The 72,089-nt window shown below is 36.8% G+C and overlaps 3 protein-coding genes across 5 annotated transcripts; 2 read left to right on the top strand and 1 right to left on the bottom strand.

Moving 5' to 3' along the window:
• Positions 1-34,434: 34,434 nt before the first annotated feature.
• Positions 34,435-44,506, bottom strand: LOC132631767 (ATP-dependent Clp protease ATP-binding subunit CLPT1, chloroplastic-like). The gene is made up of 6 exons (XM_060347467.1): positions 44,118-44,506; positions 43,782-43,817; positions 43,284-43,393; positions 42,963-43,142; positions 34,894-35,021; positions 34,435-34,823 (listed from the first exon to the last, which is right to left on the bottom strand). Exons 1-6 carry the CDS (start codon positions 44,324-44,326, stop codon positions 34,791-34,793), a joined length of 696 nt encoding a protein of 231 aa, XP_060203450.1. The 5' UTR covers positions 44,327-44,506; the 3' UTR covers positions 34,435-34,790.
• A 9,058-nt stretch (positions 44,507-53,564) lies between these two features.
• LOC132631766 (protein YLS7) lies at positions 53,565-59,395 on the top strand. Of its 2 annotated transcripts, none has more exons than XM_060347466.1 (4): positions 53,565-53,685; positions 54,316-55,179; positions 55,891-56,165; positions 58,311-59,395. In XM_060347466.1, the coding sequence occupies exons 2-4, from the start codon at positions 54,582-54,584 to the stop codon at positions 59,118-59,120; spliced, it is 1,683 nt and encodes a 560-aa protein (XP_060203449.1). In that variant the 5' UTR covers positions 53,565-53,685; positions 54,316-54,581; the 3' UTR covers positions 59,121-59,395. The 2 variants fall into 2 exon arrangements, with proteins under 2 accessions (XP_060203449.1, XP_060203448.1); XM_060347465.1 differs by lacking the exon at positions 53,565-53,685 and adding an exon at positions 53,697-54,018.
• Positions 59,396-62,221: 2,826 nt separating this feature from the next.
• LOC132631765 (65-kDa microtubule-associated protein 3) lies at positions 62,222-67,069 on the top strand. Of its 2 annotated transcripts, none has more exons than XM_060347462.1 (13): positions 62,222-62,436; positions 63,042-63,129; positions 63,233-63,439; positions 63,637-63,888; positions 63,997-64,206; positions 64,332-64,487; positions 64,607-64,766; positions 64,859-65,010; positions 65,098-65,185; positions 65,507-65,580; positions 65,688-65,762; positions 65,865-66,189; positions 66,341-67,069. In XM_060347462.1, exons 2-13 carry the CDS (start codon positions 63,058-63,060, stop codon positions 66,769-66,771), a joined length of 2,202 nt encoding a protein of 733 aa, XP_060203445.1. In that variant the 5' UTR covers positions 62,222-62,436; positions 63,042-63,057; the 3' UTR covers positions 66,772-67,069. The 2 variants fall into 2 exon arrangements, with proteins under 2 accessions (XP_060203445.1, XP_060203446.1); XM_060347463.1 differs by lacking the exon at positions 62,222-62,436 and adding an exon at positions 62,846-62,936.
• The last annotated feature ends 5,020 nt before the right edge of the window (positions 67,070-72,089 follow it).

The following is a 72,089-nucleotide window of genomic DNA, read 5'->3' as shown; positions in this document are numbered from 1 at the left end:
AATGCAAGAAATCCATGCAATCAATGAATATGCTATGGAATCACAAAACACCATAAGTCATATCAAGTCTTGCATAAACCAACAATACTCATAGAAATGGATCAATATCGATTTCCAATTACTAAAATGAATCTATCACATCCCATAACTCTAACCACGTAATCAAATACACCATATATCAATAATGCGTAAATGACAGCGACAAGCCCACATAATCAGAAATCATACCAACCTAATTCTATATCCATCCCAACATTTCGAAGACCTAACATTTTTTTTCCGTCAATACTACGCAATCATATACGAGTCGCTAATCAAAGTCTAACTAAAGTAAGTTGTAACCTACCTCAATGCCGAGCGGGTGCCAGGAACTATCCAACTTGAGCCTTTCCTTTACGAATCTCCTACGAACGGTCAAGTCTAGCAATTAAAAATTTCTAAATTAACATGCGATCACAAGAATTTTCAATTATTCGCAACAAGATTCGGGTACAAAATCAACCCAAAAGCCCCAAATCCCAACCCGAAAGTGAAACGGTGATTTATCGAGAAATTGAACCTAACATGATCACATTGGCGGTCTACAAGGTCATACGAACCTATCAATACCCATATTGCTGTGCTTTAGTTGAAATCCAAAAAAGGACCCAAATTATCAAACCCGAGCCCTAGAGGCAAAATTGGAATTTAAGTATAAAATCATGTTACCCATAGTCTAGGTAGTAATAATCTCGAAAATCTTTGAAATCCACACATAAATCGACCTTCAATTTGATAATTTACTTGAAAACCCATTTCCATGAAAATCCCAATTTTCTAAGTTCAAATCATGATTCCTATGATGAAAATCCATAGTAATCGAAGACAGAATGGTAAAAGGGATGTTAGAAACTTACCCCACGAAGAAACTTGAAGAACTCCCTTGAAATCTCCCAAATCCGAGCTCCAAAGCTCCAAAAATTGAAATATGAAGAATGAAATACGAAATGGGGTTTTATTCTGTCCAGGCAGAATTTACTCGTTGCGAACGCAACAACCAATCCCTAATGCAAAGGGTCGCCCCGACCCGGCCCATTGCGAATGCAACTCCTCTTGAAAAATAAGCCTTCGCGAACGCGGCCTAGTCCCGCGAATGCAAAGGGCAAAACCAGCACTGAAACACTAGAAAATTCTGGTGTTTCCCAAACTTGGAATCGACACCCAAAACCACCCCAGAACCTACCGGACACAAACCAAATATACATACTGAGAATAAACGATGCTACAAACTCACTCGCGCGCCCGTAATTCTCAAAAGAGGTCATCATAACCCAGTCAACCCTTAAACGCCCAAAATAAAGTTTCTAACCAAAGGCCCAAAATACCCCAAAGTGCCTCTGAAACCGAACCAATCATCCTACCAAGTCATAATCGACCAACCAGACCTAATGGAACCGACGAAAATCCCAAAAAGACGCAAATACCAAAAAGTCAACTATTGGTCAATATTTTTTCGCTTATTCAACTTAGGGGCTTCTAAACTCCTCAAACCAATCCCGATCACCTCGGTTACCGCGCTACCCATCTCCCCGAGTCAAAACTATTCTAATGAAGCAGGAGAAAAGGTCAAAACGAGTAAAAGATGTAAAATACCTAAAACGACCAAACGGATCGTTACATTTAGTGTTATGGTCTCATTCTTCTTCCCATTTAACTCTAGCCTTTTGTTTTAGGATAGATTTTGCCATGTTCATCTATTTCAGTCTGAACTATCTTCTTCAGACTGCTTCAGAAACTTCAATATGATTTTCCAAATCCTTAAATCTAACAAACACATTACCAATAGAGCTCCTGGACCAGTTGCTCAAACAATGAGCTAATCTTTTAGGCTTTTGTTGCATGATGAACATAACACTACCTTCATCGTGATTTTCCCAATTGCTTCTAACAATTTCCATGAAATCTGGTTGAGTAGTCAAGTAATTAAGAAATTTGAAATATTTAACCGGTATGGTATCACTCATAGCACATTTGAGGAGCATAGTGTTGTGATCGGAATCAGTTCTTGAAAGATGCCTTACTGTCATATTGAAGAATTCTTCAGACCTATCGTGACAGTTCACTTTTACGTGAGGCATAAAAGCTACTATATAGTTGTGGACTCTTTTTGGATTTATTTATTTATTAGAGTCATCACCTAATTTATAAGAGAAATTAGAATAAACCAAATTAAAAGGGTTAATTCAAAACAGATAAAAATCCTTTCTAAACCAGAGTTCGAGGTAAGGTTTCAAGTGATTCCTCAGGGAAGGGGTTAGGCACCCCGATATTAAGAATCTTTAGAATACGGTTGACCTTCGAGTTTCAAAGTATGATTTGTGTTTATTTGCTTAAAGTGAGTTCAAAAATCTTGTGTCAAGTCATGGCATATCATTTTTAAATGGTACAGATAAAGTCCTTTATTTCTTTGAAGAAAAAGAGTTTAGTCCCTTTTTGAGAAAATATGTATAAGGTTTAAATGGTCATTTCACTTTTCAGGCCAAAAATGCACTCAAGGTTTTTCTTGAGTAGAGTTCAACTTAATTTGATACCAAATGCTATGTCCTATTTATTATCCTTAAAAGTTTTGAAATGTTTTCAAAGCGTATCCCTTTTTCACAATATGTCTAAGACTATACAAGTGTTCCTTTTATTTTTATTTGAAGGTCAACCACATCCCTTTAAATCCCTTTCCCAAACTTGGCTCAAAATGGGGTTCCTTTTGTTTTATTTAAGTTCATGTGGGCTTTGGCCAAAACCGGTTTTCTACCCTAAAGACCATTTAAGGTCCCTTTCAAAAGATTGAAAACCATTTTCAAATTTGTTCCTTTGTTTCAAAATTTTCAAGTTGGAAAGGGTTTTTGTTTCTCAACTCAAAACAGTTCACCATCTCATCTTTCAAAAATGTCAAGCTTAAAACAAGTTTGGTCTTTCTAAAAAGATACAATATTTTAACCGTTTTCTATTTTTATAAAAGGAAGAGTTGGATCATTTTTTTGTTAAATGTTATTTCCTTATCTTTTGTTGGTCTAAGTTTGAAAAGGGGTTCGGGTTCCTATCCGTTCTAACGATATCACGCATCGTTTGCCTAATTTCAACTAAATCCTATTCCTAACCATGTAGATTTCAATAATACAAGAATCTTTTACAATTATGTATGAAAAATGTAAAGGCAAGAAAAATAATGCATAATGAACTGGTGGGCCTACCAAGCCCACCAGTTAACCATTTTCACCAATGGTTGGGCCTTCAATTTCTTGATTCAGACTCGATAACAAGAAGTGTTGGGCCTTGGGCCCAACGAAGCGGTTGATATGCAATTTGGCCTAATTGGGCCCGCGACACACGAGTTCATGCAAGGGAAAGGGGAAAAGGAAAATTGCGGTTAGAGGGCATCTATACTCAATAAGTTATTTAACAAAGATTATAACATAACATACCATTCAAACACAATCACCTATGCAAATATATGTCAATGTATATACCATATCTAAATAGGTGTGTACTATCAAAACAAAGCAAGTATCAAGACAGGCCCAAAACAGTTCCAGCTCACAGTAGAAGGAAAACTATAAGGAATGGGCTTGGCCCATCAATATAAATGTAACCCAATCCATATTCCTATAATACACATTAAGCATACGCCATATACACATTCTGTATACTGGGTATACATAGAGTTTATACCTTGTATATCTTGATGAATATTTCATCATTAGTAAGAATAGAAGTCTCAAGCTAGGGCCAGTTATTCCTCACAACACACTAAGCACACACACATATATAATAGGTATACTTAATATACTCAACACATATACACTTATTAAAAGAAAACTTCATGATACTCACCAAGAAGAGCTTAACATACCCCAGATAACTCATTTCACACATTCCACCCTCCTAATCACATCCTAATCATGATTCAACTTTAACTGTATATGGTCTTAATCAAGAATTCATCAATCAGGATAGGTTGATTACATAGCCCAAAGTAAGGAACCAAAGACATAAAACAATAACATTCAGCCCTTTCAAATTGCTAGTATATTCACATAGGATCAGATAGCAAAGCAGGTTTAGCATCTTAAATTGTTGGCCACTTAACACTATTTGACAAAGTCATTCAAAAGGGAAGGGAATAGGAGTATCATGAATTCAAACAGACACTTCTATAATCATCCATTCACACATTAGACTTATCTTTAACCATTTAAGATTTGAGTTTGGTCTATCCAGAAAAGGGGAAGAAATGCATGGGGGTTCTTCACAAGTTTATGCTCATTTCATCAGTGTCACAAACCAAATTCTCAAGTCATGATGGCACTAGCCCCACGTACTATTAGGCTAACACAAGCCATTAATATACCCTTATTAAGTGGAAAACTGAAAGCTGAAATAAGTCATACAAGCAAAGTTCAAGTCTTAAATAATCTTAAAGAACATACTTGGAAGCTATTACACTTATCCCCAAAATCTGATGTCACTCGCATACAAGGACTACTAAGGAATACAAATAGTCTGAAATACATAAATGGAACTGTCTGGAATGAGGAAAGACAAAAAGTAAATGATAGAGGAGAGTCCAGAGCTGTCCAAAACCATGGTGCTCACCCTGATCTCTCAGCAAAGGCTCTAATGGGAAGCCTGGTAATCAAGCGCTCCACTAGTACCGACGATCGAATCTGTACACAAAAAGGTGCAACAAGTGTAGCGTGAGTACAATAATCAATGGCTACTCAGCAGCATCGCCGACCAACCCATTCCAGAACGGAGACGAGGGTTGGTTTATAATACCACAACCACACTAGTCCGCCATTGGTCCAAAATACAGGATAATTATATTTTGAACAGTTAAACTCACATAACTGGTAGATATCAAGATAAAACAATCCAATATGAATATTCACAATAAAACGGCATAAAGAATGAATGAATGTTGTACAATGCAATGAAAGTCCTTTACTCCACATCTCGATATACACACGTTCGAATATCAACGAATCGAATAGCAACAGGCATCTACCTTTCCCTCCTCGGTAGGCGAACCCTCAATTAAATAACACATCAATCAAGTAAAGACAATTCATTTAATCCAATGAATATAGATAATTAACCGCATAAATCAATATTTAAATAGACTCAAGATCTGAAAAGGTTACAACAATTAAAGAATTACATGACTCATTCCAAATCCGACGATTAGGTCTAGACTAGTACAAGAGCGACTAATGTAAATCTCAATAGGGAATACAACTCTAAAACTAATCCTCCATCCCAGAATGAAGTAGGAGGAGAACTTCAGGATAGGTACCGTGCATCTCCCAACGTATCGCAATCAATCACCTGAAACACTCTTCACCCCAAAAGGGATGTAGCAAGAGCAGTATCAGTACAATCAACGTGTACTGAGTAAGTATCATAGGCCGATAATGGTTAGAAACATATATCAGTAAAAGAATTAACAAATAGACAGGATAAGCAACTAGATCAATACCATACATCTATTTATCACACGCTGTAACATCAAGACTCTTAAATCATGCAAAAACCCTCCTCTAATAGCCACCAATCAATTTCACAACAAACCCTCCTCTAATAGCCACCAATCAATTTCACAACAATCTTACGCTAGTCATATACCATTATGCCATTCGTTCTTAGCACAGGAGTCTACTCTTCATTAAGGTATTCCTTATCCTACATCTTTTTGTAAACCTAACATATAACTGATCCCACGAACGATCTAAGAGGTAAATTAACAGGTATAAAGCAACCATAATCATAATCAAGTACACGTGATTGCCTAAGAAGTACATCTAAACTCAATTATGCCAAGTTTAAATGGGTCCAATTCGGATCCAACATCACAAGTAAAAACACTAAATCATCTCAATATAAGTCGTGATGCAATGCAATGCAATGATGTATGAATGCAATGCAATGCCATACAAATGTTGTGTACACATGTACTCCGGACGGAAGTATCGACGTCTCTGTAGCACAACCCAAGGTGACTCGCGAAGTATAAGTGCCACTCGTCCCGGATCTTTGCCCAACAGACAGACGAGACCCGGATCTTTGCCCACGGGGTTCTCAGCGACACCACCACGGGGGACTCACGGAGTCCATACACTCACTCAGTCAATGATTCCGGGACTAACATTGGATATCGGACTCTCACGTCACTCTCATTTAAAATCCAAGCCCAGCTCATCACAGTGTTTCATCAAATATCAACAGTGTATCAATAGTATATCATAAGAGTGTGTGCAATGCATGTATCAATATCAATAATCAGGTCAATATCACAAATACCAATAATGGTTACGCCAACAATGTATCAGTGTCATAAGTACCAACGAGGGTACGCCAACAATATCATGAAAGACTACACAAGCGATATAGAACGCTACCCTCGTATCAATGTCACCCCGTAAGGTACTACAATATCACAATCAAGATAGAACAACAAATTCCAATATCTACTAACAGCGCGCATCAAGCCAACACAATAGGACAATCAATCACAACATAATATTACCACTTCCCCTTTTACTGCCTATCAATCATTGCCATATGATAATTTCACCTTCTACTTACATGACATCACTACTATCGCTCTAGAATTAATTCACAATCATTGGTACCCTTATCCGCCCAATATCGATTAGGCCCCCTATAATAGCATAGCACAATTATCTTACATAAATTTCTCACCCAACCATAGAAAAGTATGAATCAACCACTCCTTCCAAGTCACAGAGAAACCACCGATACTCAAGGAAACTAATTCAAAACATCCTTAGGAATCTACAGGCCACAAGCCCGAACACACAAATCACACAACAATACCATCTTATGGATCCATCCCAAATCTCCAAATCCTACACATGCATTCTCCGTTCTTTCTAATACATGAATATGCGAAACTAATCGGAGTCTAACAAAAAGGAAAGTCGTAACCTACCTCAAGGCCGAGCGGGTGCCACGAGCATCCGTTGATCCTTTAATTCGTTCACCATGTCGTAATCGACACGAAGTAACTGAATACCATCATGAGACCCAAAATAGGAATCACTGTTAGAACTCTTGTAAAAAGGCTTCGAATTTGATAAGGTAAATTTGGGAACTTAGCCTACCTTTAGATTTCATCCACAACAACACTAGTTGATTTATCAACCTCCTTTCATGAATAAGGCCAACTATTTTAAGCCATTAGCTGGGTAAAGTTACCATTTTTAAGTTATCTTTGAGAAATCCATTTTCAAGATGGATGGAAGAGACCCATTTATAATCTCGTAAAGAAATAAGCATTTATAATCTCGTAAGGAAATGAGAAACTAAGTTAGTAACCATTCTAGGGTGATGAACAAGAGGGAATAATTCAATGAAATCCATAATAAGAACAACTAACCAATCATCTTATTAAGTCTAGGAAATTGTGATACCCATTCTTGTGGTTTTTAGATAAGGGACTTTTAATAAGAATCACTAAGGTGAGGGTTGAATGGAAGAAGTTAGAAGAGTTACCTTTTCCAAAAAGATATCATTTTTGGCTCCATAAATTCCCCAAAGGCGGTTGGACTCTTTAGGGTTTATGAAAATGAGGTTAAATCCCCAAATGTCATGACCTGCCGCTTCAGCGTTCGCAATGCCACTGAAACGGACTGATGCTACAACCCCACTATTGCTTCAGCGGGGTCATAGTTGCTGGGGCGTGACCGCTATAGCGGTAAACCCAACGCTGGGGCGGTCTGGCTGGGTCCCCAACCCAGATTTCAATGTTCTGATTCCTTCCCGTACAACGGATCCCGCTAAGCTAGATGTTTGACGAAAATATTTAGCGAACGGAAAGGTCCAGGATTTCACAATTGCGAATATTTCGAGATTTTTACGGTAACGACTAAACAGGTCGTTACATCATATACCAATTAAACAACCGTTCGTCCTCGAACGGCAAGGGGTGTACCAAGGCGCATGGAGAAACACGTTCATGAATAGAACTTAGAGACATTGTCTCGTAATATTTTACTCTGTCACGAAAAATTATGCTACCATTTTTGTCTAGGTTTATCAGGAAGATCACCACACACGAATTAAATCCCAACGGATACGAGTCACGGTAGCTTGACTTGCTAGCCTTAGAAAAATGATAATCACAAGTGTAGTAGCTCGGAAGGATTGGATAAATTCATAATCCTAGGTCCACAAGGGAAGACACATAGGTAAGGCTCCAACGCGGATCGAGATCAATTGGGATGAATCACTGAGTGACCTCTTCAGTGATCTGGAGTAGCGCCGCAGCGGCACCGTGGAAGCGGTATGGTGACCGCTGGAGTGGTGAACGGGATTTCAGAAAAATAAAAGCCTTCTTCCCTTCCCCGCCTTTCCCATCTCTCAATACACTCCCCCCCCCCCCCCCCCCCTATCCACTACGACCTCTCCGTCTCCCAACCTAACGTAACCTTCCAACTCCCTTTTAATCCCAAATAAGTCCCCTTAATACCCCCCACTTCAACCTACACTTAAACCCAACCTCACACTACATAATTTGCTCTCAAAGAGGAAGGAAAATAAGGGCTTTCAAGTTCATTCACAACCACCACCAACCACACCCGAATTTGCAACTCTCAAGGTATGAAATTACTCTTCTCTACTTGTAACAGAATAATGAAACAGGATATCCAGGTCCTTATGCTCTGATTAAAGGGTTTGTTAACCCCAAAGTTGGGATTTTTGGGTTTTGGTTGATGAGTTTAAAGGGTGTTGGTAGGTTGAATTTCGCAACTACTTTAGCACTAGAATCGTCTATACCTTGAATGTTGCATAGTTAATGAACAGATTTGGACCGAAAATCTTAAACATAGTGAAGAATTTTTTATTGAAATTAGGTGTTGGATTCCCTCGAAATTGGGGAATTGTTGTGGCTAGAATTTATGTACTAAGAGTTACAAACATCTTGCATGCTTAATATCTGCCTGATCTATTCATAAAAAAAAGTTTTTGAGGCTTTGGAGAGATGGGAAAAATCGGGTCTGTTGGGGAAAGCGACACCGCTTCAGCGTTCAAGTGGGCGCTGGAGCGGTCTAGAGGGAAATGACGAGGGGCATTGCAGCGGTGGAACTGTCGCCATAATGGCCCCGCTGCAGCGGTTGGAGTGACCGCTACAGCGGTGCCTGCACAGAACTGCCACCAGAATCTATTTTTGCACTGATTTTGCTGAGGTTTAGAACATTGAATATATGTTTTCGATTTCCTCAACCTGGTACATGAATTCTCATAACGTAATTATCCGTCGCAGGTACAATGGCTGAGATTCAAGAAGCCGAACAAGTAGTGCAACAAGTGGAGCAAGTGCATGTCTATCAAATTTTCATCAATCCACAATGTGAGCGCCGTTTCTTGGAGCAGAGATGCATGCCCCTACTGTTGGAGAGGGATTTCGACATGATTAATGTGGAGAAACGTGCTCCCGAGTTTCTGGAGAGGTTGGAATGAATAAAGTGGATGCATTTTGTTAGGAATCCCGGGCGATGCAATGACAATTGGGTAAGGGAATTCTACACCATGCTGCCTACAGTCGATTGGGATGCCCCTGATCCGAGGATTGGGATTCACGGGGTCTCCGCGAATGTGGGGGCTAAGACGATAAATCGGGTGTACAAAGTGGAAAATCCTTCGGTGGAGTTTTTGGAGGCTAAAAATACTGCTGATAACGGTGAGTGGCTGGTGTCCAAGTTAGTGGCTGAGGAGGATAGAGCTTCTATCACTTGGGGTAGGTCCAGGGTGGGGATAGTAAGCGAGAAATGTACTGCTGAGGCTAGGAGGTGGATGAACATAATTTTCCGTCGGGTCCATACTTCGAGGAATGTCACCTCCGTGACCTATCCTAGGGCCCTTCTGATTGCCTGCATCTTAGATGATGTCCCTATGAATATAGGTTCCCAGGTGATTGAAGAATGTAAGGAGTTTATGAAGTTTGGGGCGTCGAGTTTGTTGTTCCCGTCATTGATCACTTCGTTGTGCAAGAGGGCTGGGTCCATAGGAGGCCTGATGATGTCATGGTAGATTCTGATGCTGACTTCCATCCATTCCGAGTGTATGGCCAGGGTACTGTTGTCCATCGTAAGAATAAAAAGAAGACTGCAGAGGGGACGGGTGCTAGTGCCAGTGCGGGTGAAGGTGGAGATGGAGCTAAGGCTGGGGCTGCCCCTGCTCAGGGCCCGTTTGAGCGTATTGATACTCGTTTTGACGAGATGATGGTGATGTTCTAGGGTATGCCGAGGCCTTCGGTGGAGGCGGGTTCATCCAGTGTTGGTGGGGGTTACTTTACTAGAGAGGAGATGAAAGACTATCTCGAGGCGCAAAAAGAGATGGGTGAGTCGCTCTCCACTTTGCAGACTGTCTACACTTCTCTGGCCCAAACCACGTCCAGATTCGTACTGATTTTGAGAAGGAGCATGCCAAGAATAAGTCTCACGAAAAGGTCTATCTGAGGTCTTGGAGAGGTATCAAGGGCTTATGGAGGAAAATATACCCCAACGAGGATATGCCTATGCAGGATGAGGATGACTCTAACCAGTACTCATTCGTGAGCCAGGTCAAGGGAAGTGGTAGGAGGAGCAAATCAGTAGAGGATGCTGGTAGTGCAGATGGTGCAGGGGCCACAAGCGACCGGGTGGCTTAGAGATCTCTCTACCCATTCCCTTTTTATTATGATGGTGTTTTGGTTGCCCATGTCGGGCTTGCTGTTAAAACAATTTTCTTTTTCTTTGGTTTGTTTGCATCTTTCTGTTTGGATAATGTCGTTTTGATTTTGGTTAGCCTTGATTGGGCTAATGTCCGGATATTTTGTTTTTGAATATTAAACTATTTGGTTTCTTATTTTGGTAATGGTATTTGGGTTTGTAGTAATGACTTAGGTGGTCCTTGCCCTTGTCGGGCTTGTCTTTATATCATTGATGGTTTGGTTTGCTGTTGTTTTTATCTGGTCTGTTGGATAGCGTGAACAGGGGAAGCAAGCTAAAAACAGGGGAGAAGTCTCAAGTCTCTGAACCTAGGGGCTCCGCTTCAACGGTCTCTCAGACCGCTATAGTGATCCCGCTTAGGCGGTAGGGGAGCCGCAGGAGCGGTCAGAGCGGAATAGGAGGGAACCGCATTAGCGATGGCCTACCCGTTGTGGCAGTAACGCCACAGCGGTGGGCTGACCGCTGGGGCGCAACAACTAGTAGTAACATCATACCATGCTCGAATTACTTTCGCAACTAAAATTTAACTCAACCATACCCAACACATATTAGGCCTGATCCCGAAATACGACTTGATTTCTTGTGTAGATACCAATTGAAATCGTCTAGATACCAATTGGGCACACCGAGATACCAATTTTGACTGAAGTTGCACTATTTGAAAGAAAGAAAGGAAATTTCCTAAATGCCCTATAGTCTCCTGTGGATGGGCACGGACGTCTACGTACCATTCCATGAGACTCTACTAGACATTGCTTTTGTACTACTGAGATCGGTAACCTACGCTCTGATACCCCAATCTGTCACGACCCAATTTAGGATCGATTTAATCCAATGAATATATATAATTAACAACGGAAATTAATATTTAAATAGACTCCAGATCTGAAAAGGTTACAACAATTAAAGAATTACATGACTCATTCCCAATCCCACGACCGGGTCTAGACTAGTTTAAGAGCGATAAATGTAAATCTCAATAGGGAATACAACTCTAAGACTAATCCTCCATCCCGGAATGAAGTGGGAGGAGATCTTCAGGATAGGTACCCTACATCTCCCAACGTATTGCAATCAATCACCTGAAACACTCTACACCCCAAAAGGGATGTAGCAAGAGCAATATCAGTACAATCAACACATACTGAGTAAGTATCATAGGTCGACAATGGTTAGGAACACATATCAGTAAAAGAATTCACAAATAAGCAGGATAAACAACTAGATCAATACCATACATCTATTTATCACACGCTATAACGTCAAGACTCTTAAATCATGCAAAAACCCTCCTTTAATAACCACCAATCAATTTTACAACAATCTTACGCTAGTCATAAATGATGATGGTCGTCTAATGGGATCAATATGATTAACGATAAGAAAAGCACGAATTGACTTATGGTTCACCTAGATATTATGTTATGTACGATAAGGGGGTGCTCGGGTGGGGTAGCACCGGGTGCTCGTCGCGGCTCCCTAGCCGGGTCGTGACAAAAGTGGTATCAGAGCAGTTCAGTCCTAGGATGTGTCTACGAGCCATGTCTAGTAGAGTCTTGGTTATGGGTGTGTTGCGCGCCACACTTATAAACGAGAAGCTGCGGACATTTTAGGAATATATGACCTTTTTTTTTTCATAAGAATCGTGCGATAGAGCTATGATGTAAGAAATTCTTGTTCCTAAATCGTGTGTTGTGTATTTCAGAGATGCCTAAAAAGAAAAAGGCTACAGCAGCCCAAAAGGGCAAGACGGTGGTAGAAAAGCGGGCTGAAAGAGCACCGCCACCGGTAGTAGAGGAAGATGAGTCCCAGAGTGCGGCTCAATCTCAGTCCTCCCAGACAGTGCCTATTACCGAGGAGCACGTGGGAGCCTCAGCCCCAGCTCCAGCTCCTCCACCGAACGCTTCGGGCCAAGACGTGAGAGAGGCCATTAATTTGTTGACTCAGTTGGTTGCGGCCCAGACTCAGAGGCCAAGCGCAGGGCAAGGTGACAGTACTAGCGGTTCTCAGCACTGTATTTATGCTTTGGCTGGACGCCAAGATCTTGAGTCTTCTCCTGACGTAGTCACAGGTATATTATCGGTATTCTCTCATGATGTATATGCTTTGATTGACCCGGGCTCCACATTGTCTTATGTTACTCCATATATTGCGGATCGGTTTATAGTCGAGCCGGAGTCGATCAAACCTTTTGAGGTGTCTACGCCCGTTGGCGAATCGGTGATAGCTAGCCGAGTGTATAGAGATTGTGTAGTCGTGATATGTGACCACCGTACTATATCTGACTTGCATGAACTAAAGATGGTAGATTTTGATGTCATTATGGGCATGGATTGGTTGGCTTCTTGCTATGCCAATGTTGATTGTAGAATGAAAATGGTTCGCTTCCAGTTTCCGGGAGAACCAGTCTTAGAATGGAAAGAAAATTCGGCATCACCAAAAGGTAGGTTTATTTCCTGTCTAAAGGCAAGGAAGATGATCACGAAAGGGTGCATTTATCACCTAGTGCAAGTTCAAGATGTAGAAGCTGAGTCGCCGACTCTTCAGTCAGTTCCGGTAGTGAACGAATTTCCGGATGTGTTCCCGGAAGAGCTTCCAGGCCTTCCTCCCGAGCGAGAGATCGATTTTGCAATTGATGTGTTGCCAGACACTAATCCCATATCTATTCCTCCCTATAGGATGGCACCCGCAGAGTTGAAAGAGTTGAAGGAGCAATTAAAAGACTTGCTTGAAAAAGGCTTCATTAGGCCTAGTTCATCCCTGTGGGGAGCACCCGTATTGTTCGTCCGGAAGAAGGATGGCTCTTTGAGAATGTGCATTGATTATCGGCAATTCAATAAAGTGACAATTAAGAACAAGTATCCCCTCCCGAGGATTGAGGATTTATTTGATCAATTGCAAGGTGCCAAATGGTTTTCAAAGATTGATTTGAGGTCCGGGTATCACCAAGTAAGAGTTAGGGAGAAAGATATCCCTAAGACAGCTTTCAGAATAAGATATGGCCATTTCGAGTTCCGAGTAATGTCGTTTGGGCTAACTAATGCACCGGCAGCGTTTATGGACTTAATGAACAATGTATTCAGGCCTTTTCTGGATCTATTCGTGATTGTATTCATCGATGATATCCTAGTGTATTCTAGATCCGAGGCAGAACATGCGGATCACTTGCGTATTGTCCTTGGAGTTCTTCGAACCCGAGAGTTATTCGCGAAGTTTTCCAAATGCGAATTTTGGTAGAACTCAGTGGCATTTCTGGGCCACATTGTTGCAGCTGACGGTATTCGAGTGGATAGCCAAAAGATTGAGGCAGTGAAGACTTGGCCAAGGCCCACGACCCCTACGGAGGTTCGTAGCTTTTTGGGCTTAGCAGGTTATTACAGAAGATTTTTTGAGGGTTTCTCTTCTATTTCTGCACCGCTCACCAAGTTGACTCAGAAGTCAGCTAAGTTTCAATGGACAAATGCTTGCGAGCGTAGTTTCCAAGAGTGGAAAGACCGATTGACTTCAGCCCAGTCTTGACACTTCCAGAGGGATTGGAAGGATATGTTATTTATTGTGATGCTTCAGGCGCCGGGCTAGGCTGTGTATTGATGCAAAATGGTAAGGTGATTGCGTATGCTTCTAGACAATTACGGAAACATGAGCAGAATTATCCTACCCATGACTTAGAATTGGTCGCGGTGGTCCATGCTTTAAAGATATGGAGACATTTCTTATATGGTGTCCACGTGGATATTTATACAGATCATAAGAGTCTCCAGTACATCTTCAAGCAGAAAGAGTTGAATTTGCGGCAACGACGATGGCTAGAGTTGCTAAAAGACTATGATGTTGAAATCCTGTACCACCCCGGAAAGGCAAATGTTGTGGCTGATGCTCTTAGCCGTAGGTCGATGGGAAGTCTAAGTGATGTACGACCAGAAAAGAAAGAGATGGCCCGTGATCTTCAGCAGTTAGCTAGCCTAGGAGTCCGAGTGGTGGACTCAGGTAGCAGCGGAGCTACTATTCAGAATTCAGCAGTTTCATCGTTAGTAGCGGAAGTAAAAGAGCGACAATACGAGGATCCCATGCTAATGCAGTACAGAGATACACTCCCTCAGAAGGAGGAGTCATCATTTGACATTTCGGAAGACGGAGTTCTCCGATGTCGAGGCAGGTTATGTGTTCCCGATATGGCAGGTCTACGCCATCAGATTTTGAGAGAAGCTCATTGTTCCCGTTACTCCGTTCACCCCGGAGCGACGAAAATGTATCATGATCTTAAGGCTATATATTGGTGGAATGGGATGAAGAAAGATGTAGCGGAATTCGTAGCTCAGTATCCTAATTGCCAACAAGTGAAAATAGAACACCAAAAGTCGGGTGGCTTATTGCAAACTATAGAAATCCCAACTTGGAAGTGGGAAGTGATTAATATGGATTTCATTACAGGGTTACCCCGTTCTCGACGTAAATATGATTCTATATGGGTGATCGTGGATAGACTCACAAAGTCAGCGCATTTCTTACCGGTCAGAACGACCTATATGGCAGAAGATTATGCCAAGCTTTATCTTAAAGAGATAGTGAGACTCCATGGCGTTCCGGTATCTATTATCTCCGATAGAGGAACTCAGTTTACAGCCAAGTTTTGGGGGTCTTTCCAAGAAGGTTTAGGGACCCAAGTGCGCCTAAGCACGACATTTCACCCACAGATCGATGGGCAAGCTGAACGTACTATTCAGACTCTTGAAGATATGTTACGGGCATGTATGATAGATTTTGGAGGAAATTGGGATGACCATTTGCCACTCATTGAGTTTGCTTACAATAACAGTTATCATTCTAGCATTCAAATGGCACCGTATGAAGCTCTATATGGGCGAAAGTGTAGATCCCCAATTGGGTGGTTTGAAACCAGAGAAGCTAAGTTGATAGGGCCAGACTTGGTCCAGCAAGCAATAGAGAAAGTTAAACTCATACAAGATCGGTTGCTAGCAGCTTAAAGTCGTCAGAAGTCCTATGCGGATAATCGTCGAAGAGACTTAGAGTTCGAAGTGAAAGATTGGGTATTCTTGAAAGTATCGCCGATGAATGGTGTGATGATATTTGGCAAAAAGGGGAAGCTCAGTCCCCGGTATATTGGGCCATACGAAATTGTGCGCAAAATAGGCAAAGTGGCCTATGAGCTAGATCTACCTCCAGATTTGGAGTCAGTCCATCCAGTATTTCATGTCTCGATGCTTCGGAAGTGTGTTGGAGATCCTACGAGGATCGTCCCAGTGAATGATATTCAAGTGACAGAAAAGTTAACTTATGATGAAACGCCCATTGCCATATTAGATAGGCAAGTACGGAGGCTTAGAAACAAAGAAGTGGCCTCAATTAAAGTTCTGTGGAGAAATAACAATCGAGAGGAAATGACATGGGAAGCGGAAGAGAATATGCGATCCAAATACCCACCTTTATTTCGGCCCTTGGAAGAAGTCCAAGATGAGACGTCAAAATCATAAGGTATGCATGTTTTCCCTTTTATACATTCAGGTCGTGTGTGGCCAAATTTCTAGTGTTGTTGTATTATTGCCCTGTGAGGCATTGTTATTATGGATTGTTGTGACAGGGTGGTGGTGCCACATTACAGAGGAAACTCTGGCGAAATTTTTATAGAATTCCCCAAGCCTTTAACATTCGAGGACGAATGTTCCTAAGGGGGGTAGAATGTTACACCTCAGAAAATTTTCCGTTGGTACGCAAGAGAACGAACTAGTGATGAATATGAGTGCATGATGTCCATGAGAAAGAAACGATGTTTGATGACCTTAGGCGAGATTTCGAAAGTATCCGATGTGAGACGAGGAAGTTGGCTAAGTTAAGATGAGATACAAGGTGAGCAATGCATGTGCATGGACGGGGGTGATTGAAATGAGAAGTCTAAGAAATATGGGAAGTTGCAGAATTGCAACTGCCCAGTGGTCGTATATTGCAAAATACGGACCGTAAAGTGCAATACGGTCCATAAACTGCCAGGTCGTAAATTGGCATGCCAAACTTCAACTTTCTGCCAGCCGAGAAAATGGCTAAACGCGACCTGGTGGACGGACCGTAAAGTGATTTACGGCCCGTAAACCATGGTCGTAAATCACCATGCATGCAGGCCAAAGTTTCTGGTCCTACTTAAGCTTAAAGACGACCACGAGGGACGGTCCGTAAACTGAAATACGGACCGTAAACCTCCATGGAAGACCACTGTTCACCCAGCACAAATTTTCCAATTCATTAAATATGAGGATCAAGACTTATCTTATTTCATTACAACATTACACCACTTCTCTCTAAAACGTCTCTCTACATTTATTATATGAGTTTTCAAGGATTATAAGCCATCAATAACATTAAGACAAGTGAATCAAGTGTAAGCAAGCCATTAAATACCATTCAAGTCAAGAAATGCAAATGGAGAAAAATTAGGGTTTTGCTCAAAGAGGAGCATTATCAACCAAAGCTTGTTCCTACAACTTCTAAGGTAAGATTCATGATTTTTACATGATGTTTAAGGTATTGGAGAATTAAAGTACATGGATTGTAGAAAATATGGTCAACTAGGTCATGAATGATGAATAGTGACATTTTGAGAAATAGTTTGAATTGAGTTATGAATGTTGTTGTGTTGTGATATGAATGTGTTATAAATGGTATTAAGATCATGAACTAAACACTTTAGACGAATGGACGAAGTTAGGTGTTATGACCATGAATGTGGGTGAATTAGAGGCAAATTGAGGAAATCTAGACAATGTGGATAATGTGAATGACTAATGGCCATTGTTATGATATTAATGAAGGTATAAACGCTAGCATTGGAAGGGAACGTGCAAGTGTAGAATAGTTCGACGGAAAGGTATGTAAGGCTAACCCTTCTTTCATAAGGCATGGTTCTTGGCCAAATTCCTAATTCCTCTATATGAGTATGTTGTCTTCACATGGTTGACATTCCGAGCTCATAAGCTCACGACCCTTGATATGTACTATGATTATACTATGTTCCTCGTATGACGAGTAAGTCTATAATGGAGATGTAACGATAATGATGGGGATAGTAATGATGATGAGAGTAAAATGAGATTTGAGATGCTTACGAGCTATGATATATGTATATGTATGCCTATGAAGGGCTATGATAAGACCCCGAGCTTTTGATGCCGGGTAAGACTATATGTATATGACTATGTATAAAGTATGTATACAATTACGAAACGCGCGCACACCTCTGCAGATGGTACGGATAACCCTGACGCCTTGGTAGGGCCAGGTATGTATGATCTTGATCCTTGGTTGGCCAAGTATGTATGACACACTGATCCTACGAGGTTGGGTATGCTATGTAAATACTATGTATATGATATGACCATGTATATAATATGAATATGAGTGTGATAAGACTTAGTAAGGGCATGTATACGAATATGAACACAAGGTGGTATGGCTATTATTATGGGATACGAACGACGATGTATGTAAGTAAGCGACATGATGATGATGATATTACTGTCTCCCCTCCTATGCTATTTCATATGATATCTATTATGCTTCTATATTGATGTTGATCATGCTTTACATACTCAGTACATTCTTCGTACTGACGTCTTTTTGTTTGTGGACGCTGCGTCATGCCCGCAGGTGCACAGGGAGACAGACTTGATCCATAGCTGCTTATTCAGAGATTGCATAGCAGAGCTCCATTTCTTTCGGAGTCGTAGCTTTTGGGTACTTATTCTTTTGTGTATATAATTATGGGCATAGCGGGGTCCTGTCCCGCTCATACGATATGTCATACTCTTAGAGGCTCGTAGTCATGTGTATGTGGGTAGAGATGTTCGGCCATGTCGGCCCATGTTTTGTATATCTTTTGTTAGCCACGTCGGCCTTGTACTTATGATGTGGCACAGATGCCTATGATATGTTAAATGATGATGGTCGTCTAATGGGATCAATATGATTAACGATAAGAAAAACACGAATTGACTTATGGTTCACCTAGATGTTATGTTATGTACGATAAGGGGGTGCTCGGGTGGGGTAGCACCGGGTGCTCGTCGCGGCCCCCTAGCCAGGTCGTGACATTTATCCTGAGGTATTTGGCCTTTTCTTTAGTAATGCGTACACCCAAATGTGAGTTCTCGCTAATTTTTTCATAGTTCTCGTCAAATTTAACAAACAGAGTTCGATGAATATTTTGTCGAAGACTAAACGTGTTAACATTTGGCGAACTTAAAGGACCAAAACTGTTAAGTGCATACTTAAGGGACTATTTTTAACCAACCCTCATAGTTAAGGGACCATTTTTGTTAACTTGTGGCAAACTTAAAGGACCAAAACCGTTAAGTGCATAGTTAAGGGACTATTTTGAACCTATTCTCATAGTTAAGGGACCATTTATGTCCTTTTCTCTTTGAAACCCTTTCAACAAAAATGAAAATGTCTAAGGAGTCATTTGGTATATGTGTATAGTAATAAGGAGTGAGCCGGGTCATTTAAGTGAAGGGGATTGGGCTTGGCCCAATACCTTTGAATTGGCTGAAAATAAAAGGGAAAAGAGGGATGATTTTGCAAATTTGGCTATAATCGAAACATCAACTTATGAGACCAACATTTCAATTGTAGCCATTTTTAAAGTGTAGAACAAATTGACCATTTCAATTATAGCAGTATATATCACATAATGATTAATTTGACAATTTCAAAACAATTTGAAAGTAATTACAATTAAAACTAAATAAATTGTAAAATTGAGACGCAATTGATGATTTATTTAATTAATTAAATTTCTTGATTTAACGGAGTAAAATATTTATCAATTGACCATTAATATTTTTAAAACAATTAATTTAATAATTATTTTCACTTTTTGAATAAAAATCTTTGATAAATATGTCTGAAATGCTTAAAATATATGAAATATGCCAGATGATATACAATAATATACTTGATGATATTTTGTCAAATGAAAAATGGCAAAATGTCACCGAAATAATTTTGTAAATTCATTTTCGACTTGTAAAAATGTATATTTCACTCCATTTGTGACTAGGAATTTTGAATGATTAAATAAAATTATTGAAGAACAAAAATTAGGTGTCAACAACAAAAATTAGGTGTCAACACCTATTTGTCTTTGTACATGACTCTGTCTAGTCTTTTCAAAATTCTCTTCCTTTTTCTTCTTCCAGTATTCCAAGTAAAATCACTTCATGTATAACCAACATCCATCATCACACATTCCTCCATACAGTTAATAAAGTCCAAACTTTTACAAAGTTTGTCTTCTTTCACCCTTATTCTCACTTGATTCCATAAATCACATTGAAATCTCCCATAATATCCCAGGGGCTAGTTATATGCTGATTCAACTGATTAAGAGATTCCCCTATGTCTTTTTTAGCACTAGCTTTAATCTTGGCATACACAATGGTAACATGAAATTTGACTTGAGACATTACACTATTGAATGTGATCATCAACAATTTGGCACCTGTAATTATCATCCCAAAATAACCAGATCTTACCACTACAATTTGTAGTAGCATTGTTGAAACCAATTTTCCTTCTATAAAAGTGTACTCTGAAACTATTGACAAAAGGTTCTTGTAATGCAATGAAAGAAACTTTGTGAGTTCTAGCCAATCTGACGAGTCTATCAAAAGCGACTTTGGACTTCACACCCCTATTATTCCAAATGATTGTGTTAAATATTGGAAACAGACTAGTTAATCTCTTTTTGTTCCTTTTCGTGTACCTCTTGTAAGCGGTGGGGAAGGTGGAGTAGGTTGAATATGCTTTCTCATTTGTTGACACCTAATTTTCACCTCATAAAACGTGTATTCTAATTTTTAAATTTCCCGAGTCCAAGACGGAGTAAGGAGGCCTTTTCAAAAAAAATTGAAATTCAAAAATCCCGAGAAATTTGCAAAAATGACGTTTAATTATTATTCTGTAAAAATTGACAATTACAAAAAATTACGAGTTATTTACTTTCATAAAAATAATTCAAAAACAAAAATACACATCCCGATCCGTTTAACTCAGGAAAATTGTTAATTAAGATGACGTGTGAATTGCAGCTCATTTTGACCGCATTTTTTACATTTTTAAATATTCTCCGAACTATATCAATATTAGGCTCGTTTTGAAGCTAATTTTCTAAATTTGCGAGTTTTAAATTTTAAATTAGCTTAAAATAACTATTTTATTCAGTTATGTGTTGTTTATATTATTTAGTTATTAGTTGATTTAAATTAAGAGAGGGGGAGGGGTTTAAATTAACTTTGTTTAAAAGCTTAAGGGGGAATTTGTTAAAAAAAAAGGGATGAAAGTTTGTAAAATACAAACTTTCACCCCCCTTCCCCACCCCCCCCCCCCCCCCCCCCCCACTTTCATTTTTCACCGGCCCGATATTGCCTTCTTCTCTTTGGCGATTTGAGGCGTCCACTAGCGTTCCGCCTCCATGGCCATTTCACGGCCATTCTCACCGGATTTTTGAGGGGTTTGTTTCTAAATCATGAGTACTTGTGATTTACAGGTTTATTTTCCTTCGAATTTTACTTTTATATGATCGATTGATTCGTTTCGTGGAAGTTACTCGGGTCTTTGCTGTGATAGAGTTTCCATGGGCGGGACCTCGAGTCCTTAGCCATCTTGTGCACTCTATCACATGGAAGCAAACACCCGGGGGGAATTTCCCGATTTGGGTGCGGTTTAAGGGTTTCTATCCTATCCTTGTGCGATTTTACCATTAAAATTTGTTGATATTTGTCCTATTTGATGACTAGGCGTACTATTCTGTTGATTCTGAGTTTTACGGGATTTTTACTTGAATTTTTGGTACAATATGCTATTTTTTTGTTGTATGTGAGATGTGTACCATTTGTGATTGGTCATGGTACTAATTGTGGTAATTTTGTTGAAAAATTCCTTTGTCCTCTGCTAAATTTCGAATTTGTTTGAATTTAAGGTTTAAGATTTAAGAGGGAATCTGTGGGAGTGATTTTTTTACCTCCTTTGCCCCTAAACCCTACTCTTACTACTATATATAGAAAGTCTCATGACCATTGAAAGGGAGGTTTTTCTGAGAAAATTGATAGCACAAAAATCCTACCAAGTCTTTACCTTCCTACAAAAATACTACATCATTAATATACTACTATTATTATACTATACTATAAAGGTTACACTACTCTAAAAACACCTACATTACAAAATATGACAAGAAACTAGGCTGTTTGGGGTTCTTTTCGTTGTTGGCTTGAGGGGTTGATCCAATCTCTACCCTTTGATCCTTAGGTTGCCAAAAAAAAAAGTAACATTCTTGTTTTTACCTTATTCACTCCTTTTTTGAAGTTGTTTTTTATTTAATGAAAATTATTTATTGAATGATTGAATGAATGAATGAACTTATATGTGTATGGATGTTGCTGTATTGTTGTTGTTAGCTGATGATAAGGTTTAAAAAATAACTAAAAAAAAAGAAGAAAAGAAATGGAGTTGTACAACTGGTGTCTACTGATCCATTGATATTCTTAGTTTCTGTAACTTATTTGAAATGGGTCCTGTGTTTGGAAGTTTTTTAATGGCCATGCTTAATACTGCTTTGATAATAAAAGATTTAAAATAAGGAAAATAAATAGTGTAGCCCAATGTTGTTGTTTTCAGTATCTCTAAGTTTTTTTTGGTGAATACATTAGTGTAAATAAGGTTTAAAGAGTCTTTAGAAGGTTCATTATAGGGTCATAAGGCTAAAACAAGTAAATGGATGTAGAGTTGAGTTTGTATCTTGCTTGCAATCTCCTGTTTTTAGTCAAAAAAATGAAGGCTGAAGTGATACTCCTCTATTTAGCTATTATTTGTTTGGAGAGTTGCTATTTCTGAGTGCTTTTAGTCCTGTCACTTGTGTTTAGCTTACACTTAGTCTATTGGATGGTTCTTGGTGAAATTTAGCCTACTTGTTTCCCCCTTTGGGGTTGTCTGCTAGTGTCTGCTACATTTGTAATCTTCCCAGGACAAATATGTGTCCATATACTTGTCATAGGTAGTTAAAAACTTGGCATGATGGAATTCTGGGTTGACCTGAAGATTCCTGCTACTATTTTAAGTACTCCCTCACCATTCTGTGAACTATGTGTCATTTCTAATCTTTATGGTGATTTGTCTAGGCTTATTCCAAGTGGTTAATCTTGAATAAGTTAAGTCTAACTTGATTTAGGCTTTTAAAATAGTTAAGTTTCTTTATATAACAAAAGGTTAGTACAAAAAGTGAAGTTGAACTTGTCTTTTCTTTACAAACAACCTGATGGTGTACCTCACTGAGGATTGTTGAGGTCTGCTTTGTATATTGGTCCTATATGGTTGCAGAGGTTTGGTTTAAGTCTGGAAAATGGTTTTTTAAAACATAAAATGTGCTGAACCTCTCTGCACTTTCTATAGTCTTGAATTTAGGGTGTTCTGGGACATTGACTCTCAGTGTTGAGTTGTTTGAACTTTTGTTCATCCTTTAGGATAGTTTCGCTTTATTCCTTCTTGTTTACACTAAGTTTAATAAATGATATGGTAAGGAAATCCCTTTTGTGTGCCTCTATGACTATCTAGTCTCATTTGAATGTTTCTCTGAGTCCTGTTAAAGAGCTTAAAAGAAAATAAATGGTACAGCTTTACCTGCTTGTGAATTTTAAACTGCCAAACATACATAGAAATTCTCTAAAAACTGGGAAGTTTGTTAAAGGAAGACCTTGCTGAACTTACAACTTGATCATCTGATTACTTTAGAATAACTTGTGTTTTAATTGGTCTTTTCATCTGCACCTTATTCTCCTATCTTGTCTAATAAGGTCTTTGAACCATGCTTGCATCACTCTTCATGATAATTCTATCATTTTTATGCTTAGTGTGTTACTATATTGACTCTTGTCCATTAGCTTATCACCTATATCAAGACCAATCCACTCCAAGCTTGACTAAATCTTGAACCTAGGGCAACTATCATGTACCAAGTGTGACCTTTGTAGACTCTAACTGCATATGTGTTTTCTTTTGTGCTAATTCTGGGAATAAATCAAGGCCAAAATGTCTTGGAAATTCTGTTGTTGACCTGCCTTGTACTGAGGCAACTCAGAGACTAAAAAATGGTTAATAGTTGATCATGATTGACCTTGATTGAACCTGTAACACTTGTTGAACTTGCACACTTAATATTTTGCACCTGTTTAAGGGATAAAACTAGTTTAAAAATGGCTCAGCACCTTATTGTTTGATCATGTAACTTGTTTGAGTAAAGAATATCATCAAAAATGACTTGCTTGGGATTGATTTGACTTTGTTTAGCTTAGAATGAATCTTGTGACTGAGATAATCTCCATGGTAGGGGTTGCTGGCCATTTGAACCTTGTTGAAAGCAGTTTAAAACTGACTAATAGCTGTGTCGATCACCTGTGCATTTTCTGCAACCTATCTATCCTCATTCCTTGCATCTCATATACACAGAACCTTATTGTTTGATTGTTTGACACTTGAAACATTTCTGAACTAGACCCCTCTTCTCTTCAAATCTTAACCTTGTTAGTATAATGGTGAAAGATAAGCTTGCAACTACCTTTGCTTGTAAAACAAATGACTAATTGAAACTGTGTGTGAACCTCTATGTGCATTTAACTGTTCTGTGTTGACTTACCTGCATTGATCACCTTTGTATTATGTCAAGTATTTGAAGAAGTAAAACATGACATTGTCTACTTGATTATGAGCCCTGAAACTGCTTAGTAGAATTAGAGGCTTTGAAGTAAGAGATAAGGCTAAAAAAAAGAACTCTGGTGGATCTGCACTCACCTAGTTGACTCATTAGAATGGCTTAAGCCTTAAATGACCCTGGTCATATCTGAAATTTGTATGAAACTGAAATTGTGATTGGATCTTCTTGTCTGAGACTAATTATGAAAAATCTGGATATGAATGAACCTAGAATCATGCTACATTCAAGCTAAATGGTTTTTTTTCTTCCCACCTATGTCTATCCTAAGGTCTAGTTTTTATAAACTTTGGAGTTCCTATGCATAATCTCTTGCCACTACTTGCTTGTTAAGTGAAAATATGTCTACTGTTTTTCTTGTTTGGCTCATAATGAGTGACATGAATACTTTAGGACTTACATTGGGACCCCTTTACTGTATTGTGACATTGCTATAACTTGTCCTCATATATGCTAATTGACATGTACTATGCATTAGAGCATTTATTTTACCTATTTATCCAGTGCACTTTGGTTTTGCTGAATCTTTTCTCATTAATCTGATTCCAAGTTGTGTTTATTTGGCTGTGTTTTATTAAGTTTGAGAGTACAAATCTGAGTATAAATGCATGATATAATATGAGTTTTAAGTCGATATAAGAGGGTATGCTCCTCTCGGTGGTTTTGCCCTCTATATCCTAGGTATATGAGAGGTATATCAGGTATATAAAGTTGCCTATACTTAGTAAACTTCAAAGAAAAGCATTGTATTTAAGTGGTATATCGATGTATATCACAATCTCTATACTTAGAAATTTTAAAGGGGATAAGGGAGTATGTCAGTGGTATATATGTGTATACCATGCTTCTACACTTAGAAAAAATGAAAGATGAAATTGTTGTTGGGCCAATAAATGGGCTTAGCCTTGTGAAACTATTTTCAGTTGATTTATGCCTACTTTTGGGCCACTGAATCGTTCAGATTTGGTCTTTTAATTATTGGGCTTAGCACAAGAGTCATAATTTATTCTTAGCTTTGTAATAATTAATTATAGTCTAATTTCTGTGCTAAGTTTAAATATTGAATGCATACTAATGTACTTTTATACCCTTTTGCATTTGAACCCAAAAATCCTTGGTGGGCTTCTACGAGGCCCACTACGTATCTAGATCGAGTCAATCAAATTCGAAATAAAAAGGAGCTTACGTTGGATTTGAAATTGCATAACACCTCCCAAAAACTCTATCTTTTACTTCTATGCATTTTAAAGTACTGTTTGCGCATTAGATTTAATATTGGAACCCTTAATTGGTTATCGCGTAACTTAGAGTCATTAAAACTAATTTCTATATAAAATTGGCATAAAACTTACATAAAATTGAATAAATTGGACTGATTTGGACTATCGGACCAAAACTACCTAAATCAAGAGACTATGGGACTGAAATTTATATTTTAAAGACTTGTGGGTTGGGACCTACTCGGACAAGACTGGGACAGTGGGACTGTTTAGACCATATTTTGGCATCTAAAACTTGTATAAAATTGGTAAAAAAGGATCAAATTGACTAAGTAGAATAAAATCGAATTATTTATAATATACGGTATATATATGAATTATATAGTATGCCAAACTATTTTGTATGAAACTATTTTCCATACTCAAATGCTTCGTTTTCAAAACCGTTTTTGGGTGGACTTATGTAGGGTTCTACTTAGGCTAAGAGCCTTCGGGTATTAGCCTAAGTGTTCTAGTCCGACACCCCAAACGCCTAATTTTGGAAAAAAATTTACCACTTTGATTCTTGAAATGCGCTATTTTTGCATAAATGACTAATATTTATTTGTGAAAATATTAAATAGAAACTATTTTTATCACAAACAATTTATATCTATATAAACATCGTCGGTAAACCGCAATTGAGCGGATCCTTAATACCGGGGTGCCTAACACCTTCCCCGGGGGATCACCAGAACCCTTACCTAGACTCGGTGTAGATTAGGTTTCTTTTAAAATAATCATAAAATAATTGTTTTAAATGAATCCTTTTCGACTCGGTTTTTCCTAATTTTCCTAAAAAATTAGGTGGTGACTCTAAAAATAAATCCATTTAGAGCACCATTACGTAGAAATATATTTTTTCCTTTTTTAGGTACGATTGACAACCGTACTTCCCTGGGACACTTTCCTTTTTAAATGAGGCAAGTGCAACTGCAAATAGGAAAAAATATGACATGCTACACCATGTTTGTTCCTCTAGGAGATAAACCATCTGCTTGTATAACTGTCTGTATTAACTTGTTGACTTCATCTTGGTCCTGTTCTTGATATTTTTCTCCTGGGAGAATGCATTAATCTGTCAGGCCTCGAACTTAGGCGTAACACGGCACTCGGTGCCTTCCTGCATGTGACCGAGCGAACCACATGGCTTGCTGAGTCAACATGAGATATGAGATGATACGGAATACCCTTTAAAACATGGATAGTCTGAATAACATGAGTCATCATAATACTAATGAAAATACTATTTAAACATGATGCGGAAATAATCTAAAAATTTATTAAGTACTGAGCCAATACTGGCTATACGACTCTGAACATCTGACATAACATAACTGAACTAGTCTGTGAAACCTCTGACACGAGTCTGAGTGCTAAACTGTTTACCGGGACAACCCCCGGCATACCTTAACTGCATAACTGACATGAATTAAATAAAGATAAAACCTCGAATGAGATGGGGCTCACCACTAGCTGATACGAGCAATAGTTCTAATGAGCATATCCGCCATCCTGTAAATCAATCCTGTATTGTGAGTGCAGGCCCCCGGGCAATAAAAAAGGGATGTCAGCACATTTGAATTGCACTGGCATGTAGAGGAATTGAATGAAATAAACATGCCGCATGAAATAATAGAACTGAAACTGAAACTATAAGCTGAACATGAACATGAGTATCATCTGACATGAATATATATAGTAAAACATTTTAAGTGAGAAAGTCTTAGTATAGCCGACATGTAACCACCACGTGAGCACGTGGCGTCTGATCTCTGCCCGATCTGTTAAGCCATCTCATACCTTGTCGGGGTACGAGACATGAACATGACATGAAAGGATTCAATAACCCGCAATGGGTAAACATGAAGGAATCGTCTCAACTGGGCGGAGCGATCCTCATCCTATGCTGGCATACATAGTCTAAGGCTGTCTGAGCCTTCTCGGTAATCTATGCAACTCCCAAAACATGAACATGGATAGAATTGGCTTAGAAGCCCATTTAGATAAACATGGTTGTAAACATGATTCATGAGTGTAATATAACATAAATATAGGTATATAGTATAACTTGTATGAAAACATGGAAGCATGTAGAATTTCATGAAAATAGACATAATAATTTATATCTTGCATTTAAGATCCATATAATTCGAGACATAGGTATTCATAGATTACGGATGGATTCTCAACAACTAAAATGGAATGTCAAGAATACAATAACTAATAAGTAATACAAACATAGTATAACATGATACTTGTAACCCAGGGTTATCATGAATTATAATAGAAACCCTATGTTTATGGAACTTCGTGTTTTCATGGATGAATGTGGCGTAGGGAAATACAGTGATGTTCTGACACGTGGATAGAAACCCTACATACCTTAATCTCTCCAAAACTTCCAACAAAGTTTGTATCTTGAAGAAGAAATCCAAAAGCTTGAATCTTGAACCTTGAGATAGGTTTTCTTAAAACCCTAGGTTGTTAACATAGGATTTCGCTTAGAATTAATGTATAATCATTAAAATTCACTTGAGAATACATGGGAGGGACTTACCTTGATGTATGAGGATGAGGAAAAGAGAGAATGGTCATTCTAGGGCTTGGGGATGTGAAGAATGAAGTGAAAAAGCCTTAAAATGAAATTTTAAAGTTGTTGTTGGACCTGTTTTAGGCCCATTTTAGGGCCCGTATAGTCTACCATAAATCAGTAACGGTGTCTGTGATTTTTGAGCAAAAATTTACGGCCCGTAAATTCTGCCGTAAGTCGGCAGATCACTATTTAGTAAAACGGACATAACTTTTTGTACAGATGTCTGTTTGACCTCCATAATATACCGTTTGTAAGGTATTTCAAAAATATGCAACTTTCATGAGGAAGTTTTCCCAAATTCCTTATATATATTTTTCTATACGCTCACGTTAAGTGAGACCTGATGCAAACTCACTTGAAAACATGCTCCGTAGAGTAGCTTCCGACTTTACTTTGCCCAAGGACTCTTGTTATTACTTGATTAAGTTTCAAACACCTATCTACACTACTCATATTGGGTTCATTATACCCCCGTCTTACGAGTCAAACTTTAGCCCGAATGCAAGAGGTGTTACAACAATTGTTTGCCACTTCTTCTTCTTCTTTTGATGATGATGATGATGATTCTATGATACCAGGATCTACCATATTTGGAGCATGTTTCTCTGCATCTTTGGAGTTCAGAACCTCTTGAGCTTCCTAGTAATTTCAAATCCTGGAGGAGTTGAAGAATCACTTTTGTTCCTCCAGTTTATCTTCTTGACTTTTTTGTTGCATGTAGTCTCCAGTATGCTGGTCATTTTGACTGAATATGGTAGTGGTTGTGGTGCCTGTCTCTTTTTCTTTGTGTAGCATCCCATTTGGAAGGATGTCACATACGAAACAAAAGCTAATTTTACACTTACAACATTTAGAAGAAATTTATGCCAAAAGATATTCACAAAAATATTTAATAGCGGAAATAGGCCCATGCGAAAAAGGGTTGAAAGTGCAACATTTTTTTTCCATTATCCCTCTGAAAAATTTCTTAGATGAAATACAATATCAGAGTATCAATTTAAAATGGTAACGCCCTCCTCAAATAGTCAACACATTTAAGAAACTTCATTTTGAAATTATATTTTCAAACCAACACCACTGCAGGTCCATAAGATACACGAAACTCAAACTTGCGATTATCACAGAAAACTAGTATCTTCCTTTGTACATAATTACAAGGCAAAATGTAAATCCAGTACATGGCATGACTTGGGTTAAAAGCACACCTAAAAACAGCAAAACAAGTCACCAATTTCAAGTTACAAGCATATGGTCTTGTGTCCAACAAGCCTCCAAAATTTCATACATAAGTGTGACATATGGATCATGTACAAGTCCCCAAAATTTTACAAGACCTAGATGCATATGCAAATGTGATCTTCACTAAGGCTCCCAAAAAGTCTACTCCAAATTGCCATCTTCAAATCTCCTCCCGAACATTACCTACGATAGAAAACAACTATCGCTAAGCATAAAGCTTAGTGGCGTATAAACTTTGGGCTTGGAGCCATTAGATTCTCCAATTCCCTTATCCGTCGTAGGTAGCTCAATAAGACAATAATAAGTCTAAGTAAACAAGTATATCAAAGTATCAAATATCAAAACCTTGAAGAGTTTCCAAATGTCGAAATCAATATTCGAAGGCTCAAGTGTCAAGAAAACTTATAATTCAATTCAAGAGAGTTTGTCAAATAACAAATTTCACACAATATGTACGTCATGCCATCACACCAAGCAAAATCAATATCAAGATGGACCGAAGCCCCAAATCAAGAAGGGTTGTCACTCAATAATCAAGAGAATCAAGAGCCATGTTGAAAGTGGCTTTCCACTCATACTCGAAAATGGACAAAAGTCCATCATCAAGACGAAATGTAAATCCAAAGACAAGATGGGCAAGATCCGAATCAAGAGGCATGTAGATATCGGTGACAAATTCACCACAATAAGGACAAAGTCCCAACAAGAATGCAAAATGATCAAGCAATTCGTACAAGTGGGCGATTTAGCGAATATTTTGCAATACTTGAGACAATAACCATACAATGATATAAGATGAGGAGAACGGAACCAACACATCAAGTTACTTCAAAATTCCAGAAAATAAAGATATTCCAAGTTCAAATTTATACACAAACCTTGGTGTTTTACCACACAACAAGTTCTACCACAACTCGAGGAGTTCAAATCGTCTACTCCATAGACCAACCAAAGTCCACTTCGTCAAACAATTCCTCTTAGCTTGTACAAGAGCATATATACCTTAAATACACAATCAAATATCTACTTAAGTTTAATGGTTTCAGCACGTCAAAACTAAACATGAAATCAGTGAAAATCACCCTAAACCATCAAAACAGAAATTCTGGACAGTACTACTGTCTTGTATTGTGGCTCAGTTTCAAAGGGGTAAACAGCAAAAATAGACTTTGTGGCCTTAATAAAAGTTGTAGATATATGTCTTGGGGTTTCAGAGAAATTTAAATCACTCCTATAGCAGTTTTGTACTAAAATATATGCTCAAAATATTAACAGTAGTACATGTAGGGTTTGCAAAACAGAAATCTGGGCAGCACCTGCCCTATACTTCATCACCCCTTTTCTAGTAAATAAAAGCAAAACTGGGTTTTGGATCCTGAACAAAAGTTGTAGGGTTGTGAAATAGCTTTCTAGAACAACTTGGATCACTTAAAACTAAATCTTATACAAGGAATTATGCTGAAAACACTAACAGTTGTCCAGTTCAAAAACGGGTTTTGTAACTTACCTCAATCGTGTGGAGTTGTTTGTGGCTCAACCAAAACAAGTCTTGATGATTGATTTAGAGGATGAATATTATGAGAGGATATAGGTTTTGGGGTTTTATTTCCTTGGAGAAAACGAAATTGGGGGTGGTGGAGAAGATAAGAGCCCAAAAAAAGATATTATATACTCCCTAGGATAAGGATGAAAGAAAAAATAAAATAAAATAAAAAAAAGGTGGCTGCCCACTTTTATACATATCTATTGTATTTCATAATAAATTTATCGAGAGGATGATAAGTGGTAAACATAACAACATCACGAAACTTCCTTGTAAATATTAACACAATCTAAAGTAAGCAATTTTCATATATCGTCAGATTCACGTAGGGAGTGCGAAGTAAATATATCCTTACTATAAAGATATGATGAATCGAAAATTCAAGTATTAGTTTAAAAAAAAAAACTTTTGGGGTGTTACACTTTGTTAGCTTCAAATGACTCATGAATTGTAGGAGCCTGCTGGTCATCAATGTTTCTGTTGTCATGTTGACCATCTTGAGATTTAAAAGCTAAATCATCTCTTCCTTCTTCCACCTACCTTATATCCTTGTTGTTGCTACTGTTAGAATTAGAGTCAAGAGGAATGATTGTATCTCTTAGATGTACTTGCTATTTTTCTTTCCCAACTTTCGTTTTTCTAAAAACTTTTCTAAGTGCATTCTTCCTCCTCCTTTTTTGCTTTCTTTTCCTCCTCTGTTTGGCTTTGTTTGCCCTGTTTATGGTGTTGTTTGATGCTTTGTCCCATTTGAGTAGTGTTTTTTTCCTCCCCGTCTTTTTTGTTGGCTGCACTTTCTTCTTAGATTGATTCTTCTTCTTACTTTTTTTGGTCTTGTTTCCGCCCCTTGATTCTTAATTTCTTCCACATCACTACTGCTCTCTTGTTCATGTTCACTGATATTACCATCATTCTTAACCTCTAAACTAGTATTGTTGGATTCCTCCTTACTTTTTCCAGCCTCCTTCTTATGCTCCTCTTGTTTCTTCTTCCTTTCCAAAACTCTGCATTCATCTATAGCATGTCCCAGCAAATTACAATGAGTGCAAAATTTGGGCATGGCCTCATATTCAAATCTTTTGATAAAATCCTTTTAGAGGATAGTACTCATCTTCGGCTCCAATCCACACCTTGTTGATTCTAGGCTTTGAGAGATCTATTTCAACTCTCACCTTAGCTATGCTTGGATGAGTTCTACCTATGCATTATCCAAAGTAATAGGTCCGAGAATTTGCCTAATATAGTACCAAGAGTGACAGTGAAAAGGAAGTTCGGGTAGTAAGACCCAAACTGGTACAATAATACTGTCTATCTCTGGTCTCCATTCCGGTGACCATTTGGTCATTCAAATTTGCATTCCTAGAATAGTCATAACTCTTTTGGGCCAAATAGAGGCATAATCCTCTTCATTGGTACAATTTATGAAAACATTATAATTATCATATATTCCGATAGTCACGGTACTTTTTAATGTACTTTTCTCAACAAAAGCTGCCCTAATCTTCTCAATTTGTGGCCTTGCCTTCAAGAATCGACCAACTATAGTTAGTATGCATTCCGCTACCATAGTTTCATAGAAATCCTTGGCTTTGAAAATGATTGTCGGCACACCATTATGAGAAGTGTACCGGGATTTGACATTAGGATCGCCAAATTTCTTTGGAATTTCAGGAGCAATGTTGATGGCATTAGCGTATGAAGGGTGTTTGTATGATTCTGTGTTGTTATTGTGATTGGAAGTTGTTGGATCAGGAGCGCTGTGTGATTTCTCCGGTGCAGGAGCAGTCAACGAATCCATGTTGGAGCCCTAATTTCTCGGTCACCGTACAAAATATAGTCGTTAAAAGCCGTTACAAATGAGAGAGAAGAGAGAATTTTTGGGAAGGTATGTCTTAACAAGATTGTTTAGTTTGAAAGAATTTGATTTGAAGATAAATTGTGTTTCGTAATCATTTTTCGCAGAATATATTTGAAATTAAGTTTAGGTCAAGATGTAGTTTAAAAAATATATATATGAAACATGATTTATACTCCACAATTTTTAAAACCTATCAAAATCACCCCTACTCGATGATCTTACCTGAAATAAACAATCAAACGTGCTTATAAACCTAAATGCATTTTCTTACCTGAAATAAACAATCAAACGTGCTTATAAACCTAAATGCATTTTCGATTTTTATCGAAGGAGAAAGTGGTTAGCTTATAATTAGTTGGGTATATAGATAAATGATATAAAGATGGAGTTTCTATCTAATTTCTGGGGCAATATTTGAAAATTTGAGAATTCCCCAAAGTAATTTCTTAGTGAAAACTGATTTGCAACACTTTCTCAAACTTGAATCCAACTTCCAGATGGATCTGAAAATTTGTAATAACTTGCTAGCCATACCACTAATTTGGGAATTTTCTTTGTAAAAAAAAAAAAAAAAAAAAAAAAAACATGTCCAAACGACTCCGTTGATTGAGCGGTAACTTCAGCAGCACACAAGGACCCAATGTTAGCTTGTGCATTTGATGTTGCTATCTTCCTTGTTCGTTCAACTTGGTTTTGCAACCACTAGCACATCTATAAAACATTAGTCAATAGATATCTCAAACGTTCCCATTAAACACCAAAGTAGGTCATTCGATGTTGAGAAAATACTTTCTAAATCTTTATGGGTGTTTGAGTTAGAAAAAAATCATATAACAATTCATACCTCCGTTTAAAAGCTTGCTTATATTGCCCGTTTCAAATCAGGATAAAGAAGAAGTATTGTTGTAAGCACTTGCTGTGCCATGAATTTTAACAAGAGAATTCAAAAAAATTCATGCGACTTAAAGCAATTTTTAAACTACCTTTGCGATCAACTAGATTGAAAACTTAGTTTATATCAAGAAAGTTCAAAAGTTTATATACGTATGTAAAAAAATGTTTTTGCTTGCACATAAAAATTTTCAAGGAAATTTAATTAAAATCCCTTTTATTGATCGACAACCAATATGAATCTATCATTCCATTCCATGATTATATAACCGGTACTATCTTGAGCTTAAGGCAATGTTATCGGTGCATGCAACCATTCATAAAGCTATCGTGGGTGAGAATTACGAGAAAATGTAAGCTTGTGAATTCTCTTTAGAATTTACTAGTCCAAGCTGAAATATTTAAACTAAAATATTTGACTTCTTTTAGGAACTTGTATTGCTAGATCAAACCTCACTTGATTTGCTCTCATCAGTAAAATGAAAAAAATCAAGTTATAGTTTTGCCCCCTAGGCACACGAATCCCCATGTTAGTCTGGCATCATCATTGCATACAGGTTTAACCTTTAAACGGAGAGCATTCTACACCTTAAAAGAAAACACTTCCCCAAGCCAAAAAAAAAAAAAAAAAGTGGGTCGAAAAGACTACTGCATTTTGGGGAATACTACAGCATTAAAATTGATGGCGTTAATTTTCCAGCCGTTTAGATTACAGAACGTCTTCTACCCAAAAAGAGGAGTAGAAATCATTGTGCATGGGGTAAAATTGCTACAAGGCCATGAACGCTTGTTACTAAGCTCTTCTGCAGCAGAAATTAGCTGAAGATTGTCATAAAAGGATGATTCTATTGATTGTGCCTCCAGCAGTACTTATTTATAGCTCATCTCAATGTCCTTGTCCATCTGAAACAAGAAAATATATCAGGACCGCATTGACGAACTAATAGCAATACAACTCCAGCTCGGAACTTACAGATTTGGCTAACTCTTTAGCCTTCTCGTCATCAAAACCAAGTGAAGCCATTATTCTATGTCCAGCTGATTCCTTTTCTGACCAAATACCAAGAACCAGATATGCTATTGTTATTTCCCCACTTTCACCTGCAAATTCATCACAAATACATGTAAACAAGAGTCTAATGATACCTGCCATATCTCCAGTTAGATGAGCCTGGGTTCACATTTTTAGCTCAATGTTGGCATCCAGTTTATCTTTTCTGTGAGCTTCACCATGCATTTCAAATGCTATGCAATCGTTCTAAAATTAAGGTGTTTCACCCTCTTCACAAAAGTTATCGATTCCAGTGTAACGCGCCACAATGGTGGATAAAAATATCAGTTCAGTGTATGTATTAGATGATGATAATGTTGCCAGGAAACAGGTGAACAAGCTTGTCACGGGCCTATGCCGCATAGCTATCGACTCGGCAACATAGACTTGACATGACTCGGATACTTGATGCAACAAATCTGATTTTTTTATTTTTTTTTTTGGAAAAAAGATTGACGTAGCTAAGAGTCAGAAAATCTGTTTTCAGGAAACTCCCAAGTGCCAGTGGCGCATGTACAGCCAGAAAATCTAAAGATGACAAGATCCATTAGATGATGTAGTTGTATTACTCTGAGATGGGGAAAGTACACATGAATACTGTGGATATCCTAATTTACACATTTCTTCCATTTTAAAATATCCAAAATTATTTACCACCTTCAAGGCTTCAACTGATACTAAATTTAAGCTAAGAAATTTTTTAATTTGATACGAAACTTCCTATCAAACTTTTAAGTTTTAACCATTACTTTTAAATTGATTTCTACTACAACTTACATAAGATGCAAGTGGAAAATGGCTAACTTTACTCAGAAAGACTCTGAATCGCTGCCACAAGCATGGGAAAGGTACAAGTGTTACTTGAGAGACTGTCCACATCATATGCAACCTAAGGAGATCATCGGACATTTTTTGTTGAAGGGCAATTTAAACTTCAAGTTCAATCAAATAGAGTCACATGAAATGAAACTACGTGAAAAGTATAATCTTCAAACTACTGTTTGAGATGGTCTTACTCCATTACTACAGTCCGTCCTCAAAATCAGGTCGAGAAGAAAATTAGTAAATGGAGCAGCTTAAAGAGAGCTGAAGGAGTTACAAGCGGGCAAAATATATATCATCATTTGACCTCAAGCTCAGCACAACAAATTTCTAAAAATTTAAGGATATGCTATGGAAAAGCGCCTTTCTGTGTATACAAGACACAGTTTCAAGAAATAAGGACAGGATATAGCCTGCATACATTGTGTCCATGCATAACACATGCTATTTGTAAGTAAATAAATACCTAAAATAACTTAAAATCATCAAAGTTTTCCTTTTGTTTTTGGATAAAGAACTTTATTAGAGCTCATGGCATAAAGTTAAAGAAAAATCATACAGGCACACCTTGGAAGTTCTTAAAGTGGATGGGTAAGACCAAAAATCACATGAAGCGAAGTTATTTTAGTAGACACTCTCTCGGAAACAAGCAGACCTAGCAACTAATAAAAGAAAATGGAAGCAAAAAATCCTTAAGGCGATACCAGCTACTTGAGATTAAAGGTTAACTGTCGGTTTTACCCTTACATCAGATCCGATGTTTGTCAGTAGAGATTTTATATCAGTGTAGGAATAACTAATAAGTATAAAATTTAGGGAATCTCTAGTCTTAGATAACCCCTAATTTGTCTTATACGACAAATTATTTAGTATTTTTTTTTTCTTTTTGATGACATGGGAACCCGCAGCCGCTACCCTTTGGGTGCGCACAGGGTAAACCCAGCTCCTGTGCAATAGCTCGCAAACCACACAGGAGAGATAACCCGCACTAGGCAAGCCCCGTGCGACGAACTCGACCCAGAAGGCAAATCTCCTGTTGTCGTAGGCAGGGGGTTTCGAACCTGAGACCTCCATATGAAAGCCTCATGCTCAAACAACTGAGCCACCCTAGCGGGTAATTATTTAGTATTAGAATGAAATAGATCTGAATAAAAATGGATGCTCTGCCTGTACAAGACCCCCCCCCCCCCCCCAACCCACCCCAAAAAGCAACCCAATACACACAGACACACCAAATACAAGAAACTACATAAACTTCTTCTATCCCTTGATTTGGTATGAAACAGTCAAAGAAAAAAACAGTGTATAATAGAAGCCACCAAAGCCATCAAATCTATCTTGTGGTACCACTTTTTAGTTTTTAACACCACTTCAGCTCAAGTGTGATCAATCAACAAGACTTGCCGGAATCTAATGGGGAGCAACCTAAGCAGTAAGAACACAATCACTACAAATCTATTACAAGGACCTTGTTTGAGATAACCAACTTTGCATCCTAATGGAATGTTAAGAAATTGTACTCGAGTCAATATTTTCATGTTGTAACCCTCTTCGGTCCAGCCTACTTTAATCGCGCACTTACACGCCTCAATTAGGTCCATAAAAAGGATTCAATTGCACCAATATCCAACCGATTAATAGGTGTCGCCAATCTAAAAGATGACAACTAGAAAACCCTGTGAAGTCTGAATAACTTTAAAGCTGCTAAGTTTCCATCACGATGACTAGAGGAGCAAGTTCCAGATGTCACAAAACGAAGATTTAAAGTATTTGCCTATTTGGAGGTAGTAAGATGGAACTTCACAGATCTGATATCCACCTCTCCAGAAAGCAGTTGTCATTTGTACATTCAATGCCACTGACGTTACTTCCTAAGGCGAGTTGTCCCATGTTAGACTCAAGCCTCATTGCTTGCTCAATGTGGAGCACAAGCAGAAGTAAAGTGTTACACCCCGTATCTTCGAAGAACACTTATCAAATTTGAAACATAAGTACGTTGAGTTAGGGTTAAGTAAAACCACTTTGGAATATAAGGAGCAAGCATTATTAAGCATATTTAATAAGTGAAGGATGTATATAAGGTATACCAGAAGGTTTTATAAGGAAATGAGTGGAAAAAATGGAGTAGTACGACTTTGGAGAAAGGATGGGTAATGTTTTGTGTGAAAATTTTGGTCCAACTTTAGGGACGAATATCTCTTAGCATATGAAGTGTTTTAAGGTGAAACAAAAGCCTAAAATGAAGTTCGTCGAGTCTAGTTTCCAACGCAACAAACCGCTCGTCGATAGGACATCGGAGTAGATAATGGACGTTACAAGTTCAGCTAACAGAGCAGAAACGCGTGCTACATTACTGCTACAGTAACCGATCCTACAATGCTGCTACAGTAAAATGCTACAGTAAACCCGGCCCGAATTTGACCCTTATATAAAGGGTAATAACCCCCTTTTTCCATCAGATTTTGCTAGAAATTTCCAGAAATTGAAGAGAGAGAGAAGGGGAAACAAAAAGTGAGCAATTTTCAAGTAGCAGAGTAGTAGTTTAGGTCCGGGTAACGCATGGTTGTGATTCTAGTATTGTTTTGGGGTGGATTTTAGCGTGGATATTGAGGATATTGCTGTCTTAACAAGAAAAAAGGTATGAATCTTTCTCTTTTGGTATTATTTAAGGCTTATTTACGGAGATAAAGTCGCTAAATAATTGTATAATGGTTATATAGAAAAAGTTACCAGTTTCAAAAAAAAAAATTGTATAATGGGTTGATTAGTTATGAAAGTTGGAAAACAGCGTGTGGGCTGTTCTATGGAATACTTTGGTGTTGGAAATGATGTTATGGATGTTGGTGTTGTTATTGTTGTTGTTGGTTGTTGAATTGAGAATTCGGACTAGGCATATAAACAGGGAAAATGCTGCCCGATTTTTGGCAGAATATAGAATAGTTTGATTTGAAACTTGGAACAAGTGTGCGATAAAGAGACTAATGTTAGTGTAAATCCTCTTAAATGTAGACTTGCGAGCTCGGACGAATAAGCGTAGCTAATAAGAGGTCGAACAGGTATGTTAAGGCTTGTCCCTTTCTTTCAAAGGCATGATTCCTATGGTACGATTTCATAAATGTTTTCATAACTTCTTTGTTTCCAAAAGCTAGATGTTTATGACTCCAAAGCACGATTCCCTTCCTGATAACCCGTAAATGTTTTCCAAAATGTCCGTATTTTTCCAAAACAAAGGTTTATGATTTTGTAAGCTTTTATTACTACAACGACGGACATGTTTTTGTAATGACAACGATGATCTCAAAGATGAGAATATGTCTATGATGATTGTGATGAGAATGGTTTCATGTTTGAAAGTCTCAAGTTGTGGATTTAATATGAATATGAGAATATTGAGCTATTTCTTGATCCTCAATTTTATTCCTTGATAATGACTCTATTTTCTGAAGACTTCAAAGTCTATGAATTGACGCCTTATGAGATTTATGAACTTATTCTATATTTTCCCTTGATGTTATTTTTCATTGATAGCCTCACCTTAAAATAATTGTTCCTTCAAGGTGAGATAGAGCGATGATTATTCCATAATATAATCGGAGGTTACCGACCTTACGTCACTCTGATAGAGTTATAACTTTCTTTGGGCTCTCCTGCATGCTGCTTATATGATATATGGATATGACACATGAATATGATATATGTATATGTATATGGGGAATATGGGAAAAAGGGCGAGGCGCTATAGGAACATGGCCACCTGATGAGCTGGTATCATATGACATGTTATCATCCCGGACGCGGGACATATGTGGTTAAATGGATCGGGCCGACACCTCGGCAAAATGATATGTTCTATTTTATGTATACATGAACAAGAAATATTTTTCAAAGAAAGTTAAGCATGCATGGCATCCGCCCTAAGAGGCACTCATATGTACAGGTTACTCTTTTATCTTACGATATGCTCTATATTTCCATTCTGTTATTATTCATACTTTACATCTCTTACTATGTTATTATTCATACCTTACATACTCGGTACATTAATCGTACTGACGTCCCTTCTTGTGGACGTTGCGTTCATGCCCGCAGGATCAGGTAGACAGTCGGACGATCCATCGCAATAGGACCTCCCCTCAGCAGTAGTCAGTACGCTCCATTGATCCGGAGCTACAACCCTTTTGGTATGCTATTCGGTTACGTACATATATGGGTACGGCAGGGCCTTGTCCTGTCATTTCTACAGTTTATACTCCATAGAGGTCTGTAGACAGTGATATGTAGCCGTGATGTTGTGCAGCCTCGTCGGCGTTCATTTTGTTGTACAGTATATATGTGTGGCGGCCAAATCGGCTCATGCTGTTATTCTCAGTGTTTATGTTTATATGTATGCGTTGGCCGTGAGTTCCCGGTACGGTGTCTCGTATGTTGATTGTTCGAGAGACAGTATAGCTCAGTTACAGATTGTATATGGGCCCAGGATAGTTAGTGAGAAGTAAATGCAAGCACGGGAGTGCTTGGCCAGTAGTGGTCGGGCACTTGTTACAGCCCATCGGTTTGGGTCGTGACATAAAGTCTTCCCAACAGCAATCAATCAGCTTTGTTCTAGCCATATTGTGGATAGTACTGGTGAGTTATCCTATAAATGTCGCACTCATGCCTCATTGCTAGCTCAATGTGGCTTGCAGGAAGAAGTGAGAGTCTTCCTTGCAGCAATCAATCAGTTTTATTCTAGCCATATCGTGCATAGTACTTCTTCACTGACGGACAATTTGGTAGTGGGTTATGACATGATTTCATTTTTTTACAGAAAAGAAGAGGCAGCAAGGACCTAAATATATCTTATACAAGCTTATAGGTGTTGGATTTCTTATTTGATGGATTAGAAACTTTGAAGTTTTGATATTTCCACCTAATTCTCTTAGTTGAGTTTGAGCTATCTCAGAATGGACATTAACGAAATAATAAAGGGGCTCTAACATACGTTTCAGTAATTTTACAGGTTTGAGACATTCCACTTGGGATAATACATAAAATCCTCCCTTAAACTTTGAGGGAATTTCCAGTTAAATGCTCAAACTTCGCAAGGAATCTCTATCACCCCCACCCACTAACATTTTAGAAGTGGAATTTTGACCACCTTGATTGCTGATATAGCAATCGACAAATAAATTCTTTTTCCTCCTTTTTCTCTTTCCTCTCTTGGAATTTTTGTTTGGGTTGAAAACCTTTCTTCCCCTTTGAAAAGATCCGACAATCCTTGTGGGAAGAGAGCTATTGCCGGAAACTGCATTATTCTTTCTTATCTGAATTTGATGTGTCAGTTTTTGGAATACAACACACATGGAACATGGTTGAAGCAAGATGGCAAAAAGGTTAAAGAGAAGCTTAGTTTTTTTTTTTTTTTTTTTTTTGATCAAGTAAGAAAATTCATTGAAATACATCCAGAGGATGCCAAAGTTACATCAGCTGAGCTAAAAAGGTAGCTCCTAGGCGATGAACCTGTGGTTACTAGTAGTAATTCAAGGAACTAACAAAATTCATAAATTTATCTAGACTATTTCCATGATCAACTTTACACCAACAAAAAACTCATTAGGCATCTAGCCTTACATTTGTATAGAGGGGAAGTGATACCGTCAAAGCATCTAAGGTTTCTTTCTTCCCAGAGCTCCAATATGCTCTAGTACCATTTTCCATATCGGTTTTGTAGCCTTACCTGCTTTGCAGAGACCCCGGCTAAAATATGCTTCTTTAATGGTATGGGGTATTACGCAGCTCACCCCCAAAAGGTTAAAAAACATACTCCAAATGTCTCTGGCAGCTTGACAGTGGAGGAACAAACGGTTGATGCTATCTGATTCTTGTATACAGCACCCATTAACATAGCTTCTCATTTTCTTCTTCTTCTTTACTCCAAACCATTTCCTCACACCCACGCCGTGAATGGTATTAAACGGGCATGTTACCACGTAACACAACATACACCTTATCTTTAGCCTTCATCTTGCCATGCTCCATCTTTTGCATGACTGAGAAATTCGTCTAGGGCCAATCATAGAACCAACCGGGGCCTTCGAAACTCGAGGATAATGGGCCCACTCCTCTACCCTACTTTACTTACATACCATCTTGCCATGCTCAATTATTGAAGTTCTCCTTAAGATATTTTGTTTGGATTAACTGAGAATTCTAAGATATTTTATTGCACATGCACAACGATAAAGAAGAAGAAGAGGAGATATTGATGGATGTTGTATAGAGTGCAGTTAAATGAAACAAAGAAGAGAGTATGTAAGGAACTATAACAAAAGTAACCGTTATATGGTAGTGGCGTAGGGCGTACATTGGTATTTGGTTTACGGTACACTGCAAGTAAAATAAAGGAATATTGGAGTTACAACCATTTTGGTTTAAGGTATAGTGCAAATAAAAGAAAATCATTTTCCATTGGAGTTGCAACCATTTTGGTTTGCCCTTCCACCACCTCCTCAGCAAAAAAAAAAAAAAAATCATGTTTTGGAAAGAAAAAAAAATAAAAGTTACTCCCTCTGTCCATTTTATATGATGCACTTTGACTGGGCACAAAGTTTAATAAGGAAAGAAAAATAGTTGAAACTTAGATATTTGTGTGGCTATAATCATCTTATCTTATTAAGATAAAATGAGAACATTATAGTTAAATTGTTTCCAAATATAGAAAGGTACCATTCTTTTTGGGACAAACTAAAAAGGAAAGTCCGTCACATAAATTACACAAAGGGAGTAATGGAGAATATGTGGCAGCACACATGCAAGGTCCCTCGTAATTCCACTTTGAAGATGTTTAGGGGGGTAATAGGTCCCTCGAAAAGTTTGAGCGCATAACTGGGAATCCGTTTATAGTTTAGAGGGGATCTTATGTATTATCCCTTTTTTAAGAGGATTTTATGTATTATACCTTTAAAAAAATTAATATCCCTGCTCTAATTCTTGTCATTAAGACCTTATGCATACCAGTCTATGTACTGTGGAAAATGGTATACTATCTAGAACTGATTACTGTTAAAACCCTTCAAGTAAGTCTGCTATATCTTAAGCTTTTTATGTGCATAGTGTACTCATAGCAGAGTTTGTTCTGGACTAATCCATAAATGATATATAAGTCTTCTAATAGAAAGCAAGGATATTACCTGATTTCAATTTCTCATCGACAGCCCAGTCAAGAGCCCTTTGAGCTGGTTCAGTAAGGGGAGGATGCTCTGGACTGAAAAAATACATGTCGGATTTTCCAAGCAACTTCACAGTTTCATCCCGCACCCTGAGAAGGGTTACACCATTTGCTCTCAAAAACTTGGCAGCCAAACTGGTTCCTAGCAAAACAAATCTCTCTTCATTCATACTCAAAAAACCATCTTCCTAACCTAATAGAAAAAATACAATTCATACACACATGCCACACTAGGAGTCACAATATAGTTTCTACGGCAGCATACAGTGAGTTTGACGCTAACCTTCGACCAAGATGCCCATCAAGAGAGCTTCAGTGCCAGTATTTGGGTACTTGAGCTTCCTTGCTTCTAATTCAGCCATTGTAAATGCCTTTATTGCTCTTGCCGACCATCTAAATATTCAAAAGCTTATTTCACATTATAAATCAAATGGATAAAGACGATTCATAAACCATACCCCAACTGATCTTGTTGAAATTTGCTTTCAGTTACTGCAATAATTTTTTAGCATAACATACTAGATTTGTTGAGATATTTTAGATTTTTGAATTTCAAGTTGGCTATTTAAAGCCCTCAATACTTAATAAAATTATTGAGAGACAAATTTTCAACCATTTTTAATCTTCCTTTTGATCATTTTAAAAGACCAAAAATCTGGGATTGAGGCACACTTGATTGATCAATTTCTGTAATATTATGAAGCAGAAAAAACACTGTTTATTCCGTAATACCGGAATATATAAATTGAAGAGACTAATGAAAGTCACTGAGCAAACATACTTGGGCTGTTTCTCAGAAGGAGCTCTCTCTGGTTTCCTGCAAAGCAAAAACCAAAAATCACAAACAAAATTTTGTTAATTTACTCCCTCTGCTTCAATTTATTTGTCTGGTTTTGACTTGACAGCCATAAGACTTTTGAATCTTGTAGTCATAACTATACCTAGAATATACTAAAATGCCCTTTAATTTTTTAGTCCTGCACATGTCGCGTGGAAAAAAAGGAAACAGATATTCTTTTTAAACGGACTAAAAAGGAAAGCAAGACGAACAAATTGAAACTGGGGGAGTAATTTACAAGTAAATGAAAGCCCAACACGGAGCAATATTAAAGCTTACGCAGTCGGAAGGCTGAAGGCAACAGTTGCCACTGTCGAACGACGACGTGTGAGACTAAAAAGGTTCAAATTCTGTGGCCCAATCAAAAGCTTTACACCAGCAAAAGAAGTAGAATACTTATGGGTTAAAGTATTAATTTCACTTTGTCTGTTGCTAGAATTCGAAGTTAAAGACTGGATTGAAAGTAATGAAAAACAGTGAGTCGCCATTTGGTACAAGCAAAACCCTAAAATTGAGGTCAAAAGTACAGAAATTATTTGATTCCTTCTTCTTGAGTACAGAATTTTGCACTTTGAACAGTGTAGGAAGCGTACAAGGTTCAAGTGAGGTGGATAGAACTTGGAAAGATAGCACTCTTGAAGAGGACGAGGGAACAATGATACTTGGGCCGAGCTCACACGGGTCGTTTTGGATTAAAACCAAAATCAAACCAATCTAATCGATTTAAAAATTATTAAAACCAAATCAAATCAAATATAGTAATACATATCTATCGGTTTGGTTGTAGTCGATTTGGGTCAGTTTTTCGGTTTGAATAAAATTAACAGTATTTCTCTCTTTCATGTTTTTTTCCTACAATTAGGAGAGAATTTCTATCAGTGTCCAACTTATAATCTATTATTACCTTTTTATTGTGATAGCTATAGTTTCATGCATTATGGAGAAAATGTCTTAGGATTTATGATTTAAATTAAGTGAATAAAGTTTATAAGAAATACAAAAAATAAATCTAAGTAAATCTCATACAGTTACAGCTGTTTCTTTGAATAAATGAGTTTGAATTTATGGATTTCAGCTTTAAAATCGGCTTAAGGTATAAAGTTCATTAGCCTATTAGAGATAAAATAAACTTTTGCTTAAAAATTATATAAATTATTTAAAAGTATTATAAAAATTAATATATTGTGTATATATATAATTATAAAAATTATGTATAAAATTTGTCGGTTCGGTTCGCATTTTTCTTCAGTTTGCTTTTAGTAAAATCAAAACCAAATCAAATATTATCGGTTTTTAAAAATTTAAAATCAAACCAAACCTAACCCAAGTAAATATCGGTTTATTCTATCGGTTTGATTTTGATTTTCGATTTGGATCGGTTTTTAACCAAATCATGAGCACCCCTACTCACACTGATAACTTTTTTTTTGCGCGGACTGTCCTTCATTTGGTGTGGTCTTTAATTTTTTACCTTCATTTGGGGTGGTCTTTAAATTTTGCCCTTCGCCTAGTACTCCAAAGTTGTGGGTTTGAATCCTAGCTCAGTAAAAAAAATTCGCAAGGCAAAAGTTGCAAAATTCTACCTTAAGGCCGAATTATGCCCATGTAAATTCTGCCTCAAATTCTGCCTGGAGGACAAAAGTTAAAGACCACTGTTTTAAGGGCCAAAAATTAAAGACCACCCCAGCGAAGGACAATCCTGCAAATTGCCACATTGATAACCCAATCATAACATGGGATGTGGGCCTAATGTAGCTACCCGGTGATTTTCTCTTACAAAAATAATTTGGAGGTGGGTGGTCTTTGAATCTTGAACTTTTGACCTCACTTGGAAAAAAATTCATATTTGATAAGAACCAGACTTTTGACTTTTGAAAGTTTGTCCATAGAGCAAGCAGGGTCAAAAGTTAAAATAACTATTTTTTAAGGTCATTAAGTGTAATTTTCTACATATTGTGAGATAGGTTTCATAAACAGAGAAAGTGCACAAAATAACCACATTTAGGACCCATATTTAATGAACGGAAAGGGACAAATATACTCCTGAACTATCAAAAAAGGGTTAAATATACCCCTCGTTATATTTTAGGTCAAAATATACACTTTCTGTTATACTTTGGGTTCAAATATACCCCTCTAGTATACTTTGGGTCCAAATATACTCCCTTTTCTGTTAAAATTGTCCATGGTGGACATTAGATATGACGTGGCAGTGACAACTCGGTGAGATGAACACCACATGACATGCCACCTCACCACCCCAACCCATTCACCCCTCTCTTCCCCTTCTTCTTCCACTACTACCATCTCTTCCCCTCCACAACCTTTGCCACCATTGGGACCACCACACCACCATCTTCGGATTGGAATTTCTGACCTTTCAGATTCCTGATGGTGCCAATTAAGTGCGTGAAACTTGACGATAAAGATAAAGAAGCAACCGTGTCTTTTAAGCAATTGATTAGAAGAATGAAAATCACACACTAAGAACCTAGATACCAATGTTTAGTTGCAACAGCGATATCATAATAGAGGGCAATTGCAAATGAATAATTGTTTTCTTCATATAGCAGCAAAATGTCAGTTGGACAGGAAAATTATACCTATTTACTGGCTAAAGAGCTTCAAAGCTAGATACACGCCTTAGATTAGATGCAAAAGAAGAGAAAATACTTCATAAAATCACCCCATATAATACTATTGCTTGAGACCAATCAATTTCAGCAATTGTGTTGTGTCAGTGTTCAAATCAACCAATATACTTCTAAAGTGAACACGACCCTAGAACATTGAGATCAAAGGAAGGGAACCAAAAATCTCAGTTCTTTTAACGCGAAACGCATAATCAAGAGAACCTCTAGTTATGTGGTGTGGTGGTGCTAATGGTGGCAAAGGTTGTGGAGGAGAGGAGATGATAGTGGTGGAAGAAGAAGGGGAAGAGAGGGGTAAATGGTTGGGGTAGTGAGGTGGCATGCCATGTGGTGTTCATCTCACCGAGTTGTCAGTGTCACGTCATATCTCATGTCCACCATGGACAATTTTAACGGAGTAGGGGTATATTTAGACCCAAAGTATAATAGAGGGGTATATTTGAACCCAATGTATAACGGGAATGGTATATTTGGATCCAAAGTATAATGAGGGGTATATTTAACCCTTTTTTGATAGTTCAAGGGTATATTTGACCCTTTTCCGTTTAATGAATGATGAAGTTTTTAAAGTAAGGTTGTAAAAAGAGAAGAAAGAAAATGAAACGTAAATATGTAAAAAATACAACAACAACATACTCAGTGAAATTCACATAGTGTAGTTTGGGAGGATAGAGCGTACGTAAACCTTACCTCTTCTACCTTGGGAAGGTAGAAAAGAAAAAAAAAAAAAGTAAATAAAAAACGAAATTAAAGTAATAGATATAAAAATAAATTTAAACAAAAGTAATTAAAATAATTGAAATATAAAAATAACTTTAGAAGAAAAGAAATTAAAATTTTTAAAAAAAAGTTAAAAAGTTTTCATATAATCACACGGTGTAATTATACCCAATTTTCAACTACCCTTGAGAATTGAAGAGTATAATTACACTCTCTCAATTACACTCAATTCCCCTCTAACTTGTGAACTACTTAGTCAAACAAACATACCTAAGTAATTATATCCAATTACGTTCAATTCCAATTCCCTTGTGTCTTGCCAACCAGGCTCTTAAATGTAGCTCTCATATTGACAACTGTCAAAGACAATATGGTAAAAAAATGCTATGCAGAGGAGTTGGCCAAACTTAAACCTGTTAGCCGGTTTGAACCGGACCAGACCGGTAACCGGTTAACAAACCGGCCGGTTTCCGATTTAAAAACCGGAACCGGCCACCGGTTAAAAAACCGAAACCGGACCGGTCCGGTTCAAAAGTGTCCAAAACCTCTTTTTTTGTTTGTTTTTTGTATAGTATATATATATATATATATATATATATATATATATATATATATATATATATATATATATATATATTATAGTATTTATTAGTATATTGTAGGTATATTTACATATGTTATATAAGTTTATAAGTAAAGTTTATATATTTACTGACTAACAACAATACAACATATACTTATATATATATATATATGTGTGTGTTTAAGTTATATGTATACTATATATACTTATATATTATAACTTAAGTTATTTATAGCTTAATTTTTTTCTAAGTTTATAAATTCGTATTTTATAAATTAAGTATATTTTAGTTATTTTTCAAGTATATAACTTTCTAGTTTTTAATTTAAGTAGATGTATATTATAAGTATATTCTTAGTATATTTTAGGTATATTCCTAACTTAATATAAGTAAAAATATGAACATAAGTAAATAGAAGAAAGCTCAAAGTGGATTATTTCCACCAACATCAATACCTAAATTAGGTGTTTCTTCCACAAATGTTTCCTCATTAAACCCACCCCTAACAATACCAATACTACCGGCACCACGTCTAAATCTCTTCGCCATTATTAAATAGAATTAATTTAAACCACACTCAAATAAATCACAAGAAAATAAATTGCAACAAATTAAATTACTAGAATTAAATTGCGTAAATTAAATTGCGAAAAATAAAGATAGAGTTGGAACGAAGGTACCAAATTGCCGGACTAATTTCCAACAAACTGAAGGCGGCTAGAATTGCAAATCCACAAAAGCTACTTCGGATTGTTGCAAAATCACCAACTCCACCAACAATATTATAATTGCAAAATTAATAATTGAAACTATAATAAGATTTTATAATATTTAATTGAGAGAAATTTAAAGTGGCTAATTGTTGCAAAGTAACTATAATTGAGAGATTGAGAGAAAGAGAAAAGTGAATTGGTGTGGATTAAAATAGTAATGGAGAGAGGTTTATATAGGGGTGGGGATGGGTTAAAGTGTTAAAAAAAAAGTTTGGGGGGGGGGGGGGGGGGTTGGGGGGGCCAAAATGTGGGTTTGGGACCATTTGGCAATGGCCATTTTTGCAAATGGACCGTTGGCCAACGGTCCAACAAAGCACCCCAACGACAATGTTTAAAAAAAAAAAAAAAAAAATTCGACCGGTTTAACCGGTCCGGTTTCGGTTTTACCTGTTTAATCGGTTCTGGTTCCAAAAAAATAGAAACCGGACCGGTATTTAATAAACGGTTAACCGGAACCGGTTCAACCAGTTCCGGTTTTACCGGTCCGGTTACCGATTTGAACCGATTAACCCGAACCGGTTGACGCGTTTAGGCCAAAGCGCAAGAAATACTTCTCTATCTCATATTACTTGTCAACATTACTACAATATTTGTCTCAAAATATTTGTCTATTTATAAAATCAAGATAAAAGTAATTAAAGTTTTTCTATTTTGACCTTAATATTAATTGTTTTTTAATGTAATCAATATTGATTAAAGTATAATTTATTAGAGAGAAATAAGGATAATATTATAAAAAGTACACTTTATTTATGATTTTTTAAAAAACGCATAAAGAAAAAAATGAATAAGTAATATGACTCCTTGATTTTCAGTGCAGAAGTAAAAGTTATAGCGTTACTGCTACTCAGCTACTTAGTACAGTGTTTGAGATACATAGTACAATTCCTACTTTTTTTTTTTTTTTTTTTGCTTTTTCACACAGAGATCATGCCTCGATTGTAGGGAGTAGGGACAACCTTCCCCACACACTCCTATTCCCCCTTCGATTGGAATCTTCTATTGTGCATTAGCTCTTATTGATAGCTTTGCAAAAAAAAAAAAACAAATGTTTAATGTTTTGTGTATTTTAGAGATAAGGCACTATTACCCCCGAATTATATCCGAAGTTGTTACAACACATCTTATCTTTTTTTGGGTTCTATTACCCTCTAAACTTATTTAAAACAGAATATTTACCCTCATAAACGCTGATGTTCACTCTTATATGGGAGTGTAACATACACTCTCTTTGCCACATGTATATTTTTTTTTAAATTATTCAGCTAACGTGTCAATTTTTTAAAAAAAATAAAAAACTGAATTTTCTTTAAAAAAAAATAATTTTTAAAACCCGTTTTTAAGAATTTTTTTTTTGAAATTTTGATTTTTTTAAAACCCATTAAAAAAAAACTAAAAATATGGATTAAACAAAATTAAAAAACTGGATTTTCTTTAAAAAAATGATTTTTAAAACCCATTTTTAAAAAAAAAAAAAACTGAAAACATTAATTTTTTAAAAATATGGAATGGATTTGTTAAAAATATGGAAAACTTGATTATTTTTTTAAGATGTCTTAAAAAATCTTGATTTTCATGATTTCATTTTCTAGGACACTTTTATTTTTCAAATAAAATCCGAAAAAAGTGTTTTTCTTGTCGAAATGTGAAAAAATTATTTTTTTATAAAATTTTGGAAAAAATAATTATTTTTTAAAAATGTGGAAAACCCGTTTTTTAAAACTAAATTTGGAAAACTAGATTTATTTTCATATATGCAAAAAAATAATCAGTTTTCCAAATTTAAAAAATATCCAAATTTTTAATAAGAAGACTCAGTTTTCCAGATTCATTTTCTAAAAAAACGGATTTTCATATTTTTTTAAAAATAATTCAGTTTTTCATATTTTAAGAAAATATAAATTTTTGAGGAATTTTTTTTCCCGTTTTTTATGTTTCTCACTCTCTCAGAGAGAGTGAAACACACTCTCCTTGCCACGTCAGCGATTAGGGGGTAAATATTTTGTTTTAAATAAGTTTTAGGGGGTAATAGGACCCGAGGAAAGGTAAAGTGTGTCGTAACAACTTCGGGCATAGTTCAGGGGGTAATAGTGCCTTATCCCTTTTATTTATAGGGTAAAGAGCCCGTTTGGATTGACTTAACAGTTGTTTTCATTTTTTTTGAGTGTTTGGCTGGCCAGCTTAAAGCCATTTTGTGCTTAAAATAAGCACAAAAAATTAATTGGGCCCGTTTGGCTTAGTTTTCTAAAGCAGCTTATAAGCTGAAAATAGCTTATAAGCCAAAAAAAAAATAAGTTGCCCCAACTTATTTTTTTTGGCTTTATAAGATGTTTCCAGCTTATAAGCTGCTTTTTTAAGCTCATCCAAACAGGCTCAAAGGTACAAATATACCCCTTAATTTTGCGATTTAAAGCAGATATATCTCTTGTTAAAAAGTTGTGTATATATATCCCTGCCGTTACAAAATGGTGCAAATATACCCCCGCGGTTACACAAATTGTGCAAATATACCCTTTTCTCTGATAGTTTTTAAAATAAATAAAAAAATGCAACGTGGCTTTAAAAAAGTCTATCCAGTTTTTTTAGTAGATATATTTTTCTAAAGCCACATGATAATTTTTTTCTGATGTGTTGGGTCTGCTTTGTTTAAAAAAAATATCTCCGTGATTTTAAAAAGTAAGTCTACCCATTTTTTTAAACAAACCAAACCAGACCCACTGGAAAAAAAATTATCATATGGCTTTAGAAAAAAAAAGTCACTAAAAAAAATGGGTAGACTTTTTTTAAAGGCACGTGACATTTTTTAAATTTAAAAATAAGCTAAATAATTTTACCAAAAATTCCGTCAGTAGAAAGGGTATATTTGCATCATTTTGTAATGACAAGGGTATATATACACCACCTTTTTAATAAGGGGTATATCTTCTCAAAATCCCAAAGTTGAGGTGTATATTTACACCTTTTCCCTTATTTATATTTTAAGTTATGTCTCAAAATTTATCTTCTTAATTTTGAAATTTGGATAAACATAGTTTGGGACTAGGGAGCTCTATTTTACTTTTAGCGGTCGTTTGGTTGACGATCTACACTACGGGGAGTATAATGCACAGATTGGTTAATTATGCAGTGAATAACAAGGTAGGTATAATAATTATGTGGCAACTAATGATTCAGGGATAATGTAGAGTTAATCATATCTAGGCTAAACATATGTATTGTGAATAGAGTTGAACATATAGATGCGGGCGTACAAAGAAAATCGACAAATCTCACCAAATCAATAATCCCAATCAAATCGAGAAAGAAACCCAATTAGTGGTTTGGTATTGAAAAAAAACATGATCATAGTTGATTTTGTTTGGTTTTAACTAAAAAAAGTCAAACTAAACCAAACCAACCCGACGTAACATGTATATAATTTTTAAAAAATATTTTATACATAAAAAGTTATTTGAAATGTAATTTATAAATATTTTTAAAACTTTTTCATAATTTTAGTCTTTTAACTTATTATTTCAAACTTGAACTTAGAATCTTGAATGGTCAAATAAGTTGTATAGTCTATAGATTTTAGTAACCCAAATAAAACCCAAATCAAAACCAAAATGCTAATAAAAGATCCACTTCCTGTCATTTGAATAATCATTCATAATCACACGGAAATCCATTCACTCTTTCAATCGTTTTGGGTCTTTCTTTACAAAAATAGTTTTCTGCTGCCAATGTCGAGAAAAACGCTAAACCACATTGGCCATATAGGCTACATCAGGCCTTAACCTTTCAAAATATAAAATATACCAAAGACTAAATTGGAGCAATCACATTAATTACTGCAAAATTTTGCTTTAACCTTTCAAAAAGAAAAATATTGAACTTATGCGAGCACCCTAGGGAAACATAACTCATCTCATCTTATGCGATTTCATTATCTGTTATGTCGAATATTTTAGTATAATGCAATCACTTATCTCACATTTTATGTTATTTTCTTAAAACACACCTTATTAAATAGTTGCATTTTATTACGACTAAAGAAATATTTGAAACACAAATCATATGTTTTGTACGAAGACTTTACCGAAAGAATCCGAAAAACATGAAAAATAAAAAAAACCAGAAAAACCTGAAAAAATCCGAAGTGGAAAAACCCAACTTTTATTGGTTTGGTTTGATTTATAAATCTAAAAACCCAACATAATTAATTTGATTTGTTATTTGAAAAACCCGAACCAATCCGGTCCATCTACGCCCTTACATATAGACATATGTTTAGTGAGCTAATTTTTTCATCTCTAGCAATTAGTATAAGTATGCAAAATTAGCATGTCTTCAAATCGAAATTTTGTATGTTGATGTTCTTTTCTCGTTGCTACTCATAAAATATAATAGAACACAACCATTAGCGAGAACTAAAAATGCATAGCCACAAAAAAGAAGAAAAAAAGATCCTTAGAATAAAAAGTTCAAAATGCTAAAGAGATTTCCAGGCACAGACTTTTAATTTTTACATGAAAGTTTCAAGTAATTTCTTTGTTGAAAGGAAATGTTTATAATTTTTTTCTCTCTATCAAATTAGCTTAAATATTTCCTTGATATTTTAGGAGGGTATATTGAAGTCTCCTCATTTATGAGGAGCTTTGTTATTCAACGAATTTATGAAGATATGACTATCTCTTTGTTTTTGGTCCAAAGAGGATTTTTTTTTTCTTTCAAAAACAAATGAGGTATTATTTCTAAGAATATAAAAGACGTGTATCAGTGAATGATATGTTTGTTAACTAAAATTCACAAAATTTCTCTTTTCTACCAAATTCATAACATATAGACGTTTCCTTTACCATGCCTAAAACAAATTCAACGCATAAAGAGTAACATTCCTTCTTTGCACCCCAAACCGAGAAAGTAAAGAATGAAACGTTTTTTTTTTTCACTTTGACAGTAATTATGGTTATTGATTAACAAAGTCTACACATAATTAATTACTAATAAATGTTGTATTTAATGTAATTAAGTTAATTGTGACGACCACACATGACCACACATGACACACAGACAAGAAAAAAACAATTCACAGCACTCAGCAGTATCTAACCTGGATCCACACTTGGCTTGTTAATAGGTTTCTAAATATACCAACAAATCTCATTTAGCAACTTAACTCTGTGTATTTAGGCAATTAGATTCATCTGGTTCATGTGTCCCTTATCTCAGTGTTTTACTATTTCCAACAAATTCGATTCATCTAGATCTTATAAACTTTTTTTTTTAATTTAATAATAATCCCCATATTCTATCAATTATATTAGTAGTAGTTTGCATAATCGGATCCAATACAATTCTCCTGACATTACTTTCATTTTACTCCAAAACTTTGTGTCTTCATTGCTGGGGACTCTTTAATTTTCAAGATTCATTTGTGGGTTTGCTTTCCTCAGCATTGAATTACACCAAGGTTAGTTGTTCTTGGATATATATGTTATTCTTTCTTTTGAAAATGATAAAAAGTAATTAAAAAGCGGTTCTTTGGGTCTGAGTGGTTTGATTTCTGTGAAAATTGGATAAATTTAGGTGGTGTTTTAGGATTTTTGTTTCGTAGTTTGATCTTGATTATCCTATTTAAGTGTTGTTGCTTGCTAGATTGACTTTTTCTACTTTGTGCTTTTGCAATCCTGTTTTTCTTTTTTGCTGTGTATTGCTGTTTTAATTTGTTGAAAGTCTTCATCTTTCTGCTTATGCTTTGCATTTTCAGTTCTCTGTAGGTAATTTGATGGAGTTGATGCTCAGGAAGTGATTTGTTTTCGGAGACTATATTGTTGTATTTATTTGTTGCCACAGAATTTGCTCTGAAGGTCCAATTTTCTGGCAATTGATAGCTTCAACACTCTCAAATTGGAAAAAGATTCAATCTTTTTGTAGTTTACTTTGGTTTGGGAGTTGTGGTTTTGAAGCCATATCCGAGTGACATCAGAAAACCCCATGTTTTCTGTGTGGATCTTGCTGCAAATTTGAGAAGCAATGGCTTCTTTTTCATCTAAGGATCCTTCCACGCTGTCCTATCCAAAGTCATTATTGTCTATTGTAACTACTGTAGGAGGCCTTGCTGTATTTTTAATTCTTGCTTCCTCATTTCTGGTTTCTCAACCCATTGGGGCTGCAGTACATGAGTATTTTTATGGTGTACAGCAGCATTCACTAGTTGGGGATGGGATAACATTTCCTGATCCTCGACGTGATGATGTTGTTATTAATGATACTCCAAACTTTAATAATTTGACGGCGGTGGGAAAAAATGAAAAAGGACTTGAGGATGAGAAGGACCAGACATCCAAGTCTCAAGAGGAAACTTCCAAGTCTCAAGACGAAAAGAAAGAGCCAGATTTGAAGGGGGAAATAATTGAGAATTCTACCCAAACACCTGTTTTGTCAGAATCCAATCATTCTGTTGTTCAACCACATCCTGAGTCAAAGCAAGAAGACGAAGAGAGTAGCAGTTCTAGTTTGCAGAAGGAAAGCAAGAATGAAGGGTCTCTTCAATCTTCTGATGCCCATTCAGAGGACATAAAATCTTCATCTACTGCACCCAATAGCATAAAGCAGGCTAAGCTAGATCCAGGTTCAATTTTCATCCTTATCTTTTTAAATTCGTATCTTGCGGGCCAAGTAGTACTTATTTGTTTGATTTCTGAATTGCTTTTTAGTCCTCCTTATTATTCAAATAAGTTGTTCATGAAATTGATGCGGGCAATTGAACATTAAAAACCATGCTTATGTAAAGAAACAAACAAATCCAGGATAGCTTGAAGGCAAACTAAGTTAATGGGTGGTGATGTTTAATGGTGATCATTCATCTTCGGATGTACTTTGCAGCCTCTTACATCCTTAGTTTTATTGTCTAGTGTTATATCCTACTTTCTTTCTCCTTCTTTTTGTGTAGCTAATGTAAATGAGATACACAATTTGCTGCACAATACATCAAAATGCCTCATCTTCAGTTTCCATCCTGCTGAAATCTCATTCTAACTACCTGTTAAGCAAGTCTATTAGATGAATTTCACCATACATAGTACAGATGGCAAGTTTTGTGCAAGCCAAATACTACATTAGAGATGCTCCACTTACATACTGACAAAATACGGCCCTCCTGTAGTCTTTTGAGAAAATATGAGTTGTTGAAAGACTTGAGATTTATTTGTTCTTGTAAATGGAATTGTTTCATAGTTGAATTTAGCTTCAACTTCTTTGCTTGCTGTAACAAACTTTGTTGCTAAACCCAATTCTTTGTGATGCTGTTCTGTAACTCTTAACATGCTTGATAATGTTGCAGAATGTGATCTATATCATGGAAAATGGATTTCTGATCAGTCCGGACCATTGTACAGAAATGACTCCTGCCCTGTCCTGACACAGATGCAGAACTGTCAAGGAAATGGAAGGCCTGATAAGGATTATGAGAACTGGCGGTGGAAACCAGCTCAGTGTGACCTGCCACGATTTGATCCAAAGAAGTTTTTGGAATTAATGAGAGGAAAAACTTTAGCTTTCATAGGTGACTCAGTTGCTCGCAACCAGATGGAGTCAATGCTGTGTATCCTTTGGCAGGTACCTTTACGCTCCCTTAAGATGTACAGTATATTTGGAAATTCTAGAGCGTGCCTTCGGTCAACTATTTAGTAACCTTGGATCTTGATCTCTTTGTTACTTTGTGCAGTATTTCCTTTGACTTTGTCTTGTTTTTTGATTTTCAGTATCTTAAAACTTCATTGCTCTTTCTATGTTGAAGATACCAGCTATATTTTTACATGAAATTTCGAAACTCTTCTTGAGTTAGGAAAAAGTGCTGCCATTTCTTTCTCTTTCTTTGTCAAGATTAAAAGTTCAATCCAATTCTTGGACCTTAACTCTTTTGTTCTTCTGTCTTCCTGCTTGTTTTTTCCTGTGCATGATCAAACCGCCTCTGTTTATGGTCTAGCCTCCGTGTTTTATGCATTTTCATTAATTAAACATTTTTAAACATCAATTGAACTTGCTTAGGTGAGGCCGGCCACTGTTCTGCCGGATTACAATTAAAGGCTCAAATGTGAAAGACACTTAAATAGGGACACAAAGGCAAACACATTGAAAGTGAAAATTACATTAGTTGAAAAATACAGAACAGGGTCGATATTGTTATACTCCCTCCAGATCAAAAGGAGTGTCCACTTAGCCTTTTTTCTTGAGTCAAAAAGAGCATCCACTTATCAAATCAAGAAAGAATTAACCTTATTTTTCCAGATTCGCCCCTATTAAGTGCTATGTGATCAAATCCCAATACCTATTTAATTAGGGGTAGTTTAGTCAAATTACCTATTTTTTTCTCAGAGTTAATATTTTCTTAAGGGGTGTGCAAATGGCTAAATGGACACTCTTTTTGATCTGGAGGGAGTAATATATATATGTCAAAGCTCTCAGCTCCTGAAACAAGGTCAGGTTGTAGTCACATTTCCCTATTTTTTACTTCAAAGTTTTACCTATGGGATGAGCAGTACAACTATAATGTACTGAGTGCTTGTATTATACTATTAGGAGAGTCACAACCTCGAGTTTTTTCAACTCTGTAGTTTAGTAAATATCAACAAAAACATGTGAGCTTGCTTTTATGCCATGAACATCTTCGCTGGTAGAAACTTCATCAGGTCAGTGTCATAAGCCGAATTATTGTAATTTCTTTCTCTTTTTCAATTTGGGTTCTTTTACCTATTGTTTATAAAAGGTTTATTTGGTTCACACCTGAGTGTAGGTTGGATACAATCTCCTGGAGTGTTGAACTTGGGATTGTGCAATTGGGATTAAAAAGTGGAGCCCACTTTTGGTTCATGAAATTTAGTACGAAGTTTGCGATGAGGACTAAATGGACTTTCCATTTTTACCTTTTGCCTGAAACAGTTAAAGCACAAATAGATATAGAAGGGTGCCAAATCCAATAATACTGCTATCAGTTATAGTTTTTACGCAAAGTTAAAAAGAAAAAAGAATAACGTGGTTGATGGTGGCAACTGATGCATGGGATGGTCAAAAGGGGGCCTAGTGAGGAAGTTGGATAAGAGGAAGAGGTTGACAAGGTGGACATGGAGCAGATAGGGCGGCCTGCCCCTTAATTCTAGTCTCACTAGGTCGGATATGTCGATTATGAACAAAGTACTCAATAGATGCTCTCTGCTATCTATTCACCATTCATTTGTGCTTGATATATACTTTCTGCTATCTATTTACCCGTCATTTCTGGACCTAACTTTATCCTTGGTGAATCATTGATGTTGCTTTATTTAAATTATATGATCCTCTTGGTTAAGTGGTAGCTTAATTGGCGTTCCAACCACTAAATGCTGTTTAGTAATGAGTTATAGTGCCCTGTGAAGTGTTCCAGAATTGTTTCTTATCTGCCTTTTCCCTATATCTTTTTTTCTTCTTTTCTACTTTGAGAATCTAATGACTACGGTTCCTGTATCCTAACTCGGCTTTTCGTTATTTACATTTCATTTGGAATCTGTGACGGGAAACATTATCCTTGAAGCCCTTTTGAATGTTTATTATCCATGAAGCTCTTTTAATGTTTATTATCCATGAAGCCCTTGGAATTTCGAATTGAATTACAGAACTTCAGACATGCTTTGTCCCTCTTCCAATGTACATATTATCAAAAGCCAGGTGTTGGTTCCTTGTGCCTCATCATCTAATTTTTGTGTCTTATTATTCTCTTTTTCACAGTATGAGGTTCCAAAAAACCGTGGGAACAAAAGAATGCAGCGCTACTATTTCAGATCCACATCTACTATGATCGTTCGTATATGGTCTTCATGGCTTGTCAACCAAACATCTGGGCCTCTTGATTTCGCTCCAGCAGGTGTAGTTAAGCTCCACCTTGATGTACCTGATGATGGGTTCATGCAATACATCCCCCAGTTTGATGTCGTTGTGCTCTCCTCCGGCCACTGGTTTGCAAAGCAATCCGTTTATGTTCTGAATAAAGAGATTGTTGGAGGACAATTGTGGTGGCCAGACAAGTCTAGAAAGATGAAAGTCAATAATGTTGAAGCTTTTGGAATCTCTGTTGAAACCATCCTGACTGCCATGGCAACACATCCGAAATTCAGTGGTATCACCATTGTTCGTTCCTTTTCACCTGATCATTATGAGGGTGGAGCATGGAACACGGGAGGATCGTGTACTGGAAAGGTGAAGCCTGCAGAGGATGGTGAATTGGTCGAAAATGGCTTCACAAACATAATGCACGAAAAGCAATTCACGGGTTACAGTCGTGCTATTAAGAAGAAATCCAACAAGTCCGCCTTATTATTTATGGATATCACACAAGTCTTTGCATACCGCCATGATGGACATCCGGGTCCCTACCGAAGCCCCGACCCGAATAAAATCACAAAAAGAGGTCCTGATGGTAAGCCTCCTCCACAAGACTGCTTGCATTGGTGCATGCCAGGTCCTGTTGACACGTGGAATGAGTTGGTATTTGATCTCGTAAGGAGAGAATTCGAGAGAAGACAGAGCAATGCTTCATGAGGAGGCGGATCGTTGTTGCTAAAACCATTTTTGGTGCTTCTACAGCACAGCTACGGGAAGATTATTTATCTCTCTGGAATGGAGTTTAGCTTGTAGTTACTTTAGATCTCTTGTTGTAGCTGGTTGTAATCTATGTTCAGATATCCACGTTCCTCGATAACATAGAAATACATGAAATTTTCACAGGTCTCAAGTATGAGCAAGATGTTAATTTATAACTACTATACATACAGACCTTTCCTTTTGCAATAAAATATATTCCATCTCTTCTTCCATCTGATTTTCCCCTCGCCCATTTTGTTTCGCCCTCTTGAACAGGTTCGTTTAAAACTTTAGCATCAAAGACAGATACTTTTCTCTTAGAGGAAACGATTGCAAGATTTTTATCGGATGTTGCCGAACCCCCAAGGGACAATTGATTTTCAAACAAATGTTATCTTTTGGAGACAACATGAAAGATCTCAATAATTAGTAGAGTGCTCAGGTACCACCAAAAGTTTTGGTAAGATGGTAAGTATCTCGGATTCGAGCTTTGATGAGATGGTAAGTACTATCTCAGATTTGAGCTTTTAGGATGGAGTTGCGTTTTGTTAAGGAGCGTAGGCTCATGGGTCAGGAAACAAAAAGCGGGGTTCCTCTATTATTACTTCATGTCCGCGTGCGAAGGAACTTTCATATTTCTTGACTAAATTAATATATAAAATTTTCGTTTGATATCATTCCAAAAGATAGGCAAAAACTGCAAAAGACAAATAGCTATTGAACTAGACAACTCTTTGACTTTGTTTGTTCACCCTATGCCAGAAATTTAAAAGGAACGAGAAGTATGTTGTCAAAGTAGTCCATACATTAGATTGAGATTTTTACTATATTCAATTCATCATTATAGATTATAACTGGTCTCAACCTTTGACAGATCTTTCAAAAGTCGTGCTTTTTAATTTTCCCCCTTTTTTGGGTGTCTGTGGTGGGGCCGGAGGGGGGGGGGGGGTATGGGGATAACATGGTAACATCCCTGTGAGTTGTGAGCTATTCTCTCATGTTCGAGTCGGGTTCCCTATTTCTCCCATGTTCGAGTCCTTTCTTTTTTCTTTTTGTTATATTTTCTTTCTATATTTTTATATTCTTTCTCCTCCTAGTTTTTCATGTCTGGGACTTTCTTTTTTCTATTTATTTCCTAAATTTATTATGTGTCACGGGAGTTCTCTTTGTTATCAGCGCCAACAAATTTAGGGCTAATTCTAGAAACATATCAGATTTAAGTAATATATTGATAATGTAAAGTTTTGTTATATTATCAATAATTTTAACTTGTGACAACATGTTAGTTATCATTCTAAGCTTATATAATTATTATAGTAATCAAATAAAATAAAATGTCGAATGGAGAGATACTTGCGACATAATCGACCTAAAATATCAAATTTTGTAGCAATTAAAAGAAATGAAACGGATAGTCATTTGCTGTTTCTTTACTTTGTTTGGCTAAAGAAATATACAAATGAAACTGAGAAAGGCAATTCTTGCTTTGGATCGATATGAGATAAATATTTGGATACGCATAACACATCAGATAATGTTAAGAGAGAAGAAAATCTTAAAGTAGAAAAATCATTTCTCCTTTGGACCACACCAAAATTTACCTGTCCAGTGAGATTTCATATTTCCCATTGGCCTTACCAAAAGTTACCTTGACCATGAGATTTCAATCAATGATGGATAAAACTATCTTTTCCCTCCTCCAATTCATTTGAACTCTTTTCTTTCCTCCAATTCATTTGAATTCTTTTCTTTTAACCAAATAAAGAAAGAAAAAAGAAATCTTTCCCAACTTTTTTCGCATTTTTCTTTTCTTGTCCTTCCCTCTTTGATTCCAAGCACATCATTTGTTTTCTCATATGTCCTTGCATAAAAATATGAGTAAATTTCACAAAATATTTAGTGTTTGGTCTTAGATTTGATCTAAGTCATTGACATTTTTTAAGTAAAAAATTGTCTAGATAAAAGCTCAAATTTTGCCACTGGAGTTACTTCTATTCACGTTATTTTCATACAACTAAGAACAAATGAAAAAATTAGCATGAACAACTGGAAAGGATAGTCATTGGCGATTTAGAAAAAAAAAGAAGTATATGTGACAATTACGTCCTACTTTTCATAAGGAATTTTTCCGTTTGTGATAGAGGCGGATCCAAGATTTCGAGAAGACAGTTGTACTATTACGAAGAGAGAGATCTAGGATATAAATTTGACCGGTTCAATCTTTAAGTTCTTACCATTGAACTCTCTATGTTATTGAAATTATAGGTTCAAAATTAATTAATTTTTTTAAAGGGCATTCTTTTACATATAGTTATACCCCGTGTTGAATACATTGGGATCAGTTGAACCTATTGACTATATACTACATCATCAACTACTACTAGCTTTAATATACAAATTTGGTTTGACTATATGCAATTTTATGTTGAGAAAAGAAAAAAAATGAATTTCAATGCGTTAGGCTTGAAATTTTTTAAAAAACAAAGCAAACGAACAAAGGAAGAAAAACCAAAAAGACTTAATAAATACACAAGAAGTAACAACAATAACCATTAAAAGAGGTGCACCTAATTCCGGAAAAAGCAACCAAAAAAAGAAAAAAGGATAGACGTAAGATTTGAACTTCTAACCTCACTTAAAAATGATACTTTAAGGTCGGGTAAACACACACACACATATATATAATTTTTTTTAAACATTACTATACATGATTTAGGCAGAGAAGTATGAGTTTAGGTAAGCCGAAGAACCCCTAGGTAAGCCACACTACCAATGTCTATCCCTTCCTTTTCATACGCTAAAATCAGTAACACCTTATCTTCCCTCTTTTACTTTTGCTATTCTTATCTTACCCTTCTTCTTTGGTATACAAAAATGTCAGTTGTGTGAGACACATAGTAAAACTTTTCACAAAATTAGCATCCGTGGACTAAAATTTCACTTGCCGCAGTATAAAACTCAAAACTGGAGGACTGAATTTCCCTTTTCTCCAGATTTAGGACCAAACCGAAACATCAGAAACTCTAGGGACGAAACTGAAGCAACGGTCGACGTTACTGAAGAAATATGAGTCAGTATTATTATACTATAGATCCGCTCACATCTTCAACGGTCGAATTTTTCATATTTTAACGGCTACTCTCCTTCCCCATTTCTCTCTCTCTAGCTTACATTTGAATCACAAAATTTAATTTAAACAATCTTTCAGTCAGCTTCAAAGAACAAAAACATCTCATTTTTCGATTCCAAATTTGCATCACCACTGTTGATTCAGGTACTTTCTTTCAGATCTACCATGAATTCTTAAAGCATGGGTTTTTGTTATTTTTCTTCCTTTGTTAAATGTTAGAAAGCGTGAAAGTAAATCCCTGATTTTTTTCTCTGGGGCATATTGATGATTCCAATAGCTAATCAAATTAGTATAGATTTGACTCATACTTGTTGCTTTAGTAGCATATGTTGCATTGGAACTGGTTATGACTTTTTATGTCGGTTTTAGCATGGGGTTTAGGGTTTATGGAAGAAATATTTTTATGGGTTTTCATAAAGCAAATAAAGATCATCTTATTGATCGAAACAATATTTTTGGTACCCTTAATTTTTAAAAAATGGATACCTTGTTAAACTATAATCATGGTGCAAAATATTGTTTAGCCTTTATATTATCGTAAATTATTTTGAAATTCTCGAGCAGAGAATTGTCTGGATTTGTTAAGCAGAATTTGTTGGAATGGGGCAGTGAGTCTGGAAATTGAAGGTTTAAGTTTCACTTCAGTGAGTGTTTGTATTTAATAGTTACTGTTGACTTCCAGTGAAATTGCTCTCATGGTGTTTGTTTTATGCTACGCCGATCTTATAAAGGTTAATTTTTGTTATCAGATCCAGCATCTTTAAGATGACAGCTGCTCAAAGTGATCCAATTCAGCAAATGGAAACTACATGTGGAACATTGCTATATGAATTGCAGGTAATTTTCTTGAATTAGCCACTACTGACTTGTTTGCAGTTCATCCTTTCTTGATATACTAATCTTACAGTTCAAACATTTTCTTTTTTCTCCTCTTTTAAAGATTATATGGGATGAAGTCGGGGAACCTGATACTGAAAGGGATAAAATGTTGTATGAGCTTGAAAGAGAGTGTCTTGAAGTATATAGAAGAAAGGTCGATCAAGCAAACAAGAGTAGAGCACAATTAAGGCAGGCAATTGCTGATTCCGAAGCTGAGCTTGCAGCTATCTGTGCTGCAATGGGGGAGAGACCCGTGCACATTAGGCAGGTTAGGAAGATGTAAACAAATATAGCCTTACAGTTTTCTGTATACAAGATGTTATTCTTTAGTAAATCTCTAAGATGGTAATTCTAGACAGTAGTTGTAACTGTATATCCTGTTCGTGTTGATTTCAAATTAGATTTACATGCTAATTTTAGTTGCATAAGACAATTAATCAATTTTACTATGAATCTTGTTTTCAGTCTGATCAGAGCCTAGGTGGTCTGAAGGCAGAACTTAGAACCATTCTTCCAGAATTGGATGAGATGCGCAATAGGAAATCTGAAAGGAAGAATCAATTCATTGAAGTTACAAAGCAAATACAGAAGATTAGGGATGAAATATTTAGGCCCACTGGTTGTACTTCTACTACTGTGGTAGTAGATGAAAGTGATTTATCAATAAGAAAGCTAGAGGAATTACATGCAGAACTGCTGGCACTTCAAAAAGAGAAGGTGGTTAATATTCTGCTGCACCAAATTCAGTTTTTCCAAATCCCCACACCCCCTACCAAATGAAATAAGAACTTATTTTGACTGGCTTTTACTATCCTTTTGCGGCAGAGTGAACGCTTAAAGCAGGTCTTGGACCGCCTAAGTACTTTGAACTCACAATGCCTGGTTCTGGGTATGGATTTTAAACATACTGTCAATGAGGTTCATCCGAGTCTAGGGGAATCTGAAGGAACAAAGAGTATAAGTAATGATACAATCCAACATTTGGCTGCTGCAATAGGAAGACTACGAGAGGTTAAGTTACTCAGAATGCAACGGGTATGCACATGATTAAATTGTTCTGAAGTGACTGATTTTTTTTTCCCTTTCTCGCTCGCTGAAGTGACTGATTTTTTTTTCCCTTTCTCGCTCAATAGACATTGTTGACCTTCTTATTGTTGCAGCTGCAAGATCTTGCATCTTCCATGTTGGAACTATGGAATTTAATGGACACCCCCATTGAAGAGCAACAGGTTTTTCAGAATGTTACTTGTAAGATAGCTGCCTCAGAACATGAGATAACGGAGCCAAATATCCTGTCGGTGGAATTCATTAATTATGTAAGTTATAGTAATTGTAGAATTAGATGAATTATTTGGCCTCATCCCACTGCAAGACCATTCCTTTGTCTATTGTGAGTGAAACTATTGGTACTGACACTTAATATTTAACTATCAAGGTTGAGGGAGAATTGTCCCGCTTGGAAGAGTTGAAAGCAAGCAAAATGAAAGAGCTTGTTGTAAAGAAGAGGTCCGAATTAGAAGAGATCTGCAGAAGAATGCACATGGTTGCTGATTCAGATAATGCAATGGATGTAGCTATTGAAGCTATTGAATCTGGTATTTATCTAGTCAAGAAAGTGGACCTCGTCTAAGCTTATGACCTTTATATGTGATTAATGTCAAGGTCTTTTCCCTTTTCTCTCTTGAAGGAGCTGTTGATGCTGCTTCTATCCTTGAGCAAATTGAGCTCCAAATAGCTCAAGTTAAAGAAGAAGCTTTCAGCAGGAAAGAAATATTAGACAAGGTGGAGAAATGGATAGCTGCATGCGAGGAGGAGTGTTGGCTTGAAGAATATAACAGGGTTGGTTCGCTTTTGACTTGGATTGTCATGCGCTTTATAAGTAGTATACACATAATTACTTAATTATCTCCTTTAACTCCTGCCCAGGATGACAATCGCTACAATGCTGGACGAGGTGCCCACCTTACTCTGAAGCGTGCTGAGAAAGCTCGTACTTTAGTTAATAAGCTTCCAGGTATAAGTTACTTCCTGATTGTTTGTCCCTTTTGTCTGGAGAGCCTCATTTCTAATCTGAAAATATTATTGTCTCATAGATCCGGTGATTCCAGTGCTTAGAAAAAATAATGTTATAATTGTTATCTCTGAACTATTACTTTCTTGACAGTTTGTATTAATTCCCATTGTTTGGGGAGTCTCATTTCTATAAGAACCTGTTAATGTTTTCTCTCATAGACCCGGTGATGAAATTTCAGTGTTGAGAAGGACAAAGTTTTTAATTGATAAACAAATATATTGCCTGATAATAATCTTTGAACTTATTAATGTTGTTGAACAGCCATGGTAGACGCACTGGCATCAAAAACAAAAGCATGGGAAAGTGAGAGAGGAATTGATTTCACTTATGATGGAGTATGTACTCTCCACTTTTGCCTTTTTATAATATGTCAATTTTCTGGTATAATAAGTTGCAGACACGTGAGCATTTTTCCTCAAGTTTTTTATTTAATTTCTGCTAGATCCGTCTTCTGGCTATGCTTGAAGAGTATAACATCTTACGGCACGAAAAGGAGGAAGAACGTAAAAGACAACGAGTACGAACTGAACTCTCAATTGACTTTTTGTTGAAGCTAAAAATGTTTGCTTATCATTGAGAGAGTCAGTCTCTTTAAACCTTCACATTTATCTTATCTCAGGACCAGAAGAAACTTCAGGGGCAATTAATGGCAGAACATGAGGCTATCTATGGCTCAAAGCCCAGCCCTATGAAGAACCAAAGTGCCAAAAAGGGTCGTAGAATGTCATGTGGTGGTGCAACCAATAGAAGGCTTTCTGTTGGTGGAACAATGCTCCAAACTCCGAAGCTTTCTATTGGAGGAACAATGACCCAAACTCCGAAGCCTGAGCTCCATTCGACCAAAGCTACCCCGAACACACATCACGCAAAGAAATCTGATCTCTTTCATCAAAGAGATCAATTTAATCATTCTACCGATGATGAATTGCCAGTTTTATCAGCAGGTAATTTCTTACAAATTTAATCTCCTTATATGATCTTTCCTCTGGCAATTAAAGGTATCACATTTTTGTATATATTCTTTTTGTGAGATGTGCATTAAACAATTGTGATTCGCGAAGGCTTTTTCTAATATATTACACTTGTTTCGTGTAGGGAGGAAAGGTTTGGATCTTGCTGGACTTCCTTTGAAGAAGGTTGGTGAGATAGAGAAAACAATGACACGGAAGCCTTTCTCGCCCATTTCTTCCACCGATTCATCAAAGTCCAATGCAGCTAACATTTTGGAAGATCTGAATAGAAAGCACACTGAGATGGCGAATAAAATGCTTCCAAGTAGCCACAATATTCCATTCTCTACTCCAGTGAAGACAGTTTATACCACAGAAGAAGAGAACAGAACTCCTATAGCAAAGCCACCAATTCCTGTCCCTTCTACTCCATTAACTGTGTCTGCACCTATGCAGACGGCTATGACACCCGCCCAGTATGCTGTTGTTCCTTACAATTCCAAGCTTGTTGAGAAGATTCCAGAAGAGATTGAGTATTCTTTTGAGGAGAGGAGGCTTGGATTTGTTCTTCCCTAGTACACAAGTCTAACAACAACCAGAGACAGAAATTCATTGTTAACTAGTGCTTTCAGTACTTATTTGGTAGTCAATTCCTTTTCTTGCTATGGTTAAAAAGTCAATTCATATTGGCTTCTTTTAACATGTATATAGTCTACGAATATTGAACGTGGACTGGATTTTTATAATATTTGCCACTGATAAGCAGTGGAAGTTTCTCTCTTTCATATTGAGAATCTCCACTAGATTTATTGTTGTGTGCTTATTGACACAACCTTAACTCCCTGGTCCCAGAATATATTCTTTTCCTCTGAAACCTTACTTGTCCACATAGTTGGTATCTCAACATCAATCATACAGATAAGCTCTTTTGCTTCCTCATCCACCAACATCCAAAAAGAAAATGTGCTGCACATCATTCTAAAGTCCCACATACAAATACTTTTTTAGAGTGCTGCCAAGTTGACTAATTATAATGGCTCATAAGTCATAATTCCAGGGTTCTTGGAATAAATTAATATCTTGCAATTGCCTCTTTGGACTTGGGACGTTCAACTGTGACATTGCCTAAAGGTATAAAAATACACGGTATAAACCAAAAGGGGGTAGCCAAAAATTTACAGACCAAAACGGGTATCACGTGAATCAGTCCACGTTAATCCACGTTTATACCCCAATTTTTTTTTCCATTGTCAGAACAATCACAGAAAAATTTTAAAAAAAATTTAAAAGGTATACGTGGACTGATCCAATTTGTATAACGTGGATCAGTCCACCTTTCATTAATTTTTTCCCCAGCGTTTTACAAATAGTTTGTAAGACGTTGCCTCTATTTAAATTTTATTGATTTTTTTAATTTTTAAAGCATATAGTTATTCAGTGTTATATATGCGAACAGAAATAAAAAATAAAATATAAGTTAAATAAACGTCACACATTAACTGAGTAGTAAATGTTAAATTACATACTAACTATTAAACGGCACAAGACATGTTATATATTCTTGGAAGATTACATAAGGAAACAACAATCGTACAACTTAAGAAAAAACATAAAAACCAACAAGCAACAACAACTACTGATTTCTGTTGGGGCAGCGATGACCTGTTTGTTTGCACGTACTACACTTTCTAGCCATGCGAGCAGGAGTTATATCCATTTCATTCCTCCTTCTAGTTGTAGTCTGCGCTCCTGAAGTTCGCTCGTATTCAGTGTTTGCAATTAAACTGAAGGGAAAAGGTGGCCAATATGCCTCATCACCCAACGGTGAAAAATTTCCACTGTACGTTTGCTTGTAAAACCTGCAACTGTAGTACTTGCTAACATAGGTCTTTGGTTGAATTCCGCGGATATCACAAAATTTAATTGCATGTGAACATGGCATATGGTAGTTTCTCCACTTCCCATACGAACACTTTTTCCCTTCGGCAGAGACTTTATGGAGATTTCAGCCTTTACCTTCGTGTGCAAATGTCAGAATCTCAAAGACCCCTTCAGTTGCATTGTATTGCTGCATGTCAGTATGCTTTAGGGACCTCTCCCAGTATTCATCAAATTTCTTTTCAACAGCGCGCGACCAAAACTTTTTATCCGCAATCAACAAATCAGTAAGGGTGCTTCTCTCAACAAACCGATCAACAAGATTTTTAAACGTATAATGGACCATGGCAGTAACGGGCAATCCACGAGCTTTCTTCAATAAACCGTTGTAAGACTCGGAGACATTCGTTGTCATAGCCCCCCGCCTATGACCGTTGTCCTTATGCAATGTTCATTTCTCCTCCGGAAGAGCTTTTAACCACATATGCGCTGGAGGTGACATTGTTTTGATTTGTTCCATCCTCATTTTATACTTCTTCTTCTGGTGCTCTGCAGCCGCCAACCACATTAGCTTCTCAAGGTCATTGCTGAGGAACTTTTTATTGAAGTTGCTTTTCAAATGCCGAACGCAAAACCTATGGTGTGTGGATGGTGGTTGTGACCAATCATGTGTTTGGACACATTGCAAGATGCCCTGATGACGGTCAGAAATAAGTCCAATTCCTTGTCTATCACGAACAATATGTGTCCGCAACAACACAAGGAACCACGTCCAGGACTCAAAGCTCTCACGTGCAACTATAGCATATGCAAGTGGAAAAATGTTATTATTCACATCAATTCCAACAGCAATTAGCAGTTTCATCTCATACTTACCGTACAGATGAGTACCGTCTATTGAGATAACAGGCCTGCAACTTTTGAATCCATCGATGCTTGGTTTATAAGCCGAGAACAGAAACTTGAAGATGTGTTCACCTTGCATTGTAGTTGATTGGTGCTCCCACTCAACAACGGTCCCCGGATTGAAATATTTTAAGGCAGCCATGTATCGGGGCAATGTCTTGAAAAAGGTTTCAAAATCACCAAATACCATTTCAATAGTTTTCTTACGCCCCTTTTGTGCTTTTCTATAACTAGGAGTAAACGTATGCAATCCTTTTATTTTTTGCTGAACTGACTTAATATTGATGTATGGATCGACCATAATATATGGTATCAACGTAGTAGCAATTAGGTGACTGTTCAAATTGGAATGATTCTTTCTGTAATCATTCGTGAGACAATTGTGGTGGAGAACCGCTTTGCCAGCCTTCCACATACCACTTGAAATTTCTGTAAAACGGATCATCCACTCACATCCCAACATATGACGCTTGCAAATAACCCTCCAAAATTTACCTTTGGACTGATCACAAATGAACTCTTTCTTTTCTTTGAGACAATATTGTCTCACTGCGCCTTTCATTTCTTGCTTGTTCTGAAATAACATACCTATTTGCATAATACAAGGAAAATTATCAACCCCTTAAAAATGGGCCAACAAATAAAAAGAATATTCATTGCCACCATACTAACCTGATCTGATAAATTCAGGTTTTTTACAATCCCAAAGTGCAGATCGAACTGGACCGTCATCCCTCATGAAGGCAAAATCATCCGGGCCTTCTTCTGTGTTATCCAAATATGGAATCGCATTAGAATGGTAGCTAACGTTACCATCACTTCGAGTAGTAATGTCTTCATAAGAATGACCATCATCATCAGATGAGTGATCATCGTCTGTTTCTGTGTGATCTAATGGGATATCACTATCTGACTCATCGGAGTGATCATTAGCTACATCATTATTGCTCACAATTTGTGTGAGCTGAGTTAATACGGGGTTTTCTTCAAAATCGTTACACCTACAAACATAGGAAAATTCAAGGGGTTCAAATCTCAGAAACAATTAGTTAGAAGTCTCCTAGTTTAAGCGAAAAAACATCGTTATATTTACCTTTATGTAAATGACTCCACTTGAGTAGGGCGATATCGAACTATACTCCCGCCACCTAATTCACTTGTATTTGGAGCACTAATCGGTCCAGGAATATCACAGCTCTGCATAGTCCAACCAAAGTTATGTGACTGGCTACCAACTCCTACCATTGTTTCTTGTTGAAGTGTACCTCTTTGAAGCCCAATATTCATAGCGGGAAGATACGTAGTATCCCGAATATCAAACTCATCGTCAGTGGGTGCTTCAACATTAGTAGAGCGTTCAACAATTGCATACATGTCAAGTGTCGCTATACTGATATGATTGCTAAATATATCAAGACTTCGAAGAAATAACGATAAGGAGTCATCGTCCGAAATAAGAGTTTCCTCGTAAATGGGAAATCCCCTAGCCGTAATTGATGTTGGATATCGTCCAGTGATAACCACTGAAAGGTTAGGATCAAATATGGCCATTTTGCTTATGAAAACACGTTGTAGACGATCGTATTTGAGGGAAATTGGAAACCTTTGTACGGCTCCCGGACGACGGTTATATCTCACTGAACCTTCTTCGTACACAACTTCACCACCCCAATATAAATTAACTCTTACATAATTGTCCGCCATATTATTTTCAACAGAATACAAAAGTAAAAATTAATGGAGAATGCAAGAGAGAAGTTGAGAATCCGTGAAAAATGAAGTCTACAAGAGAGAAGTGGAGAATTCAGAGAGATATGCAGAGTACAAATCTTAACTGGTATATAAAACAAATGATTCATGGACCTTTGAATGTCATAATGCTGATGTTGAAAAAAAATATTTACTGTTTGATTTTACGAATGCGCGCTTGATTTGACGATTGCATGACAGATTTGACGACTGCATGCATTCTGCGTTTTAACAACAAAAATTTTACAAATTATTTTACGATGTGAATGCCTGAAAAGGCCCCTCACTTCTGATTATCTCTGGTGATTGGACCTCGGGAGCAGACGTCGATGAGCTGGACATAAAATCTATTATTGGGTAATATACATCATCAGCTGCAGGCATCGTTGAGATGGGCATATCTTGATCAAAATGAACCTCTTCCTCATCAACCAACTGGTGATCCACGGGACCTCGACCCCGTCTGTTACTTGATTGGCGTCCTCTACCACGCGCCGCAGGTCTTGGTACATTAGGACGTTGATGACGAGCACTTGCACAGTAGGCGGCTCAACATACTCTGCCGATGGTGTATAATTGGGAGCGAAACTCAACATCGTCCCCAGAGAGGCAGCAGCCATGGACTCTGTATTAATGTGGTTAAACATCTCTGCTATTTCCTTCACTTCATTAGACTTGGTTGGATCTTGGATAGTCTGATGAGCCAACCTGTACGATTCTTGATGTCCTAAAGCCTAAAAAAAAATTACAAGATTTGATAGTGGTCTAAGACACATATAAAGACATCAAACATCTAATGGAATGTAATGTACGTACCAGTGCCTCATGCCTGCCTGCCATGTGTTGGTATCCTTTATCCACATTATGCGCAGGATTTCCTATGAAAGTGCGCGAGTGACGTCGATACCAACAAAAATACTCTGATAATGACTCTGGGTCTTGAGTTTCATACTCGGCCAGAATTACCCTTTGTCGACGATTTTCCCACAAAAAGTACGTTTGTGTAAAATTTTGTTGATCCTCCACTGTTATAACATACCGCTTGTCACATTTGTAATGAAAAGGATCAATCTCGGCACATGGTCCCGGAATATGTTGCTTCTTACCGAACTGTCTGAGAACGCAGTCTACCATGTGCCACTCTTGATAGATCCTACAAATAAGGGGAACCTGCGCCATCCAAATAACTCGGCCACGCCGACACCACTCAGGGAGTCCATTAATGATGGCCTCTGAATAAGGCTGCCACATAAACTACGATAGAAAGAACATAAAATTACATAATAATAAAATAAATAAATTACACATAAGCGTAACTATTATATCAAAACGTCATTAACAACCATAATTATGATAAAATA

Source organism: Lycium barbarum, chromosome 3, assembly GCF_019175385.1.
Source record: "Lycium barbarum isolate Lr01 chromosome 3, ASM1917538v2, whole genome shotgun sequence".
NCBI lineage: Eukaryota > Viridiplantae > Streptophyta > Magnoliopsida > Solanales > Solanaceae > Lycium > Lycium barbarum.
The sequence above is the reverse complement of the archived record's forward strand: the minus strand, read 5'-3'. Positions and strand labels throughout refer to the sequence as shown.

Coding starts and splice junctions, on each gene's coding strand:
- LOC132631765 (XM_060347462.1), top strand. CDS start 63,058: ATGACAGCTGCTCAAAGTGATCCAATTCAGCAAATGGAAACTACATGT. Junction 63,130..63,232: donor CATTGCTATATGAATTGCAG/GTAATTTTCTTG, acceptor CCTCTTTTAAAG/ATTATATGGGATGAAGTCGG. Junction 65,763..65,864: donor AAGAACGTAAAAGACAACGA/GTACGAACTGAA, acceptor ATCTTATCTCAG/GACCAGAAGAAACTTCAGGG.
- LOC132631767 (XM_060347467.1), bottom strand. CDS start 44,326: ATGGCGACTCACTGTTTTTCATTACTTTCAATCCAGTCTTTAACTTCG. Junction 43,818..44,117: donor GCCTTCAGCCTTCCGACTGC/GTAAGCTTTAAT, acceptor TTTGCTTTGCAG/GAAACCAGAGAGAGCTCCTT. Junction 43,394..43,781: donor CCTTCTGAGAAACAGCCCAA/GTATGTTTGCTC, acceptor TTGAATATTTAG/ATGGTCGGCAAGAGCAATAA.
- LOC132631766 (XM_060347466.1), top strand. CDS start 54,582: ATGGCTTCTTTTTCATCTAAGGATCCTTCCACGCTGTCCTATCCAAAG. Junction 55,180..55,890: donor GCAGGCTAAGCTAGATCCAG/GTTCAATTTTCA, acceptor ATAATGTTGCAG/AATGTGATCTATATCATGGA. Junction 56,166..58,310: donor TGCTGTGTATCCTTTGGCAG/GTACCTTTACGC, acceptor TCTTTTTCACAG/TATGAGGTTCCAAAAAACCG.